The following is a 72,089-nucleotide window of genomic DNA, read 5'->3' as shown; positions in this document are numbered from 1 at the left end:
AAATTAGTTTGAATTTGTTTTTATGCCATAACATATGGTCTATCTTGGGGAAGTGCTATATGTATTATGAAAAGAAAAATGTATTATGAAAGTCCTTAGTGTTCTCTAAATATTTTTTAGGCATGGTGGTGAATAGTGTTGTTCATATCTTCATGTCTACAATTTGTATAATTTTCTATAAAATTCTGACAGAGAGAGAGATTAAAATCTAATTATGATTTTGTTTACAAACCACAGTTCCATAAAATTTGGTTACATTTATTGTGACGCTCTGCTTTGATTTCCATAAATACTCCTGATTGTCAATCTTCATGATTGATTGTTTTATTATGTGTGAAGTCCATTTTGTATGATATTTACATAGCTTTATTAAGTTTTTTGATAGCATGTGTATTTATATTTCATGTATATCTATTTTAGATAGTTATAATATTCTCTACTTAGTGATGCCAATATTTGTAGTCTTTGAGGTCTCTGTTTTCTTTTTTTACTTATTCTCACAAGGATGGGTTGTTTATGTGTTTTTTTGTTTGTTTTTGTTGTTTGTATGCTTTCAAACTTTTTAAATTTTACTTTTAAATTAAATTAAAAACTTTCCATGACCATTCATGCTCTTTATTTCCTCTTCAATCTCCACAGCTCCCATCACCCTCACAATCATCACACTGTTGTCCATGCCTGCGAGTTCTTTTCTTTTTTTTTTCTTTTCTTGCTTAATCCCTCAAACACTCCAGAACCCTCTCTATCAGAGCTGTCTGCCTACTCTCTAAGTCTGTATTTTGTTTGTAGTGTTTGTTCATTAAATTCCACATATCAGTAAAATTATATGGTACTTGTTTTTCTTTGACTGGCTTATTTCACTTTTCATGATACTTCCCAGGTGCATCCATGATGTTCCAAAGTTTAAGGGTTCATTCTTTTTTATGGCCAAGTAATATTCCATTGTGTAAATGTCCCATGGCTGTGTTATCTACTCATCTACTCATGGGCAATTATGTTGCTGCCATACCTTGGCAATTGTAAATAATGCTGCAATGAATATAGAGATGCATATATTCCTCTTTTTTAAAATTAGTGTCTCAGGTTTCTTGGGACAAATGCCTAGATATGAAATTGCTGTGTCATAAGACACTTCCATTTTTTTAAGGTAACTTAAAGCCCAAGTAATACTCCCTATATAATTAAAATTTTTATTTTCAGGTAATTAAATAAGTTAGCAAGTAAAAATAAATTTTATCATTATTTTTTGTTATTTATAAAAATATATTTTCCAAAACATCTAATTCACTCTATTGCTTCACACATAAAATCAGCATTACCCACTTTGATCAGTTATTCCTTATTGGCAATAAAACATCACTGTGACGATCTTATCCTCTATAGAGTCTATAGTCCTATAGTATCAACTTACATGGTATCAAAAGATCATTCTTTGGTGATAAACATTTTCACATTTTGGTTACCCATATGTAGGTTCTGGAAATCCTAATTTGTCAATATTTTGTAATTATAAGCAGCAGGCAGAAAATGTTTAACCCATTGATTAATAACTTATTAAATATTACAATACAGTTCTGATTATAATGCATCTGCTTTTGGACTTGTGAAGCTTGTTCCAATGAGCTTTCTAAATATTTTTCTCTCTCCAGGAGTTTTATTTCATTGTAAAATAAGGAGGAAAATCCTGGGGCATAAGGTAGAGTATTAATACAGAGATCTTTGATATACAATTGTAGGTAGAAAAAAGAATATATGAAAAGAGGAAAACTTACAAGAAAAAAAGACTAAGACATAAAGGGACATAAGTACTAAAAATAAACAGGAAATGAAAAGAGAAGGGAACAATGGGTCAAACAGAAATTGCAGCAAGAAATAACACTGGGTAGAATTGATGAAAGGTGGCAAATATGAATATTTTGGACTAACTTGGGATTTCTGGATATAACAAGACCCAAAGGTTTATCTTCAAAGTTTTTTTCTATCTACTCTATCCTCATAGACCCCCAGTTGAGGTTGCAAAAAAAAATCCTCAAGGTTGAAAGTATACACTGCTACTATTCATAGTCTTATTTCTATAAGTTTATCATCTCTTTCTACCTAATCTAATCTATCTATCTATCACCTATCTATCATCTATTTTGCTGGGAAGTGATACTGTTTTTCCCAGATAGTAAAATGCAGGATCCTCATATTATACATTTTATGATTAGATGCTGTTTTTGCTTCTGATTTATGTTATGTTCCCAGAATTCTGACCTATGGATAAGTAGAAACCTGCCAATTCTAAAAATGAAGAACAGGAACCCGATTTGTTACTAAGTGCCTCCATTGTCACCATGACAGGCTTACTGCTTGTTAAGTTTCCATATTTTTGCCCTGATAGTTATTTTTCTTTACTGAGTATCCAGGAGTGTTTGATTCTAAGTTAAACCTCTCATTTGGGTGCATTATCCAAATGTTTCTTCAACTTTATCTTCCTTCCTGGATTGTAAACTATTTAGGACGTCCCATATTTCATAGTCAAGGCAGTAGGTACATCTCACCCAAACTCGATTTCCTACTTGACAAGAGGCATGTGAATACCACTTTACTATACCTAGTCAAAAAACTACTGTGTTGATATCAGCAGAATCCAAATCAGTATTCTGCCTCATTAATTCTTTCCTGAAAGGACCATGTTTTCATTGAGTCTGGGGTATTTTCTGTTATATCATCTTTTCAGGAAAGAAAATAAAAACAGTAGTAGTTGGTTGTGGAATTTGTAAGATATATTAAAATAAAATACTTAATTTATAAATTTTATAAGCTCATATATAACAGTTTCTTTATGGGTATATATGGTTTACTATAAATATTCATCGATTCATTTTTGTCTCTAGCTTAAAATGACTCATGAAATGTAAGAGCATTAAAAACATGAAGTTTATACTACGTTTCTAAAAAGTAACATTGACACATTTTCTTATCCCATTAATTGCATGCCAGTTTTTAAAATCTTAATTAGACTTTTTATTCATCAGTATTATATCTTTTCATAGTTTTTCCATGTAGCACAATTTGGAAAATTTTGAATTTTTCATAAGTACCAGGTCTTTCTTTCTACAGCTACTCAAGCACTGGTTAAACTTTACAAGAAGTTACAAATTGATGAACAGCTTTTAAAGTTAAACACATTTATGGAGTGAACTATACCTTTTGAAAAACTCAGCTTCATTTTCAAAAGCATTCTAAAGATGAATGATTTTGCCTCCAAATAAAGCCAATAACTTCATAGAAGGATGAGGTTTGAAAGATAAAAAAGTAGAAATTGATTTTGTAACACACCAGTTCTAGAATTTAAGTTCATGCTAATAGGATCCAATATACTAAACTTAATAATCACCTTTTTATTGTTTCAACTTTGCATCTTCTTGTCACTTTGTCTTTACTTAGTTATTATTCTTCTTCTGACTGAAAGCAATATTTCTGAGAGTTTACCACTTTTATCAAATTTATTATGTGATATAGGAAAATTAAAATTATGCAGTTCAATTATTTAAATTTTCTAGCCTTGAGTAATATTTGGAAAAAAAGTTACTTCTCTGATACTACTTTAAAATCATTGTGTATATGTAACTTGCAAATAGGTAATAAGACTTCTTTTAGCAATGGGTTTTAGGTACAGTTCCACCATGCATTATGTCAAAAATGTTAAGGCGAAAAATAGTCAGCAATACCATGTGATAATTCATAAAATTATATTGACTAAATCAAATAATCTGATTTTATTTATATTGATCAATTTTCTGTAGCATACCAACGGAAGTTTATTAGCTATATGATCATTAGGTGTTTAAGTCATTTTTGGATATATTAGTATCTTTTAAATATTTCAGCTTGAAAAAACCCTTACTATAAAGTAGACATTTTGTTTGTTTGTTTTTGTTTTTTTAGTATATCACCCTTCTGTTAAAACAGAATAGACTCTTCTTCACTCTCAATCCATATGTTTTACCCTCCAAAGTTGTACCCTAATTAGCCTAAACCATTTATCTGCCCTGTGATTGTTTTAATAATCAGCATTTGTTCTAGTGTATCCAATAATATACCACCAAAGGCCTGCCAATATTTCTAGAAAATAAACCATTATTCTTCTTTTCATGGACTGAAGTCTGAGATGGTATAGGCACTTAAGATAGTGTTACTACCTTTGTACTGTATAGAGCAGTATGAGGCCAAACCAGCTGGGGGAAGTAATGACATAGAGATTAGATCAGTTCTGATTATATCATTTGACCCTAAAAAAATAGCTGATCATGAAATCAGTTCTACCCCTGGAATTTTCAATTGTTAAGCAAACCCATATATTCCTTTTTGTCTCTTCTTTTTTTTTTTTTTAAATCACACTATGTATTGAGTTTTCTATTACTGAAAACTAATATTTTTCTATCAGAAAAACCTTTCTGGGAGTTATTGAAGGCTCAAATATAAATAAACAGATAAAATGAGAATAAACAGACAAAGTTCCAAAAACTTGGTACATGTTAACAATTTTTTCAATTTCTCTTAATGTCTAAGATTTTAATAAATGTCACTTTGGAGAAAAGGTGATTGGAGGGTTGTCAATTTTTACATTCTTAATATACCCATGTTATGTGGATTATTTGAAAATTGTATTTGGCCATGCCTTTGCATTTCAATTGCCTAGTCTAGATCATTAAGTGTTTATTGCAATAAATTTTAATAATTTAAGACAGAACTTCATTACTATAATTTCTATATCTTTCCACAATGCTTATTTTAATAACAACAATAATAGCTACCTTGTATCAAGTCCTTATTGTGTGCCAAGCATTACGCTAAGTATTATACAAGATACACAAGTACTTAAATGGAGACCTTATTTCTGTAAAATTGAGCAGTATAGTTCTCACTTTAAATATGTGGAAACTGAGGCTCAGAAGATTTTAATAATTTTCCAGAGACAACACACCTGCGAAGTACCAGATCAGAATTTAAACATTTTGTCAGACCCCATACCTAAGATTTTAAACACTATGCTACCGAACTCCAAAGTCTATACTCTTTTTTTTTTTTTTTAAATATTAGATTCTCTGTATTTGGATTGTCTCCAAAGTTCACTTTGGATTTCAGGCACATTGTGAAGTATCAGAGGGAGAATGAGTCAGTAGGAGACAGAAGAAGAGCTACAGGCTGACCATTTCTTTAAGAGGAGGAGAATCAGCCATAGAACACAATACTCTTGGTTTTGCTGTACTGAATAAAGAAAAGAAAGAGGCTGTCAGCACAGAACCCAGTGGTGAATCTTTCACATAGAAACATCATAGGGGTGATAGTGGTGGCCACAGCCTCTGTACCTTCTTCTTGGACCTCCACAAAGGGATTGTGTAGGACCTTACACAGGAAGAATTTTCTCCCAGAGAAAGTTCCAGAAAAGTCTACATTCTCAGAGAGTGAATGACATCCTAAATGTCTTAATTCTCCTCCAGTTTAAATCTAGGAAAAAGGACTTCCACCTCTTCTTCATTCATCATATTTGGCCTCCTCTATTCCATGAGTTTCTCTTCAGTTGTGCAGTGTCTGCACTATAAATATTATAAAGCTCCCCAGATGATGCTTCTTTTGGGGGCAAATATTTACCAAACTGTAGCACTTTATTTATTCTTTTTAATTAATTTATTGGGGTGACAGTTTAACAAAATTATACAGGTTTCAAATGCTCAATTCTATAACACATCATATGTACACTGTATTGTGTGTTCACCATCCAAGTTGTCTCCATTCATCACCATTATGTCCCTATAGCCTGCTCCTCTATGCCCCACTATCTCCCCCCACCCTCCAGCAATTACTACATTGCTGTCCATGTCCATGAGTTTTTCTTTCTTTTTTCTTTTTGCTCAATCTCTTAATCCCTCCCACCTACCATCCCACCCATTGAAATCTGTGATCCTGCTCTCTATATATGAGTCTGCCTTTATTTGCCTGTTAGTTCATTATATCCATTACATTTCATATAATAGTGAAATCATATGGTACTTATCTTTCTCTGACTTGTTTATTTCACTTAACATAATGCTCTCCAGGTCCATCCTTGTTGTTCCAAATGATGAGTTTCTTTTTATGGCTGAGTAGTATTCCATCATGTAAACATACCACTACTTTTTTATCCCCTCCTCCAGTAATGGTTGTTAGGCTGTTCTCAGATCTTGGCTTTTGTGAATAATGTTGCAATGAACATAGGTGTGCATTTATACTTTCAAATCACTGTTTCAGATTTATTCAGATGAATTCCCAGAAGTGGAATCACTTTAACTTTTCACAGTGGCTGCAACAGTCTGCATTCCCACCAACAGTGTATGAGGATTCCCTGTTCTCCACTTCCTCGCCAACACTTGGTGTTTGTGGAATTACTGATGACAGTAATTCTGACAGGTGTGATGTGATATTTTACTGTGGTTATAATTTCCATTTCTCTGATGATTAGTGACCTTGACTATCACTTCGTATATGTCTATTGGTCATCTGTATGTCCTATATTTTTTCCCTAACACCTTTCTGTTAAAACAGTACCCAGTATTTTCTTTGAATATCATTTTCTTCACTCTCAATTCATATAGTCTATGTATGATTGAAACCTCCCAAAGCATCCAAGATTACACTCTGATTAGCAGAAACCATTCATCTAGCCTCAGTGATTGTTTTAAGAATAAACATTTGTCCTACTATAGCCTATAATATGCACTCAAAGGTTTGTTTATATTTCTGAAAAAGAGGCTGTTATTGTATTTTAAGGAACCTCCATAATGTTTTCCATAATGGATTAACAAATTTCAGAGATGAAATCTTTATTTTCCAAACACAAAATTGTAATTATGTGACATAATAAAGATGCTAATTGTTGTTATAAGAGCAATCATATTACAATATAAAATATATCAAATCAGCATGTTACATACCTTAAATTCACACAATGTTACATATCAAATATTTTGATTTAAAAATAGAAAAATATTGAGTGTATACTAAGAGAAATAAAACATAGTGCAAGTAAAACTTTCACATTTGGAAATGTGAAATGTCACATCGAAAAAGTTGAGGATTATATACAAGTACATAAAATATCCCAAGTTTAAAATTAGATGTTAAAATGAAATTTAAAGTAAAATAGTCAAGACTCTCATAAAACATGACAGATTTTATTCAAGAGGTACCTAGGGAGCTAACACATTTTCACAACATATGTTAGGTTGTGTACAAAGAAACAACATTTACAATAAAATACAACTCTCTTAAAAATAAGCTCTGCAAGATTCCCCCTTGAGACTTCTAAAGATTCTGTTACTGAATTTGCATACTGCTTGACAATATTTTTAAATTAAAAAAAAAAACAACAAGACTTTTATAATGTGATTTTCAATTAGGCCATAACAAATTTGCATGACAGCAAAGGCAGAATTTATAGTTTCAATGATTTTCACATACTGATTAAAATCATAGTAATGTCAGATAGTAAAACATGTTGACTACAATAATTAATTTGTACAATATGTTTTTCTTTTTGGAAATAAAGGTAGAATAATTTAGTTGCATCTAGTTTGTTCCTTCAAAATCTGGGTCTATAGCATATGTAAGTTCTCTTCTATGTTCATCAATTTCTCTTAACCTAGACTACATTGATACTTCAAGGAATACTAATCTAAGAATATAACTAGAGTGGACTAATAAATCTGAAAAAAATGGAGATTATATATCAGCTTTTAGTAGAAAATCGTATGTAAAAAATATTACCAGCAATAATACAAATTTGAACATTTTCACAGAATTCGGTGAACTCAGCCTTGAATTTGATCTACTGAGAAAAAACAATACTGAAAATTAATAATGATCTATATGTACTTGAAGATACAGAGAGAAAATTTGGCTTTAAAGTCTTAAGTTCACATGGAATTAAATATCAGCTGATTAATAGACAATGACTGCCAAAACCGGCCGGTTTGGCTCAGTGGATAGAGCATCGGCCTGAGGACTGAAAGATCCCAGGTTCAATTCTGGTCAAGGGCATGTACATTGGTTGTGGGCACATCCCTAGTAGGGGGTGTGCAGGCGGCAGCTGGCCGATGTTTCTCTCTCATTGATGTTTCTAGCTCTCTATCCCTCTCTCCCTTCCTCTCTATAAAAAAAAAAATCAATAAAATATATTTTTTAAAAATAGACAATGACTAATTTTGTTATGAGACTTGAGTTAGGATATTATATCTGGCCTCTTGAAATAATTGAAATATGTCAATTGTAAGCTAAATTCAATTATAAAATAAGGCCCATTCAAATCAATTCTATCATGATAAACATTTAAGGAAAGAATGAGATCTCTGTCTGAGTGACTACAATAAGAAGAGAAATGGTAAGCTATAAACTCTGAGACCACAATGATACATCAAAATAATGTTGGGATATAACTTGGGAAAGTGCACAGTTCCTTAGGATCCCTAGAACCTTTGACTATAAGATTTGTTCAGATGATCACTTAATAAGTTATATAATTTCTAATCATTGGTCTTTATACCTGAAATTAATATAATATTGTATATCATCTGTAATTGAAAAGATGATTTTTAAAAAGAATTATATAGAGAAACAGGCTATAGCCACGTGAGTGTGGAATCATAGGAGTAAATAGAAGATAACATTTCAATAAGAAAAAAATAATTTAGGATTAATAATTGGTCCTTGGTTTAGAAGATATGGATATTATTGATGATTTTAGGGAGAACTGTTTCTTAAAGTGATAATTAGAAAAAGATGATGAGATATTGGAGAAATCTTTCTCCACTACTTATATATTTGGACAAAGCATTTGTCCACTGAAGATAGGAACTCATATTAACCATACCATTAGAAAAAATAAAGAGCATGCTTAGCACATTAGTTTCACATACAAATGAATTATGCTACTAAAATTATCAAAAAAACAAAAGGTGGGATTAAAAGATATGTAGAGATAAATGAGGATGACAACATATCAAAACGTTTGGGATACAACAAAAGCAGAAATAAAAGGAAAGTTTATAATATTAGAAACATATCTATAAAAATAAGAAACATTTCAAGTAAACAACATAACATTACATCAGAAAGAACTAGAAAAAAATTAGAATAAAAGCAGCCAAAAGTATGAAAACAAGAGGAAAAAGTAAATTAGAGCAGAATTGAGTGAAATACAGAACAAAATGAATATGAAAATTAATACAATAAAAGGGCTAGTTTTTTTTAAAAGATTAATAAAATTGACAAACTTAGTGGCTAGACTCACTAAGATAAAAAGGCTCAAATAAACAAAATAATAAATTAAAAATAAGTTACCACAGATATCACAGAAATATAAAGGCTCAATCTAGAACACTATATAAGATTATATGCCACCGCCGAAACCGGTTTGGCTCAGTGGATAGAGCATCGGCCTGTGGACTGAAAGGTCCCAGGTTCGATTCCAGTCAAAAGCATGTACCTTGGTTGCTGGCACGTCCCTGGTTGGGGGTGTGCAAGAGGCAGCTGATAGATGTTTCTCTCTCATAGATGTTTTTAACTCTCTATTTCTCTAACTCTCCTTTCCTCTCTGTAAAAAAAAAAAAAAAATCAATAAAATATATTTTAAAAAAGATTATATGCCACCAAATTCAATAGCCTACAAAAAATGGATAGGTTCTTATAAAATATACAATCTTCCTAGACTTAATCATGAATAATCAGAAAATCTAAGTAGACCAATCAATTGTGTGTAAATTAAAGCAACCATCAAAAACCTCTAAAAGAGTAAAAGTCCAGGATCCAATGGTTTCACTAGTGAATTATACCAAACATTCAAATAAGATTTGCTACCTATAATTCTCAAACTCTTCCAAAAATTTAAAAAGATGAAATACTTCTTAACACATTTATGAGTCCCAAACATAACCCTTATACCAAAACCTGTAAATTATGACACAAAAAAGGAAACTATGGATAAATATCTCTAATGAATGCAGATGCAAAACTTCTAAGCAAAATCTAATAAAATAATACATTAAAAATAATACATCACGATGAAGTGGGGTTCCTTCCAGGGTACCAGGATGATTCAAAATACAAAATATATCATTGTAATATACCACACCAACACAATAAATGATAAAAACATATGATCTTATAAAAAGATGCAGAAAAACAATTTGATAATATACAACCACCATTTATGATTAAAACACTCAAAAAATGGGTATAGAAGGAAAGTACCTCAACATAATAAAGGATATATATTAAAAAAAAAACTCTCAGTTCATATCATATGTAATGGAGACAAACTAAAAATTTTTCCTCTGAGATCAGGAATATAACAAGGATGCCCACTCTCACTGCTCTTTTTTAACATAGTACTAGAAGTCCTTGCCAGAGCAATAATGCAAGAGAAATATATATAAATTAGGAAAGAAGAAGCAATAGTGTCTTTTTTTTCAGTAAACATGATTCTTTATTGAAACCCTAAAGACTTCACCAAAAAGCAATTAAACCAATAAACAAATACAGTCAAGTTGCAGGATACAAAAATTAATATACAAAAAAACTACTGCATTTTTACACACTAGCCATTTCATTTTAAATAAATAAATAAAAATTGTTTTACAATTGCAACCAAAAGAATAACATAGCAGGCATAAACTTAGCAAAGAATTTGAAGAACCTATATCCTAAAAATGGCAAAACATTATTAAGAGAGATTTAAAAAGACATAATGAAATAGAAAGATATCCCATGTTTATGGATTGGAGTAATCAACATAGTTAAAATGGCCATATTACCCAAAGCAATATACAGATAAAATTCAATCCCCATCAAAATTCCAATGATACTTTTTAAATAAATAAAACAAAAGAAATCATCATATTTGTATGGAATGACAAAAGACCTTGAATAGACAAAGCAATTTTGAGGAAAAAGAATTAAGCCAGAGTATTACACTACCTGAACTCAAATTATACTACAAAGTAAATATAATCAAAATAGCACGGTATTGTCAGAAAAACAGACACACATACCAATGGAACAAAACTGAGAGCCCAGAAAATGACCTACATGTATATGGGCAAATAATTCTTGACAATGTTTAAAAAATGTACAATAAGGTAAAGAAAGCCACATCAATAAATGGTGCTGTAAAAATTGAAAAGGAACATGCAAAAGAATGAGACTGGACTGTTAATTGCCCCCTATATAAAAATTAACTCAAAATGAATCAAAGACCTAAATATAAGACCAAAACACAATAAATTTCATAGAAGAAAGCATAGGTACTAAACTAATGAACCTTGGTCTTAGAGAAGATTTTATGAACTTGTTGTCACAGACAAGGATGGTAAAGGCAAATGTAAATGAATGAGACTATATCAAACTAAAAAGCTTCTGCACAGCAAAAGTAAGTATAAACCAAACAAAAAGTCAGCCAAAGAATAGGATAAAATATTTGCAAACAACAGCTCTGACATGGGGTTAATATTTTAAATAAATAAAGAATTCATACAACTCAACCCCCCAAAAAACAAACAATTGAATTAAAATATGACAGAGGACCTGAACAGGCATTTCTCCCAAAAAGACATTCAAATGACCAACAGATATGTGAAAATATGGTCAACTATCCTAGCTATTAGGGAAATTGAAATCTTAACTATAATGAGATACCACCTCACACCTGTTAGAATTTCTATTATCAACATGACAAGTAATAACAAGTGTTGGAGAGGTTGTGGAAAAAAAGGAAACCCTTATTCACTGCTTGAGGGAATGTAAACTGGTACAGCCACTATGGGAAACTATATGGAAGTTCCTAAAAAATGAGTAAATTTACCATAGACCCAGAAAATGCTCTTCTGCATATCTATGAGAAATATTTGAAAACATTTATTTACAAAGGTATATATACCCCTATGTTCATTGCAGCATTATTCATGGTGGCCAAGACATGGAAACAACTGAAGTGCCCTTTGCTAGATGATTGAATAAAGACATGATACATATATACATGAGGTATGGTGCACTAAATTTATGCACAGGGGTTGGGGGGGGCTGGTGTCCCTCAGCCCAGCCTGCACCCTCTCCAATCTGGGATCCCTCTCACAATCCAGGACTGCTGGCTCCCAACTCTCACCTGCCTGCCTTACTGATTGTCCCTAACCACTTCTGTGTGCCAGCCTGATCACCCCCTAACCACTCCCATGCCAGCCTGATTGATGTCTAACTGCTCCTCTGCCAGCCTGTTTGCCCCCAACTTTCCTCCTCTGCCAGCCTGGTCACCCCTAATTGTAATCCCCTGTAGGGTTTATTGCCCCCAACTGCCCTCCCCTGCTGGCCATCTTGTGGTGGCCATCTTGTGACCACATGGGGGCAGCCATATTGTGTATTAGAGTGATGGTCAATCTGCATATTATTCTTTTATTAGATAGGATACAGTCCTGGTGCATGGGTGGGGACCAGCTGGTTTGGCCTAAAGGGTGTCCCAGATCAGGCTGGGGGTTCTCTTGGGGCATGGGGTGGCCTGAGTGAGGGGCCTGTGGTGGTTTGCAGGCCGGCTATGCCCCCTGGTGATCCAAGCAGAGGCTCTGGTATCTGGAATTTATTTACCTTCTACAATTGAAACTTTTTAGCCTGGAGTGGAGGCCTCAACCAGTCAGGGTGTGTGGAAAGCTTTACTTCTCTTGTTGCCTGCTCTCTCCAACTTTGTGGCTGTCAACCATTTCTGTTTGGGTTTGTTTACCTTATATAATTGAAACTTTGTAGCTTTGAGTGGAAGCTTAGGCCAGCAAGGGCAGGCTGAAAGCTTGGCTTCTTCCATTGCCTGGGAAATCCAAGCCTTCCTCCTGCTCTTTGTGGCAATAGCCATCTTGGTTGGGTTTATTTGCATACTCACTGTGATTGCTGGTGGGCATGGCTGGTGGGTGCAGCAGAGTGATGGATAATTTGCATATTATTAATACTATTTTAATATGTAGGATAGAATACTACTCAGCCATCAGAATAAATAAAATACTGCCATTTCCAATAACATGGATGGATCTTGAGAATATCATACTCAGTAAAATAACTCAGACAAAAGCAGTTAAGAACCAAATAATTACACTCATATGTATGATTAAACTGAAATTAATAAATGAATAAACAATGAAAACAAACAAGCAAAAACTCAGATAATATGGTGGTTACCAGTGTTAAGGTTGGGTAGAGGATAGGAAAGAGTAAACAGGGTCAAACATATGATGAGGGATGATGATTTGACTTTTGGTGGTGGGCACACAATGCAATATACAAATCATGTATCATAGAAATGTACCCATAAAAATTTTATATCTTACTAGTGGCCTGGTGCACAAAATTCATGCAAATTAAAAGGAAATTGATTAGAGGAAATAATTTAATATTGCTATTTGCTTTTTCTCTATAATAGAAGTATCACAGATAAAAGAAAATTAGTAAAATATAAGAAAATCTCCATCCTGTCAGAGTCTGGGGCAAGCTGTGGGTCCCAGAGTCAAGTCCGTACCCACATGTGTGGGCCTCAAAATTACACAAGACCCACATCTGGCCAACCTTACCCGCATCAAGCCCTGCAGGGTGGGGAACACAGCCTCAGATCAACCTTCAAGCACTGCCAGGTGGGGGGCACAGCCTCAGGTCCCCTGGCCCAGCCTCAGGTCTCTAGGCCCCAGTGTGAGGGCTTGAGGGAGTAACAACCATTTGCATATTAACTCTTTATTATAAAGGGTTAACCAGTGTCACTACAATAAATTAAATTAAAAAAGAAACATATACTTGACCTAGAGTGTACCTATTATATTGAACAAGTGTGATATTTACCATCTTTGCCTTGCACTATAAAGGGAAGAATTAGCATATACTTCTACCTCACCATTTACCCAATGAATCTTATTCTCAAAATATTATGAGAATACTTGTCAAATGATATAATGAACTCTTGATATATTATCTATAACAATCTTTAAATATAAAGATTTCTCAGAGAGAAAAGAAAAGTGGTAGTATTTTGTCTAGTCTTGTTTTGTTTTTGCAATAATGTATCTTTAACAATATATTTAAATGTCAGGGTGAGACACTTGAACTCAACAAGAATGGCTGATGAAATCAATATGGTACAATGAAATAAATATTTTCTCTGAATTCAAAATTAGTGAAGCAGCAGATTTCTGGGCAAGCTGTAATTTCTCCTTTTAAAGCTGGGAAAAGCTGCTATATGAAATACTACAAGTCTGAGCCAGTGTCTTAAAAACAGGGAGGCTTTAAGCAGATCACAAAACAGGTAACATAGGGTACACAATCCAAAGGTGTTTTACAATATAATAGATAACTGCCCCAAAGGGGGGAAAGGTGCAGATCAAGCAAGTCCTGAAGTTGCCCACTTTACACTATCACAGAATTGCAGTATCATCAAAATCAAGAGTTGGTGATGCAGTCCTGAGGACCTCTGCTAACACCTGCAACTATGAAATATGATCACATTTGGCAGGGCCAGGACCACAGCCAATCAGGTACAGCTCTCAGCAAGCTGCTCTTGTGAAATAAATGGGTGGTGATAACATCTGAACATAATATGTAGAAAATCCATTTGTTAGAAAAGCAAGTTATTTATATGTGTGTTGTTTGGTTTGCTTGTGTTTTCCCTCAGATATATCAAGATCCATAATAATAAAAGTGATTATTTTCTTTGGAAAACAAAACAAAAAACAAATGGAAAAGAAGCAAATATCCAAATCAATTGTGTGTCACTAAATTAAAATAAAAAAGTAGCCTTTAGTGACTTTTTTTTAACCCTTTGGAATATATTGATATTACAAAACATAAGAATGTTGCTGTCAAGGAAGAGTTATAAAGTATTTGATTGACATCTTCAACATTACAAGGGTGGGGGAAATAAAATATTATCAGACTCTCCTTTTAGGTCTGTGCAGTAAAGTGAAACTCAAAGTGCCAGTTGAAATTAATGGTTGACAAATTTGAATATAATAGAAAGTACTATTGCTTTGATCAGTCTCTGAGACTGATGAAGGTCACAAAGGCCAATTCTGTATTCAATTCCAAGGAAGGCATGTTAATTTTATGACCCCTAATAATGTTTGTGAATGTCATGCAAGCTAAGTTAATGAAGAGGGTAGTCAAAGCCATGATACAATGTTTAAATTATCTGTCCCTATATGTTAAAGGAATGATTTAATTTTCACCTTGCACCATTAATTCTGACAAAAATATTATTTTCTCCATCTGGGAGATTTTAATCTAGACACTGGTTCATAGATTCACTATATGACTTTATTAATGGCATTAATGGAATTCCTTCACATTTGTATAGTAATTAACATTTCCTAAATATTTTACGACCAATTATTCATTTAGCTTTCATTGTGTCGCAAAGTAATAATAATCTAATGGAATATTATTCTTACATTTTATTTTTGTTTGTTTTTTAACATTTGTGTAATCGGGCCAGAAATTTCCTAGAATGAATATTTTCTCACTATCAATGGCTGTACTATCAGAGTATAGGGTAAAGGAAGTCAAGTAATTTCCCTGATCTCAATATCAGTTTTCTCAACAGTAAAATGGAGAAGATAAGGTACTTCAGTCCTAATATTACAGAAAGTTCTAAGTCTAGGTCAATGTCAATGCTAACCTCATTTTAACATTATATACACCAGAGTGAAAGTTTAATAACATTCTAGTACTCTTGGAATGCTGAGAAAAATGAACATTAACTATTAGAAACCAATGTGCCCACCTGCTCACTAATATGTTTTACTCCTAAGAGGCAGACTATCAAATTCTCACCGGTTAAGATCTATTTTCTTTTTTTCTTTTTACTTGTATTTTCTGTTAAAATAAAAACTTATATGGAAAGCTGACATATTAATATTAAGTCCAAATTTCTCAGTACCATGAACTTATGTGTTTAAATATTATATTTTTCCAAAATTAAAATTAATTTCTACAGGCATCCTCATTTTGTCTGAGACAGAAACAGCAATCAAATTACTTTCAGACAAACTCAGTTACTTTATTATATTTCTAAGTCATTTAAATTTAAATGTTATCAAATTCATGATATTTCACTCACCCTTTCCTTCTCCTTAAGACATATCCTAAGCTTACAAGGGGGGCATATACAAATGCCACATTAACATCATTCTTAAACTTTGTTTTGGTTTTCCAATATGCACTTAACTCTAATTCTGGGCTATATTCCCTTGTTTGATGGCATCATTTTGATGTAACGGTGTCCTTAACTGACTCCTTGATGGGTTATCTACTCTTGATTTCTGCTATAGTCTTCTCTCATACCATCCAAAAGAGCTCCTGTGGGTAATCTGGATATCTCTCCTTCCCAGCTAACTTGTGCACCTGTATTGGAAACCTTGAGATAATTTGTGTATTTGGCCTAGGCATACCAGACCTTTAGGAAATTTAAGAATCTTTCTGACACTCCAATATTTAGACAAGCCATACTATCAATTCTTGTAACATAATGTCAAACAAATATTTTTCCATGAGCTTTTGCAGGGTACCTGTGTTTCACCAGAGAAAGATTCAAAGATCTACTGAGGAAATTCAAACTTAAGGAGGATTATGTTTCTCATTTCCCCAGATCTCATACTGGGTTTCCATGTTGTTTACAACTTCACATTTTCTCCAAAGTGCTGTCTCTTCTGGAGCTCATGAAGCTTTTTTTTCTTCCTTCTGTGACAGGTGAAATGATTATCTAAGTGTTGTTCAAAAGATAAGGATATGCTAAGAATGGGACCTTGGAAGTTGAATGTTAATTATATTTTTATTGTTTTCCTTCGCATTTCATCTTTGGCCTCATTTTTCTGGACAGTGGAATCAAGTATATTAAATGGGGATGGAGTGAGGGCCTTCAAAGAAAACTGTGAAGGATACCATGTTAAACAAATAAAATAACTAGGAGTAGTAGAAAATAACCAACCACTGAGACTAATAATTTACATAATTTTAAAAGGGAGAGATAAAATAAGAGCTATTTAGAGACCCATCCACTATCTTTTGTCCCTTTACCCTACAACAAGCACTTCAATTTCCCAGAAACTCTAGGGATCCATGGGGAACAATTTGAAAAATACTGAAAAGTACAAATATTTGGATTTAGTACTGGTTCTACCATGAACTAGCTGTATGACTTTGGATAGGACAGTTAATCTCTCCTGTGTTCCTCTTAACACAATTTTTAAAATAACAAGAGAAACAAAAACAGTGTAATTAGATCTTCTATGCCAAATTTACAGGTTAGTGAAAAGGAAACATAAATAAAGGATGTAAAGCATGATTACAGTCAAGCACTATAGTCAAGATATTTATCTATCTATCTATCTATATCTATATCTATATCTATATCTATATCTATCTATAAGAGAGAGAGAGAGAGGTAGAATACATTTATTTCCTTTTTGTTTCACTCTTCTAGGGACTTTCAAGATCTGAACACTTTGCTATCAAATACTTTCCCTAAAAAGAGCAGTCTTCTAATGAAATTATGATGTACCCTTGTATTGCTTAGATACTTCATTGCCACAACTTGCTATATATGGTCTTCTCAATTGCCCTCCATTTATATGATCATAATAAAGCCTCATGTCTGAAATATTTTCCTTTCCTGTAAAAATTTACCATTTGCTCAAGATCTCAAATGCTTTTGATTCATTCATAATAATGCATTTTTATCTTAGTACAGATGAGCTATATGTGATGACCCATTTAGTAAATCTACTTTTGTATATTTAACTTTAATTGTGAGTATGAACTATTGTGAAAAGGTACTTGAAAAATTAGTGGTGGCAGCAGGAATAGGAGAAGCAGGGTAGATGGACAAAGAAAAGATAACAAAGTAGTGGCATGTTCCAAAATGCTTTGCATTTAATAGCTCAGTAATACCATCCTTTATTTCTTTCAGGTTCTATTATTTATGACATAATTTGTATGTCATAAATCAAACTTTCATTAAATTGAGCTCAGTCTTTCAATACTGGAAAGTGTTTTGAGTTTGAAAGAAGCAGGTACTATTTGCAATTCTGAAGACTCATCAAAGGTTTAATATCTGTTGAAAACAGCCTATGTGCCCATCAGCAGATAAGTGTATTAAAAAACTGTGATACATCTATACAATAGAATACTATGCCACTATAAAAAAGAAGGAACTTTTACCATTTGCAACAGGTTGAATGGTACTGGAGAGTATTATGCTATATGAAATAAGCCAGTCGAAAAAAGATAAATATCACATGATCTCACTCATATGTTGGATATAATGATCAACATAATGAACAAGAATAGATCCAGAGACCAATGACAGGAGAGGGAGGGTTAAACAGCAACCAAAGGACTTGTATGCATGCATATTATTGATAGCATAACCAATGGACACAAATACTGGGGCTGTGGGCTCTTGTCCAGGGTTGCAAGGGCTTGGAGCTGGAGTCAATCGGGAAAAAGGAGGCATATGTAAAACTTTAGAAAATAAAAAAAGGTTTAATATATGGGTCATACATCTGTGTGTGTGTGTGTGTGTGTGTGTGTGTGTGTGTGTGTGTAAACAAATTTAAGCATGCACAGGACAATTGGGGGAAGTCGAATATGACCTTTTTTCTTTCCATCAATATTTACTCTTTCTCAATTCAGAGAAATATTTAACAGAATAGAGACACCAATGATAGAACCTGCAAGAAATAAATTAAAAGTATTACTGAGCTATTAAATGCAAAGCATTTTGCAACATGTCTCTGCTTTGTTATTTTAGTAATTTCATGCCTATGTTTTTATTTCAAGTCTCATGCACAGATTAGGAATGTCTCCAGCCTATAATTTCTTATTGCTTTATGGTTTAGACAGACATGGGCTTTTCACTATATTTCTTGGCTGGCTCCATATTCAATTATTTGACATACTTTACAGAAACAGGCTTAAAGTTAAGACTGATATAAATATATTTTGTGGTGAATGGTTAATACAAATCTAGTCCCATTCTTTCCACATCCCTCCCTGTTCCCCAAAATATCACCCCCTTTACATAAATTTGCATATTAGGAACTAGGAAGGAAAATCAGTAAAAATGATGGCAATTGGAGGAAAAAAAAACTTTCTCATCTGCAGCAGCTGGTGATGGGTATTAGAAATGAGTGTAATTCAGATACTGTAATGCTGATAAAAATGGATGAAGCTATACAACTTAATGGAGTGAAAAGACTGGTTGAGCTCTTTGATCAAAAGAAACACGTTAATGAATTGTTGAATATATTTCAAAGTTGCTGTCACCATTTTGTGTTTTCCAAATATTAGTTATTTTAGGGTAGATGTCAGAAGTGATAGATACCAAAATATTTATTTTCTTAGTTTTTTTTTTTTTTTTTTTACTCCTCACCCAAAGATATCTGTTTATTGATTTTAGAGAGAGGAAGGGAGAGGGAGAGGAAAAGAGAACCATAAATGTGAGATAGAAATATTGATTGGTTGGTTGCCTGTCATATGCACCCTGACCTAGAATTGAACCCTCAACTGGGGTATGTACCCTGACCGAGAATCAAACCATCACACTTAACTTTGAATGTATGGGATGATTCTCCAATAAAATACTTATTTTTTAGAAATAAACCTCAGTTTTAGTAATAAAGACCTGAGTTCCTGTGAATGGAACTTATCAATGGAATTCAGAATAAGGATCACATTCTCTGAAGTTGTAATTATGGGTACTTAAACCACTACTATTACTAGTAGTTTATTTGGTTAAACTAAAGTCTTTGTAAAACTAGAAATTGAATGATAATGTCATTAAAAAAACCTGAAGCACAAATAATTGTGAACCTTCTTCTTCCTCCATGAGAATACACATTAAAGGAAAATGGAGAGGGAATGTGGCCCTTATCTAATAAAAGGTTCATATCCTCTACACTTGGCATACTGCTTTCACAGAGAAGGGAATCATAGAAATAAATTCACCCAAAGCAATATGATTTAGTATGATTCATCAAAAATAAGGCAGAATTCCATTTCTGTTGTATAATATGAAATAATTGAAGAATAAGTATCTGATCCTAAAAAATTCACACAAAAATAATAATAAATAAAAACAAGGTCATATCAAAACTGCAGCCACATTGTTTCTAGGATAGCTCTGAACAGATTCTCAACATTCTTAAATTTAGCATAAAACAATTAACTGTGACAGCTGAGTTGATATTACAAAATGGAAATGTAGTCCTCTGCTTTTTCAGGGTTACTAAATCAAAGCCAGGGGAATAGAGACTGTGGATCATTATCATTTGGAGACTAGTTAAGAGCCAGACTGAAGGAGGCAGTGGTCTCTTTTCTATTCCTAGTGAACTGTGATCTGTGTCAAATCTTCCCTTAAGCATAAACATAATTAGCATTTATTAGAGTTCTGGCTGCCATACTTAGGAAAATGGTCAATGCCATTGTTACAGGAGAGGCCTATTCAATAAAAGTCAAATTCTACTTCTTACCTGCAAAAGTGACATCTTTGGGACTAAACTGTAACACATTTGCTTTATTAAATTAAATTTGCTTCAAATACTTACTAAAACTGATTTTCATATTTCATCTTCTTACATATATTTACTACAAATATGTTTTTCTCTTTTTGTAAATTCTAATCAAATATCACACGAATGCATAAATATTCTAAGTAATCCATCTTGATCAGAGTTACGGCAACACTATCCAAATTAGTAATTAACATTATATTTTGTTTTACTTCTTAGTTTTTATTGCAATAATAACTCTGGGCAAACTGTTATGATTGAAAGAGAATTGTATAGTTTGTATTTGACCAGAACTCAAATATATAAATTATTCTCTGAATATATCTTCATAAAAACACTTAAGGTGCTACATTACACCAAAGAAGCCAGTTAAAATGTTTAAAAATGGACTCAGGTAGTTAATTGTATTTTGGCTAAACAATACAAACAGCAAGTTTGACATTTTCATAGCATTTGCCATTGTTACCTCTGTTTTGTTATTACATCTGAGTAATCATTGCCAAGACCAATGTCAGGAAACTTGTTCATATGTTTTCTTCTAGAAGTTTTATAGTTTCTGTTCTTATTTTTAAGATTTTAACCCATTTTCAGTTGCTGTTTGTGTGTGGCCTAAGGTATGAGTACATTTTTTTTCTATATTTACATGTTGAAATACAGTTTCCCAGTACCATTTGTTAAATAGAGTATTCTTTTCCCCATAAGTGGCCTTGGCACCCTTGGTAAAGATCAGTTTGCCATACCGTATATGCATGAATTTATTTCTGGGCTCTCTATGCGGTTCCATTTATCTATATGTATGTCTTTAATGCTTAAAACTGTTTTAATTATTATAACTTTGTAATATATTTTAAAATTAGGAAGTGTGATACTTCTAGCTTTGTTTTTCTTTCTCAAGGTCACTTTGGCTATTCTGGGACATTTGAGATTTCATTTGAATTTTAAAATTGATTTGTCTATGTCTGTAAAAAAAATGCCATTGGAATATAGTTGGGGATAGCATTGAACCTGTAGATTACTTTGGGTAGTATAAATATTTAAACAATATTAATTCTCCTAATCAATGAACAGGGGTGTCTTTTCACTTATTTGTGTATTCTTTAATTTTTTTTTTCATTTTAAGTGTACATGTCCTGTACCACCTTGTTTTATACTTTTTTCTTTATTTTTATTGTTAACATGATTTACCCATTCACCCCCTCTTTGGCCTCCTCAACCCAGCCCCCACTAATGTCTGTGTCCATAGGCTATACATGCATGTTCTTTGGCTAATCCCTTCATGGTTTTTTATCCAATCCCCCCTCCCCTTTTTCTCTCCCCTCTAACAGACATCAGTCTGTTTCATGTATACATGACTCTGTTTCTAATGTGTCCATCATTTTTTTTTGGTTTATTAGATTCCACAAATAAGTGAAATTGTATACTATTATCTGGCTGGCACATCTCACTTAGCATAATAATTTCCAGGTCCATTCATGCTGCTGCAAAACACATGATTTCCTTAATTTTCAGGGATGTATGGTATTCCATTGTATAAATGTACCACAGATATTTTTTGTTTTTTATTGTTTAAAGTATTACATATAGTAGTATATATACCTCCTTTTTCCCCATTGACCTCCCCCAGTGTCTTGTGTCCATTGATTGTGCTTATATACATGCATACAAGTACTTCAGTTGATCTCTTTCCCCACCTCCCCAATGCACCCCAGTCTTTCCACTGTAATTTGACAGTCTGTTCCTTGGTTTACTGCCTCTGTATCTATCTTTTTGTTCATCAGGGTATAATGCTCTTTATTTTCCATAAACGAGTGAGATCACATGGTATATATATTTTTTTCATTGCTTGGCTTATAATGCTCTCCAGGTCAATCCATGCTGCTGCAAACAGTAAGAATTCCTTCCTTTTATAGCAGCATAGTATTCCATTGTGTACATGTACTATAGTTTTCTAATCCTCTCATCTTCTGGTGGGCATTTAGGCTGTTTTCAAATCTTAGCTATGGTGAATTGTGCTGCTATGAACATAGGGGTGCATTATATCCTTTCTGATAGATGTTTCTAGTTTCTTGGGATATATTCCTAGAAGTGGGATTACTGGGTCAAATGGGAGTTCCATTTTTAGTTTTTTGAGAAAAGTCCATACTGTTCTGCACAGTGGCTGCACTAGTCTGCATTCCCACCAGCAGGGCATGAGGGTGCCTTTTTCTACACATCCTGGCCAGCACTTGTCACTTGTTGATGTGTAGATGATTGCCATTCTCACAGGTGTGAGATGGTACCACATTGTCATTTTTATTTGCATCTCTCAGAAAATTAGTGACTTTGAGCATGTTTTCATATGACTCTTGGCCTTCCTTCTGTCTTTTTTTTTTTTTTAAGATTCTATTTAGGTATATTGCTGATTTGTTTTTTGTTTTGTTTTTTGTTTTATTGGATCATTTATCTTCCTTTATTAAGTTGTATAAATTCCCTGTAGATGTTGGAGATTAAACCTTTTTCAGGGATAACATTTTCAAATATGTTCTCCCATACAGTGGGCTTTCTTGTTGTTTTGTTAATGGTTTCTTTTTCTGTGAAAAAGCTTTTGATTTTGATGATGTCCCATTTGTTTATTTTCTCTTCAGTTTTCCTTGCCCTAGGAGCAGTATCAGTGAAGAAATTGCTTTAGCATATGTCTGAGATTTCTCTGCTTGTGTATTCCTCTAGTATTTTTATGGTTTCCTGTCTTATGTTTAAGTCTTTTAACCATTTTGAGTTTATTTTGGTGGTGTAACTTGGTGGTCTAGTTTTTCTCTCTCTCTCTCTTTCTTTCATCTATCTGTCCAATTTTCCCAATACCATTTATTGAAGAGACTGTGTTGATTCCATTGTATGTTTATGCTTCCTTTGTGGAATATTAATTGGGCATAGTGGTTTAGGTCAATATCTGAGTTCTCTATTCTATTCAATTGGTCTACATGCCTGTTCTTATGCCAGCACCAGGCTGTTTTGAGAACAGTGGCTTTGTAATGCAGCTTGAAATTTGTTATTGAGATCACATCTACTTTGTTCTTCTTTCTCAGGATTTCAGTAGCTATTTGGGATCTTTTTTATTCCAGGTGAATTTTTGGAGAGTCCTTTCTAGGTCTGTGAAATATGCCATTGGTATTTTAATTGGTAGTGCATTGAATCTATAGATGGTTTTGGGTAGTATGGACATTTTAATAATATTGATTCAACCAATCCATGAATATGGTATGTTCTTCCATCTGTTTACATCTTCTTCTATCTCTTTTTTGCAGTATCCTGTAATTTTCCGCATATAGGTCTTTTACCTCCTTAGTTAAGTTTGCACCTAGGTATCTTAACTTTTTTGGTGCGATGGTAAATGGGATTGCTTTTTTAGTCTCTCTTTCTGTAAGTTCACTATTGGTGTATAGAAATGCCATAGATTTCTTGGCTTTAATTTTGTATCCTGCTACATTGCCAAATTCATTTAATAAGTCTTAATAGATTTTTGGTAGAGTATTTTGGGTTTTTTATGTACAATATCATGTCATCTGCAAATAAGGATAGCTTTACTTCCTCTTTTCCAATTTGGATGCCTTTATTTCTTCTTCTTGTCTGATAGCAATGGCTAGTACTTCCAGTATTGTGTCAAACAGGAGTAGTGAGAGTGGGCACCTCTGTCTTATTCCTGTTTTTAGGAGAACTAATTTTCGTTTTTGTCCATTGAATATTATGTTGGCAGTGAGTTTATCATATATAGCTTTTATTATGTTGAGGTGTGATCCTTCTATTTCCACGTTGCTGAGAGTTTTTATCAAGACAGAGTGTTGGATTTTGTCAAATGCTCTTTCTGCATCAATTGTCATGACTTTTTGGTTTTTATCTATCAATTTGTTTATGTGATGTATCATGTTTATCGATTTGCAGATAATGTACCATCCTCGCATCCCTGGGATAAATCCTACTTGGTTATGGTGTGTGATCTTTCTGATGTACTGCTGGATATGATTTGTTACAATTTTATTGAGGATTTTGGCATTTATATTCATGAGTGATATTGGCCTACAATTCTCTTTCATTGTTTTAACTTTATCTGGTTTTTGTGTTAAGGTATGGAATTGTTCCTTCCTCTTGAATTTTTTTGGAATAGTCTGAGGAGGATAGGTTTTTGATCTTTGATTGTTCAATAAAACTCCTCTGTGAAACCATCTTGTACCAGGCTTTTGTTTGCTGGAAACTTTTTGATGACTGCTTCAATTTCTTCCATAGTTATTGGCCTATTGAGCTGTTTAGATTCTTTCTGATTGAGATTTGGAAGGTTATATTTTTCTAGAAATATGTCATTTCCTCCAGGTTGTCCATTTTGTTGGAATAGAGTTGTTTATAGTATTTTTTAACAATCCTTTGTATTTCAGTGGGGTCTGAGTTATTTCACCTCTTTCATTTCTGATTTTGTTTATTTGCTTCTTGGTGACCCTGGCTAGAGGTTCATCAATCTTCTTTATCCTTTCAAAGAACCAGTTCTTGGTTTTGTTGATCTTTTGTTAATATATATATATATATATATATATATATATATATATATATATATGGTGTATCTCCACTATGATCTTTATTATTTCATTCCTTCAGCTTACACTGGTCTTTTCTTGTTGCTCTGTTTCTAACACTTTGAGCTGTAAGGTTAGGTAATTTATTATCATTGTTTCTTGTTTTTGCAGTAGGATTGTAGAGCCATGAACTTACCTCTAAAAAGACTGCTTTTACTGTGTCCCATAGATTTTGGATTGTTCTGTTTTCATTGTCATTTGTTGCCATGATGTTTTTAATTTCTTCTTTGATCTCTCTGGTAACTCAGTCATTGTGTAATAGCATGGTGTTAGTCTCCATCTGTTTGATTGTTTTTGGATTGTTTTTATTGTAGTTGATTTCAAGTTTTATGCCACTATGATCTAAGAAGATGCTTGATATGATTTCCATCTTTTTGAATTCGAAGATACTTTGCCTATGTCCCATCACATGGTCTATTTTTTAAAATGACCAATGTGCACTTGAGAAAAATGTATATTCTGTGACTTTGGGGTGAAATGTTATGGAGATGTCAATTAGTTCTATCTAGTCTAGTGAGTCATTTTGGATTGATGTTTCTTTGATGATTTTTTGTTTAGAGGATTTGTCTAATGGTAATAGTGGGGTATTAAAGTCTCCTACTATGATTGTATTGCTGTCAACCTCACCATTGATATCCTCCAGGAGGTTTTTTTTAAATATATATTTGGGTGCTCCTGTGTTGGGTGTGTATATGTTGAGCAGAGTTATTTCTTCTTGTTGGATTGCTCCCTTTACTATTATAAAGTTGCCTTCCATATCTCTTGTTATGTCCTTCACTTTGAGATCTAATTTGTCAGATATAAGTATTGCTAATCCAGCTTTTTTTCCATTTCCATTTGACTGAAAAACCTTTTTCCAACCCTTGACCCTCAGTCTGTGTGCTTCTTTTTTTCTGAGGTGGGTTTCTTGTAGACAGCACATATATGGGTCATGTTTTCTTATCCTATATGTTACCCTGTATCTTTTGATTGGGGCATTTAATCAATTTGCATTTAAAGTTATTATTGATAGATACATGTTGCCACCATTTTTTATTTTTTATCTCTCTATTCCTTCTTTGCTTCCTATTTGGTTTATGTTTGTTTGTTTTGTTTTGTTTTGTTTTGTTTTGTTTTGTTTTTACAACAAACCCTTTAGCATTTCTCCATTGCTGGATTGCTGGTTTGGTGTTAATAAACTCACTTAGTCATTTTTTTGTCTGTGAAATTTTTGATTTCTCCTTCAATTTTTATCGATAGCCTTGCTGGGTACAGTATTCTGAGATTCAGATCCTTCCTTTGCATGACTTTGTATATTTTATTCCATTCTATTCTGCCCTACTATGTGTCTGTTGAGAAATCAGTCACTAGTCTGATGGAGGATTCTTTGTAGGTAAATTTGTGTCTCTCTCTGGCTGCATTTAAGATTCTTAATTTGCCTAAAGTTTGCCATTTTAATTATAATGTGCCTTGGTGTCTGTCTTTTGTGGTTCATTTTGCTTGGGACTCTGTGAGTTTCTTGATTTATGTGGTTCCCCCCCCCCCCCATATCAGGGAATTTTTCTGTCATTATTTCTTCAAACAGTTTTTCTATTCCTTGCTCATTTTCCGCTCCTTCTGGAACCCCTATTAAGTATATGTTGTTTCATTTCATGTTGTCCCAATGTTCTCTTAGGCTCTCCTCCTGCTTTTTACTTTTATTTGTTTATTTCTAGAAGCTGCTCTACTTGGATATTTTTTCCTACCTTGTGTTCTATAGCTCACTGATGTGGTCCTCTGCTTCATCTAGTCTACTCTTGATGTTTTCTATTGAGTTCTTTACAACAGCGATGCCATTTTTCACTTCTTATTGGTTCTTCTTAATTTCTTCTTGGTTCTTACACATATTGTCAAATTTGTCTTCCATTCTTTTAATTCACCTTATGACCATTTATCTGAACTCTTTCTGTAACAGGTTGCTTGACTCCATTTTGTTTACTTCCTTTTCTGGTGATGCCTGCTTTCTTTTTATAGGCCGGTCGATTCTTTGTCTGCCCATGATTTCTCTTCTCAAGCTTTCTGGCTATGTAGTTCTCTCTCTCTCTCTCTCTCTCTCTCTCTCTCTCTCTCTCTCTCTCTCTCCCCCTCTCTCTCCCTTTCTCTCTCTCTCTCTCCTGTGTTGGTTTAAAGGCACAAAATACAACACAGCAAGGTACAATGCACAGGGCAGTGAACACAAATGTATTCATGATATTAATAACCCCAATTAAAGGTGACCATCTGAGAAAGTTGAATTAGAAGATAGGAGAGAATAAAGAAAAGAAAAAAAAAAGGAGTTTAAAAATGAGATTGGGAAAAGGAAAAAAAGTAAGAGGGAGAAGGAAGAGAATAAGAAAAAAGAGGGAAACTATATATATGGGAAGTACACTCTAATAGAACAGACACTAATTCCAACACATGCCATCAACAAGTACATGGAGATGAATGCAAACTACAAACAACAACCAATATCAAGTGAGTCAAGGGAAAACAGAAGCGAAAAACAAAAAGCAAAACAAATCTCACAAACAAGCCTAAAAAATAGATATGATTAACAATCAAGTAAACAACAACAAAAGGAGAGAGAGAAAAAAAAGGATAATGAAGAAAGAGAAGAGAGAGGTGTGTATTGATTTGGAGCAAGGAATTGGAAATTATATATATAAGTAGGGTGAAATTTTAACAAGGGGTAAAAAAAGGAATAGGAAAAATCTAAAGCAGAAATATGGTAAGAGAATCAAGACAACAAAAGGTGAAAAGTGAGAAAGAGAGTGATGGCATAAAAGTAAAGTTGAGATAAAAAGTAAAATGATGCTAAAGGAAGGATGAAAATAGAATGTAGAACACTAATCCCAAAGTAAAATAAAGAAAAAATAAAGTGATATTTTTAAAAAAGATAATATAGTAGTAGTAATGAAAAATAAAAAAATGTACCAAAGATAAAATCAAATGAGGAAAAAAGAAAAAAAAATAGTTTCATATGTGAAAGATGAAAACATAAAAATTAAAATGGACAGTAGTGAAGGTCATTCACTTCCTCTACTGTTCTGTGTGGCACGCCTATTTCCTAGTCTGGAGAGTATTGAAGTTTCCTGTGTTCCACTGGTCCTCAGTGTTGTAGGCCACAGTCCCGATTTCAAGCAGGCTGTACATCTTTATTTCTTACCCTGTTTCCCCGAAAATAAGACAATGTCTTATATTAATTTTTGCTCCCAAAGATGCACTAGATCTTATTTTCAGGGGATGTCCTATTTTTCCATGAAGAAGAATACGGTACACATTTATTGTTAAATGAAAATAAAGGAAATTTATTACCTGTATATGGTATGGTAGTATGGTAGTTGTCAACACAAACCAGACAAACTGTGAATCCTACAGTATCAAGAATTTACTCACTTATTCAATGACAATCATGTCATCACCTTCTGGAACATCATCATAACAATCCAATTCCTGAATTTCCTTTTGAATTTCTTTTTTCTTTTCTTTTCTTTTTTTTTTTCATTTTCTTTTTGCATTTTCTTTTTTATTGATTTTTTACAGAGAGAAAGGGAGAGAGAGCTAGAAACGTCGATGAGAGAGAAACACCAACCAGCTGCCTCTTGCACACCCCCTACCGGGGATGTGCCCTCAACCAACGTACATGCCCCTGACCGGAATTGAACCTGGGACCTTTCAGTCGGCAGACCGACGCTCTACCACTGAGCCAAACTGGTTTCGACCTGGTGAATTTCTTGTGACTCCATTGCTTTCAGAATCACTGGACCAAATCTCTCATGTTTAGCCTGGAAGGGGGGGGGGGGCTTATTTTCAGGGGGATGCCTTATATTTCACTCAGAAGGAAACCTGTAAGTATGTCTTATTTTCTGAGGATGTCTTATTTTCGGGGAAACATGGTATATTCCTTCATTTGTGTTTACACAAGAGTTAATTAGTGATTCAAACCCTGGGTGGAAGTGTTTCTGGATTGACCTCCAGGTCTATAGCGGTTAGATTTTATTTTCCCTGTGGCACTTAAAACCATTTGGGGGAGTGGGTTGCCCCAGAGCTGGTTCTCTGATGGTTATTCCCCTCTCTGATCCCCCAGGTTGCAGAAAAACAACTTTCCCCTGCAGTCTCTTAGAGTGTCCCCAATTGGATGATCCTATGTATTGGGCTTAGTAATCAGAAGCAAGGATTTAAAGAGGGGGGTAAAAAGGAAAGAACAGAGTCTGTGCAGTCTTTTTTCCCCTTGGGTTTAAGCAGCCGGCACACTTTTAAAAAGTTTAAGCTGTCCTTTTATACCCAGATCAAAATAGGTTGCTTTTTAGAGTTCCCTTCTGTTAGCAGCTCTGAGGACCCCCTTCCACATTCACAGATCACGCCAGCCCCAACAGCCATGGATTTTTCTAGGTGCAGGCTTCCCCAGGTTCTCCAGCTCCTGCTGTGTGAGGTTCTCTCTCCTGCAGGGACCACAGATCTCACCTTATCCCAGGCAAAATCTGACCTCTCCATGAGGGAGTGTAGAGCTCCTCTGAATCTGTGTGCTTGCACCACTTGGGGACTGGTGTTCTTGTGTTTGCAGCTGTTTGATGGGTGCTATAGTTGTAGATGATTGGGCTTTTCAGGATTCCAATAACATCCACTTTCCCTTTCAAGATGGCGCTGTTTCTGAGTCCCAGCTGGTCACACCAGGAGGGAATCCAGCAGCAGTGAGGGCTGCCTGGTCAGGGGAGCCCCATCTGGTAGTCCTCTACAGTTCCCTGGAGGATAACTGTCCCTCAACTCACCAACAATCACTCCCCTTGAGACCACACACTCTCCCTCTGTTTTCTCACACACACTATCTTGCAGTCTGCTTTCCCATCAGCAGCCATCTTCTTTCCTCCTCTGTACCACAGCTTTTTTATCCACTCATCCAGTAATAGGCATTTAGGTTGTTTTCTGATCTTGGTTATTGTAAATAACTCTGCTATGAATACAATGATATATATATATATATATATATATATATATATATATATATATATATATATATATATATATATATTCTAATTGGTGTTTTAGGATTCTAGAAATATATTCCCAGAAGAGAGATAGAGAGATAATTGGGTCAAATATTTATTCTTAAATATTTTATGCTATTGCAAGTGAAATTGTTTTATTAATTTTATTCTGGAATGGTTTATTGTTGGCATATAAAAACACAACTGATTTTTGCATTTTAAAAAATATATATTTTATTGATTTTTTACAGAAAGGAAGAGAGAGGGATAGAGTTAGAGACATTGATGAGAGAATCATCCATCAGCTGTCTCTTGCACACACCCTGGGGTATGTGCCCACAACCAAGGTACATGCCCTTGACCGGAATAGAGCCTGGAACCTTCCAGTCCATAGGCTCACCCTCTATGGACTGAGCCACACTGATTTCGGCAATTTTTGCATTTTTATTTTGTATGTTGCATCTTTCTTAAAATCATTTATTAGTTATAATAGACTTTTTGGACATCTTTAAGTTTTTTACATATAGAATCATGCCATCTTTTAACAGTGATAAGTTTACTTTTTCCTTTCTGATTTGAATTCCTTTCATTTATTGTTCTTGATTAATTGTTCTGGCTGGCAATTCCAATATGTTAAACAGAAGTGTTGAGAGTGGATATCTTTATCTTGTTCCTGATTTTAGAGGAAAAGCTTTCAGTTTTTCACCATTGAGTATGCTGTTAGCTATAGGGTTGTCATCTATGGTGTTTCTTTCTATACCTAGTTTATTGATTATTTTTGTCATGAAAGCGTGTGGATTTTGTCAAATTGTTTTCTGCACATACTATGATGACCATATGAATTATATTCTTCATTCTGTTAATTCAGTATATCATATTGATTTGTCCACACTGACTTGCATCAGAGGAATAAATTCCCTCTTGAGCATGATGTATGATCTCATTAATATACTATTGAATTCGGTTGGATAGTATTCCTGTGTAGATTTTGCATAAAAGTTCATCAGCAATGTTGCCTTGTAATTTTATTTTCCTTTACTGTTTTAGTCTTGGTTTGATATCTGAGTGAGGCTAGTCTCTTCAAATAAGTCTAGAAGTGTTTCCTCATTTTCAGTTTTTTGAAAGAGTTTGAGCATGGTTGATATTAATCCCTCTTTAAAAGGTTGGTAGAATTTACTAGTGAAGCCATCTGATACAATCTTCTTATTTGTTATGAGTTTCTCAGTGTTTCTACTTCTTCAACATTTAGTATTGAAAGGCTGTATATACCCTGGAATGTATCCATTTTGTGGCTACCATGAGGTTTACATAAAACATATCTTGTTCTCGCTCTACTTTTTCTCCTTCCTCCATCCTTCCCTCCTACCTTATCTCTATTCCCACCCTTCCCCATTTATTTTCTGTCTCTTCCTTCCTTCCTTCCTTCCTTCCTTCCTTCCTTCCTTCCTTCCTTCCTTTTCTCTCTTCCTTCCTTCCTCTCTTCCTTCCTTCCTTCCTTCCTTCCTTCCTTCCTTCCTTCCTTCCTTCCTTCCTTCCTTCCTTCCTTCCTTTCTTTCTTTCTTTCTTTCTTTCTTTCTTTCTTTCTTTCTTTCTTTCTTTCCTTCTTTCCTTCTTTCCTTCTTTCCTTCTTTCCTTCTTCCTTGCTTTTCATCCTAACTGACATTCCCTATCTCCCTAGATCTACAGTTTGCTACAGTTTGGTGTTTATAATTACTTAATTTACTTTTGATAATACTAGAGGTATGGTGCATGAAATTCATATACTTGATGGGTCCCTCAGCCTAGCCTGTGCTCTCTTACAGTAAGGGGGCTCTGAGTGGATATCTGGCTGATGGTGTAGTGGGCCTAAGCCATCAGTCGTATATCCTTAGCATTGCCACAGAGGCGGGAGAAGATCTCACCTCAGCAGCTGTGCTCTCCAGCAGTGAGTCCGGCTTCTGGCTGAGCAGTGCTACCCTTGTGAGAATTCACTGACCACCAGGTGGCATCTCCTGCATTGAATGCCTGCCCCCTGGTGGTCATCTCACATCATAATGACTGGTCATTCCACCCTTCGATTATTTGCATATTAGCCTTTTATTATATAGGACACACTGTATATAAGGCCCACTAGAAACATAAGAAATGCAAAAAATTCACTCATTCTCTAATTATCCCCACTTAAAATCAAATTGCCCCCATGTGGCACCTGTGCTGCATCTTGGGAACCACTGGGCTTAACACTTTTCCTCTCTGAGCTTTATTTCTGAATACACACACATATACCATGGGATGTATAATCTCTTCTCTGCCTACCTCACTGGGTTGTCATGAGGAGGTTCTGAGCTAATAAACTGAGAAATGTTTCATCAAGTATGTGATGTCTAAACAAGAAGAGATTGCTATTTTTAAGCCCATGGGTACCCTCACATGTGGCAGGTGCTGATTAGGGGAGGAGGACATGATTATTTCCTGGGACTGTAGCTATAGAACCTGTGCAGAGGGTTCAGCAGACCTCAGAGAGGTAGGCTCTGTCCAGCAGCCCTGTAGTGGTGGTTGTCCCTGGAGGCTTTGATGGGGGGGGGGGAGGCAGGGAGTTAGAGGTCTCTAAGGGGGCGACAAGGCTGAAGGGGGAGTAACTGTTAAACTTCCCCACTTGGTGCCATTTTTTAAATTGTACTTGGCTGTTTTCCAGCTGTACCTGCTCAAGGTTGGGCTCCAGTCTCCTGTAGCTGGGTGTGAGCCAGCCCAGGATGGAGCCAAGCTGGCTGGGAGTGAAGCAATCTCTTCAAACCCCAGGGAACATGGCTCCAGGTGCCCTCCCTGTGCTGTGTAAGCATCAGTATACAAATTGGTCATTAAGGGGACACTATCACAGGAAAATTAGCATATTATAGAGGCCCAGTGCATGAAATTCATGCATGGGGGAGAGGGGGTGGTGATGTCCCTCAGCCCAGCCTGCACCCTCTCCAACCTGGGACCCCTCAAGAGACATCAGATTGCCCATTTAGGGATGTCCCATCAGGATCGGGCCTAAATGGGAAGTCGGACATCCCTCTCACAATCCAGGACTGCTGGCTCCCAACTGCTCGCCTGACTGCCTTACTGATTGCCCTTAACCACTTCTGCCTGCCAGCCTGATCACTCTCTAACCACTCCCATGCCAGCCTGATTGATGTCTAACTGCTCCCCTGCCAGCCTGTTTGCCCCCAACTTCCATCCTCTGCCAGCATGGTCACCCCTAATTGCCCTCCTCTGCAGGGTTGATCACCCCTACTGCCCTCCCTTGCAGGCCTGGTGCCTCCCAACTGCCCTCCCTTGTTGCCTGATCTCCCACAAGTGCCTTCCCCTGCTGGCCATCTTGTGGGGGCTATCTTGTGTCCATATGGGGGCAGGATCTTTGACCACATGGGGGAAGCCATCTTGTGTGTTGGAGTGATGGTCAATCTGCATATTATTCTTTTATTAGATAGGATATATATCTTATTCTAATGACAACTTTTACAAATGTCCCATAGCTCTTAGGTCCTTGCTCTGCTATTTTCATTATTTTTCTCTTTATATTTCAGTTTGAAAAGTATTTTCTTTTATTTATTCCAGAGAAGAAGGTAGAGGGAAACATTAATGTTGAGAGAGAATCATTGATCAACTGCCTTCTGCACACCTTACACTAGGGATGGAGCCCGAAACTCAGGCCTGTGCCCTGTTCAGGAATCAAATCATAATCTCGATGCTCAACGCCTGAGCCATGCTGGCCAGGTGGGAAATATTTTCTTACTCATTGATTCTTTTTTTGGTTGTGTCAATTCAGCAAATGAGCTCACATAAGATATTCTTAATTTCTGTTACAGTTTTTTTTTTTCTTCTTACCAATTGCTTTTGTTCATTTTGGAGTTTACTGATAACTACTTATATTACCTATCTATTTTAGCTTGCTTTCAAATTTTTACTTTTTAGCCTTAAACTAATTACAATTATTTAAAATTCCTTGTCTTATAATTTAATGATCTGTGTCATATATGAGTCTTTTCTTAATAATCACTTTTCTTCTTCAAACTGTATTTTCCTTACATTTTAACATGGCTTGCAATTAATTTTTATTGAAAGCTGGATATGATGTGCCAGGTAAGAGGAAATGAGGTAAATAGCTCTCTGGTATGTTAATATGGCCAGGTATGACTGTGTTTAATGTTTGATATAGCTATAATATGCCAGAGGCTTCAAAGTTCTCTAGCATAATTAGTTTTGTCTATTCTTTCTTTTGGGCTTCCCTAAATAATCTTCCTAAAAGATATCTGTTTTTCAGCTCTTTCAGCTTAATCCCTTGTTATTATACCAGAATACTGTTAGTGTGGTGATAAGGGAGAGGGAGCATTCTATAATATTATGATTAAATGTCAGCCTTTAAAGAGCATGTGTTTCTGCAGTTGGTACTGAGTCTTTCCCTTTCCCCGTATTTTCATTATGTTACTGTATTAAATAGCAATGTTGATTTGTTTGTTTTACCCTTAACAGATATTAGAAGACTGAAGGAGATTGAGGTGGAGGGATTCCATTCCTTCAACTGTGAAAGACTTTGGAAAAGTATTTTTCCCTGGAGAGTAGAACCTTGTTGTAGAGAAGTCTATAGGCATAATTCACAACTGGTGCCATTTCTTTTCCTATTCCAGAGTCATGATGGAATATTTCTTAGATCTTCAACATGAGGAACTGGAAAGGTTTCTACAAGTAATACCCATAAAATATGGGTGACTTTATAACCTGTGGTTCCCAGAAGTTTCTTACTCTTATGCTATTGTAGTTCCACCCTTAGCCTTCACCAATTCATCTGAATTATCAAGTGTTCTAACAATTTTTGTCTCCAGTGATTTCTGTTTCAAGTAAACTGACCTCAGCTACAAATTTCTGAAACTTGTCTTTTCATAATTTAAGGTGATGGTTTGCCTTACATACTCAGCTTTCTAATGGGTTAATAAAAGTAATTTACTTTCAATTTCTGTTAAAGACTAGGAATTTTTGAGCACTCCAGAGAGGCCATGTACTATGCCCCAGATAGAGTTGTCAGTGCTGACACCAGGCCAGGCCTTGAGATACGGTCTCATGGCCCCTTCCCAGCACGTAGGCCTTCTTTCATAGAACACTGTCAGCTTTCTGAAGAACAGGATAACCCTGTGAATAGCATGGTCGTCAATAGCATGATCCTGACATTGCTTGGAAAAACCTGTTTTGTCTTGGATTATTTGTTTTGCAAAAATAGGATGTGGTAAATGGGCTTAAAAGCAATCCTACACAAAGGGCTTCTGCTACTCCTCTCTGGACTCCCTGCGCAAAGAAAGGCAGAGGAGTAATCAGCCAGTTAATAAAGGCTCCCTAAATTTTAATTTGGTCTGGACTCCAGTGATCCTTCACTAGCATTTGCTCCACATTTCCTAGGTTGGTTTTTTTTTTTTCTACAATGTCTCCTTTCCCCCTATTAACCCTTCCACCCCAGCCATTCCCACCCCCAAGACAAGCCCCCACTGCTCCAGTGTCTATGTTCATTGGTTAGGCTAATATGAATGCATAAAAGTCCTTTGATTGATCTTTAATCCCCCCACCTCCCTTGCCAATTGCCTCTGCATCTATTTTTGTTCATCAGTTTATGTTGATCATTATATCCCACATATGAGTGAGATCATATGATATTTATCTTTCTCCCACTGGCTTATTTCACTTAGCATAATGCTCTCCAGAACTGCCTGGTACTGGTACAAGAACAGACATATAGACCAATGAAACAGAACAAAGAACCCAGAAATCATCCAAGCCATTATGCTCAATTGATATTTGACAAAGGAGGCAAGAGCATACAATGGACTCAAGACAATATCCTCAATAAACGGTGCTGGGAAATTTAGTCAGATAATGCAAAAAAAATGAAACTAGATCACCAACTTACACTATACACAAAAACAAACTCAAAATGACTAAAGAATTTAAATGTAAGACAGGAAACAATAAAAAATCGTACAATACTCCATAGGCCAAAAAAATAGTAGCCATATGTCATAGCAATATCTTTATCTACACAGCTCCTAGGGCAATGAGGGCTAAGGAGAAAATAAATAAATGGGACTACATCAAAATAAAAAAAAAACAAAAACTTCTTCACAGCAAAAGAAACCATCAACAGAACAATAAGAAAGCCCACTGCATGGGAGAACATATTTTCCAATGCTATTTTATAGAAGAGTTTAATCTCCAAAATTTACATGGAACTCTTACAACTTAACAAAAGGAATATAAACAATCCAATTAAAAAAAAATGGGCCAAGGACCCAAATAGACACTTTTAGAATGAGGACATATGGAAGGCAAAGAGATATATGAAAACATGCTCAAAGTTACTAATCATCTGAGAGATGCAGATCACAACAATGAGGTACCATCTCACACCTGTCAGAATGGCTGCCATCAACAAATCAACAAATGGCAAGTGCTGGAGAGGATGTGGAGAAAAAGGAACCTTTCTTCACTGCTGGTGGGAATGCAGACTGGTGCAGCCACTGTGGAGATCAGTATGGAGTTTCCTCAGAAAAGTAAAAAATTGAACTCCCATTGACCCAGTAATCCCACTTCTAGTACTATATCCCAATAAACCAGAAACACCAATAAGAAAGGAATATGCACCCCTATGTTCAAAGCAGCATAATTTACAACAGCTAAGATTTGGAAACAACCTAAGTGCCCATCAGCAGACCAGTGGATTGAAAAACTGTGGTACATCTACACAATGGAATACTATACAAAAGAAGGAACTTTTACCATTTGCAACAGCATGGATGGAACTGGAGAGTGTTGGCTATGCAAAATAAGCCAGTCATAGTTGTTTCTTGTTATAAGGATAAGAGAGATGACTTCCAATTTCTTTGTATTTTGGAGATGAAACCAAAACTCATGATGCAAAATGTTTTAGTAAGGCACAAGCAGGTATCTACATATGTTTATTTCTTTCCTCAATGGATAGTCAAACATGATTGGCACACACTATATCTCTACTGATTTAAATATCACATTCATAGATAAATTAATATTCATACTCTTATTTGTCCTTTTTTTAAATTCTCTTTTGTTACATTTTTGTCAGGATGTTCTTATTCCAAAATGATTTTCTTTTATATAAAGCAAATTTGTTTTATAAGAATATATAATATTTTATGTTACATACAAAAAAACAGCATTTTAATTCTGAAAGTATTAAATTAATATATTATAGAGTTTTATATGTTGATCTTATGACCAAATATATTAATAACCTCTAACTCATTCTAGTGATTTTATGATCCAGTTGAATTTCCTAGATAGACAATAAATTTTCTGCAAATATAATTATTTTCCTTTTTCTTTTGTGTATATTTTAATTTTGATTTTGGGAGATTTGTTTTGTTACATATGCTAGATCATGCACTGCACTATTACATGAAAGAATAGATAGAAAATTCTTTTTCCATTTTTGAAAAGGGAATTACTGTAAGACTTTACTATAATTAAAAAAAAACACACATTTATGTCAGCTTCTGTAGTGAATACGGTAAATTGGCTCACTAAACTTTAATTTCAGTAACCTCTAGTGTGTCTTTCTTTACTGTAGTGGTTAAAATACTACAAATATATTTTAATATATTTTATTGATTTTTTACAGAGAGGAAGGGAGAGGGATAGAAAGTTAGAAACATCACGAGAGAGAAACATCAATCAGCTGCCTCCTGCACACCCCTTACTGGGGATGTGCCCGCAACCAAGTTGATGCCCTTGACAGGAATCGAACCCGGGACCTTTTAGCCTGCGGCCAACATTCTATCCACTGAGCCAAACTGGTTTTGGCTACTTTATTATATTTCCAATATTCCTTTCTGGCTAGAGTTCTGCATACATGTAAGAGTCTTCTAATCAGATTCACTCATCAAAAATTTGTTAAGTAAAGGTGAGGTATCTATGAATACAGCCACATTTCAGCGTTCTGATAGTGGCTTTCTGAATAGACAGAGACAGGTTAAAGTTCTTCTAGTACAATATTTAGTCTTTTGATTACAAGGTACCTATAGACATTATGAGAGGTGAAAACAGTCTTTACTGCTGTTCTGATTTGTTTTGCCTGGATACTAATAAGGTTGAGGAACATTTAAAGTATTTATTTGAAATGCTTTTCCCTGTGTGAATTGCTGTTAATTTCCCTTGTACAATTTTCATTGTTTGTTTTTTTTTGTCAGGTTCTTAATTGTTTCTAAAATTCTTTTATATATTTATCTTTTTAAATTATATACATTCTACATATCTTATCCAGTCCTATATTTTGTTTTCTAATTTTGTTTATGCTGCATTTTGCTATAAAAATCTTTACAAAGCAAAATCTATAATCTATTTTTGCAGCTTATTGATTATGTACCTTTCTCAGAAATTCTTCTGAACCCAACATTATTAAACATTTAAAAATAATATTTACATTTTTGTCATTTTCTATAAAAATAATTAGCCATATTTTCTGGCTTGAGTAACACTTCTGAAAATAATATATATATATATTTATCTTCATTTAATTTAATGTTTTTCTTACTTTGGTATTTACCTTGACTTATATGTCAAAGGCAAAATCTGCCTACTGAATAATTTACCCAAGAACTAGATCAGGAATAGAGATATTATAGTTACTCATTCTTTAAGTATAAAGCCAAAAAACCATAATATAATCATTATCAGCTTGTGTGCTTAATAGTAAAATATTCAAAATCATCATGCTTCTATTAATAATGGCAGGTTGACCTAATTATATAATCAAGAGCTCCACTACGTTATCAAAAGTGAAATATGTGTAAGTATAATACTATGATCTAAGGAATTAGCCACAAGCCAAATGACTCACATCCTTATATATACTCTGACTTAGGAAAACTATACTATTTAACATTACCTGCCATACCTGATATATACTCTTTATTTTGGTTTTCATACATTGCAGTAAGTGACAGATACTTTTGACACTCTTGCTATCCACATTATTTTTAACAGCTCAACTGTTGACGATATTTTATAGCTTAGGGGTCCTTAATTTCAACATGTTCATTCTCCCCTTAAGTATTTTTTTTACAAGTTTAATGAAACACGTTTTTAATTAGCAGCATACTAATGAATAAATATAATCAGATCCATGTCCCAATGCACAGCCCTAGTAAAAGAGTTTATAAGCTCAAATATAAAAATTTAAATCTTTATGTGAAAGCCAAATATTATGAATGAATAGTTTTCCAACACTCAATGTAAAGAATCTTATCAAAATTAAAGCAAAACAATGTTATTTCTTAAAAGGTGATTTCAGAGGTTCATCATTTAGAAGTTGATTTGTATCAACTTTATTCCGTTAAGAGAAAGATATTTTCTTTGAATAGGAACATATTAGCAAAAGCAGTACTGTAAAAAGAGACATTAGTCAAGAACTACCATTCCTCAATACATGAAGTTTATTTCAGCAATATCATAGAGTAAATTAATACCAAGATTTGATTAATAAAACATACAAAATTTCAACTTAGGATATTTGTGTTAAATTCATGATTCTGTAACTAATTAGCTGTGTGATTTAGAAAGAATGAACTTTCTCTTAACCTTAGTTTTCTTTTTGTACAATGAAGAGAGTGATATTTTTTGTACCTGTTCTATGTATGAGATAATTGAATTTGAAAACAGATAATTACTGTAAGAAACTATGAATATAGGATAATTTCTGCTTTATTTTTTCATTTTTAAATATGTTTCCATTTTTATTCCCCAAATATGTAAACTTTCAACAATGTTTCAAGTTTGGAATTTGGTCCCGAGAGTCAAAGACTATATAATCCTGTGGTTGCTCTTCAGAATAGTACAATTTAACCATTTAAATTTTATCATTTTAACTTTTTTATATTAAAATAATATTAAACATAGGAAAGTGGCAAAGATAGCAGATTGATGGTCAAATTGTTCCTGTATCAGCCCTTGGGAGCTTTACCATGTTGCCTCCTATGTCCTTTTGATATGCCTCCTTTCCACGGTCCCCCATTTTTTCTAATACTTTCCTACTTTCTGACAACACAGGGTATCTGTGTTCATCTTTTATTTTCCTTACCCATTTCTGTGTTTTAACAGTTATCCAAGGAGTATTGACTGGTTTCTTTTATTGGATAATGGTATTTAGAAACTATGATCTAGGTTCTAGGTGAACTCATTGTTACTCAGGTATCCACAGGTTATAGGCCCTCTTGATAAATAGAGCTAGTATGTATACTAAGCCACACATTTACAGATATCTACATTCATTTCCTATCCATTTTTCTATAGAAAAGAATAGTTTTTACTGATATGTCCATTTCCAATCCAGCTCAACAGACTTCATTCTAGTCTTTGCTTATTTGTAACTCTCTTCTCTGACAGTTGAAAGCTTGCCTCTCACATATTGTTCTATTTTTTCAATCTTTAATTTCTTTATTGATTAAGGTATTACATGTGTGTTCCTCTTTCTCCCATTAACCCATCAAACCCCCATATATTGTTCTTACATCTTACAACTCATTCAATAATACTTGCTGATTTAGCTTCTTGTGAACTCTTTGGGATTTTCTATGTAGATAATTATATTACCTATGAATGCAAACACTTTATTTTCTTCCTTTCTCAATGATGTAAATTTCATTTATTTTTCTTGCCTATTTTATTAGTTAAAAAATCCTACATGTATTTTTAAAATGTAAGAAGATAAGATATACTTGACTGTTTTTAGGGATACAATATTCTGTCTTCAGTATTGCCATAAGGTGAGCATTTTGCAGATATGTACAGGTTAAAGAAATGTATTTTCTATTCTAGGTTTTTGAGAGTTTTTATAATTATAAATGATGCTGAATTTGGCAAATATTTTGTCTGCATCCTTTATAACATTTTAAAATACTTTTTCTTCTTTAAGGTGTTAGTCTTGTAAATGGCATGTGTAATTTTAAAATGTTGAAACAACCTTCCATTCTTTTTTTATTGTTACAGATATCCCCGGGGCATTATCCCATTCTTTGCCCTCTTCCATCAAGCCCCCTCCACCCTCCCATAGCCTTCACCAATTAGTTCTCTGTGTCCATGGGCTCTGTATATTATATTCATAAATGTTCTTTCCTTAATCTCTTTCATTCCTCCTATACCCTTCCCTTTTGACATTTTTCAATTGGTTCCATGTTTCCATGTCTCTGGTCTTATTTTATTTGTCAATTTATTTGATCATAAGATTCCACATGTAAATGAAATTATATGGTATTTTACTCTCCCAGACTGGCTTATTGGTTTAAGATAATAATCTTAAGCCGAGTATCCAACTAATGAGGTATACACCTCATCTTCTGGGAATAAATTAAGCATCCATATTTGTTTATCTGTTTTGTGGGGCCATATAGCCAGGTACTGTGGGAGTCTACTAGGAGCATAGAGTTATCTTTGCTGGCAGCTAGAAGGAAAACAAGAGCATCTGATTTACAATCCACAAGGAAGTGAATTTTACCACCCAGTGACTTTGGTATAGGACTCTGAGCCAACATTAGAGTTTCAGCTCCAGCTGATACCTTAATTTCATATTTGTGAAACCCTGAGCAGACTATTTATCCCATGTCATGACCAGAATTCTGACCTGCAAAATTTATGAGATTAAAATAAAAACTTCTGTGATTTTAAGATGCTAAACTTGTGGTATTTTGTTACATAGCAATAGAAAACTAATACACAACCTAAGATATAAGGTTTTCCAGTTACTCATTTCTTATATTCTTTATAATACTCTATGATTACAATCCCTAATCAAAACTCAGAATCCCCCCCCCCCATTCTGATATGCTGTGTTCCTTAGAAGCCCAGATCTATCTTTGTCAGCAATAATTATATTTTAAATTAGAGGCCCGGTGCATGAAATTCATGCATGGGGGGAGGTGTCCCTTAGCCCAGCCTGCACCCTCTCCCAATCTTTGACCTCTCAGATCCCAACTGCTAGCCTTCCTGCCTGTATGATTACCCCTAACTGCTTCTGCCTGCCAGGCTGATCACCACCTAACCACTACCCTGACATCCTGATCAATACCTAACTGCTTCCCTGCCAGCCTGATCACCCCTAACTTCCCTCCCCTGCAGGCCTGATTGCCCACAACTGCCCTTCCTTACAGGCCTGGTCCCCTCCCAATGGCCCTCAGCTGCTGGCGGCAGAAAATGGTATCTACTCAATACCATTTCTTCTATGGTTTTATACTAGTAGAACACCAATATTTGTTAGGAGAACAAAATTTTTCATAGAAAACTATATTTTTCAGCTTCCCTTGCAGCTAAGTAGCCATGTGACAGAATGAGGTATAAAAGAAAGTTGTGTTGGACCTCCTGGGAAAGCTCTTTAGAAATGAGGAAAATTTCATTGAGTTTTTTTTTTTTTTTCCTACTTGCCCTTCTCCTTTCTTCCTGCCTAAAAGATAGTTGTATTACCTTTTTGGCAGAGAATAAAGAGGAAAGGAGCCATCTTACAAGCATGAAAATTAGATTCATTTTCAAAGACCAGTGGAACTCAAAAACAGATGGAGATTTAAAACATTGATGGCAAAATGAGTCACCCCACTGGCTACGCATTTCTGAATTCCTAAATTGTCTACCTACAGGTTTGAGCTCTTATCAAAACAAACACACAAATAAAAAAATGTTTGGCAATATTTCATTTTATGTTTCTATTTATTATTATTTTTTTAATTTGATGGGGTAACATTGGCTAATAAAATTATAGAAGTTTCTGGTGTAAAATTATATAATAAATCTGTATATTGAATTGTATGCTCACCACCCAGTCTGGTCTCTGTCAGTCATTATATATTTGATCCCCTTCACCCTCTTCCCCTCTGGAAACCACTATACTATCCCCTCTGTCTATGAGCTTGTTTGTTTCCTTTGCTTTGCTTGTTTGTTGCATTCTATTTTATATCTCACATATGAGTTAAATAATATAATTCTTGTCCTTTTCCATCTGACTTATCCAATTTAGCATGATACCCTCAATATTCATCCATATGCTAACAAATGACATTATTTTATCCTTTTTAAAGCTGAGTAGTATTTCATTGTGTATATATATATATATATATATATATATATATATATATATATATATACCACCAGTTTATTCAGTCATCCACTGAAGGGCACTTAATGTCTTGGCTATTGTGACTAGTACTGCAATAAACATAGGAATATTTATATATTTATGAATAAGTATTTTCAATTTTTTTCAGGTAAATATTCAGAAGAGGGGATGTAGATCTATTCTTAATTTTTAGGAATCTCCATACTGTGTTTTATAGATGATACACCAATTTACATTTCCACCAGCAGTGTGGGAGAGTTCCCTTCTCTCTACATCGTCTCTAACACTTCTTACTTATATCTTGCTGATAATTGCCATTCTAATCTATGTGAGGTGGTATCTCATTGTGGCTTTGATTTTGCATATCCCTTATAGCTAGTGAGGTTGAGCATCATTTTATAAATCTGTTGGCCATCTCTATGTCTTTTTCAGAATTTTTTTCAGTTACTCTGGCAATTTTTTATACTGGATTGTTTGTTTGTTGTTGACTTGCATCAGTTTTTGCATATTTTGGTTATTAGCCTTGATCAGAGGATAGTTTGAAAATATGTTCTCCATTTTGATTGGGTATCTTAGTGTTTCATTAAGTTTTTTTTCTGTGCAGAAGCTATTTAGTTTTATATGGGCCCTTTAATTTACTTCCCTTGAATTTACGCTCCAGTTCACAAAAATTCCTCTGAAACCAAGGCCCTTAAGTGTAGTACCTAATTTTATTCTATTTCTTTTTATTGCTTCATGTCTTATATTTGTTTTAAATCCATTCCAAGTTAATTTTTGAGTATGGTGTCAAATAGCAGTCTAGTTTTATTCTTTTGTATATGACTTTTCAATTTTCTCAACACCATTTATTGAAGAGCATTTCCTTTCTTCATTGTATGTTTTTCGGCTCCTTTGTCAAAAATCAAGTGCACATATATGTGTGGGTATGTGGGTTTATTTCTGTGCTCTCATTTATATTTCATTGATACGTGTTTCTATTTTTCTGTCAATGCCATAGCTGTTATTATTGTAGCTTAACACTATAAATTGATGTCAGGGTGTGTAATATCGTCAGCTTTGACCTTATTTCTTCAGAATTGCTTTGCCAATTCATGGTCTTTTGTAGTTCCTACATATTTGAATATTTTTTGTTCCATTTCATTCAAAAAATGCACAGGTTGAGAATCACTAGCAGGGTCACCTAAGACCATCAGAAAACACAGATATTTACATTATGATTCATTAACAGTAGCAAAATTACAGTTATAAAGTAGCAATAAAAGTAATTTTATGGTTGGGGATCACCACAACATGAGAAACTGTATTAAAGGGTTGCAGCATTAGAAAGGTTGAGAACCACTGCACTTGGGGGTAGCGAGTGCTGCTTTGTGGGTGCCAGGTCCATGGTGCTATTTCTTTGTAAATGGCCACTGTGTGTCAAGGCAACTCCTGCATTGAGCATCTGCCCCCTGGTGGTCAGTGTGCATCATAGCAACTGGTCAGATGGTCGGACACTTAGCATATTAATCTTTTAGATATATAGATTTGCATACCACTAACTTTACATTAATATTTTTATTATGTAAGAGTACATCTCAATATAGTTGATTTTTTTTTCTTACTCAATTATAACTTTTATAGCCTCCAAAGCAGATCTCATTACTAATTTGTTTTGTTAATTCCCCTGCAGTTCATTCTATTCTTATGTTTATCAGTTGTCTATTCACTTCAGATTATTCTCTTTTTAGCTTTTTACTCCATTTTAGAGGCCTTGAATGTAGTTTATTTTTGTGGATATTGTATTAATGTTCTACTTTTTCTGGTTATGATAGGAAATTATTTACGAAATGTATATTTCACCTTCTATATTTTTGGAAGAATAAATATTTTTTTTACAGGCTCCAGGTAATTTCTGTCATTTATTTTTATGCTACCTCTACTCATTTTCAAATAAATCTACTATGATATAGTCCCAGTACTGGAATTACATGGCTGCACTCTCTCATTCCACTCAGTTCTGTGAAAATTCCTTTTTTCAATCTACAATGGGGAATAACTTTGATATATTCAGCTTATGGTACAATATTAATTATTTTACCTAAGTTTTGTATACTGTACTGGAAAAAAAGTTTTTCTTAGTCCCATTAATGGTCCTTGATAATCTAAAAGAAAATGACTGTATTTGAAAAGTACATTCCCCAGCTCACACCTTTCATCAAGCTTTTCTTGTTATTGCATCCTTCTCACCTCACACCTACAAGGAAATAAAACATATGAGATTCTAAGACTCCAGATGCCAGAATTTATTTTTCCTGTATGAACAACTCAGTTATTTTCATTAAACTTGAGTCTATAAATTTGTTACAAGAGAACAGAAAACAAAACAGGAAATAAGAATGTGGCTTCTTCAAAAACATTGTGAATTACAAGGGTATTGTGTAATACATACAGACCTTACGTAGCTAAATCTCTGCTTTCATCATGGTGGGCCCTATACAAATACTTACAAGATAAAATCTAGTTCTCTTAACTTAAAATTCAAAGGTCACCTGAATAAGAAAGATTCATCCCCATCTCAGCACTTTTATGCATACCGCTCCTCTTTCCTCTCTGCTTACCACTTTATTGTGTATATTAAGTGAATAATAGCAATGTTGTAGGATTGCTGTTGTGTTTGTTTGTTTGTTTGTTTGTTTGTTTGTTTGTTTTGGTGTGTGTGTATTATTAGAATAATGGTTTTATTTTTTAACTTTATTTTTATATTTGAGACGTTTACTGATGTAGCCATACCCATTTGCCCACCTCCATCCAGCCCCTGACATCCCTTCCCTCATTATTAAGTCAAATTACAGAGCCTATTATGGTTGGTAATAGTCTATTTTTCAAAATGAATTTTCCACACGCTATACCCTGTAGAACACAAGCTCCATGAAAGCAGAGACTGAGCTTAACTTATTCTGCTTTTCTTTTTATTCTTTCTTATTTTTTAGAGCCTATGAAAAACTGTCTTAGGTTCATTTTTATCTCAGAAGCATAATGTAATTCTTATACAGATATATCAATAAATACTTTTACTATGTAGATATATATTTATTGACTAAATGAATCCGTCTATTATAGATACAAAAAACTTTTCATATTATATATCTATGGGAACTAAGCTATAGCTTCTATCCATTTCTCTACCTACTATAAAAATAAATCACTATCAAAATTTTAGGTGGCAATTATTTTTTCTATAATTAAGAAACTAATGCTGAAACCGGTTTGGCTCAGCTGTAGAGCGTTGATCTGTGGACTGAAAGGTCCCAGGTTCGATTCCGGTCAAGGGCATGTACCTTGGTTGTGGGCACATCCTCAGTAGGGGGTGTGCAAGAGGCATCTGGTCAATGTTTCTTTCTCATCAACGTTTCTAACTTTCTCTCTCCCCTCCTCTCTGTAAAAAATCGATAAAATATATTTAAGGAAAAAAAAAGGAACTGTTGCAAAAAAGATACATATATAATTCTATGTCCCGGTTAAAATTTATAAGTGCTATTGATGCGCTGAAAAAGTAGAAAAAAAGTAAATAATGTTTTTTAATTTTTTTTTTCCAATTTGGTCTGAGCCAGTGTAGCTTATTTCGTTGAAGTGTCCCCCATGCACCAAAGAGTGGTGGGTTCAATTCCTGATCAGGGCACATAAGATTACATGTTGTATCCTTGGTCCAAGAGAGTGTGGGAGGCAGCTCATTGATGTTTCCCTCTCTCTCTTTCTCTCTTTCTCTCACTCTTTCTTCTTATCTTGTAAATCAATAAAAAAAAGAATAATGAAGAAATGTATCTGAAAATTGCTCAGGTAGAAAGTTTGGTTTTCTAATATTTTTGTTATTTGTTTTAAATATTTAAGGAACACCATAACACATTTTATAATGTGTGCTCTACAGAGCACACCAACCTAGATTTAAAAGGTTCTTTATTGATTGATGAGAGAGAGAGAGAGAGAGAGAGAGAGAGAGAGAGAGAACAATTTGTTGTTACATGTATATATGCATTTATTGGTGCTTCTTATATGTGCTCTGACCAGGGTTTGAACCCACAACCTTGGTATATCGAGATGATACTCCAACCAACAGAGCTCCCCAAACAGAATCAAAACTGTATTTTAATCTGTTCTCCACTACTAGCAGAAAATGTGACCTCAGACAAATCAAGGACCTTCTACATTCTCAGCTTCATAATTTGTAAAGTGCATATTTCTACCAACCTCAAAAGATTTTGTGAAGAACAAATTAATGATTTAATAACTGTAAAACTTAATATTTATATCTGATATTATCATCCTACCTAATAAAAGAGTAATATGCAAATAACCATCACTCCGCTACACCCACCAACCACGCCCAGCAATGATGCCCACCAGTGACACCCACCAACCAATCAGAGTGAGTATGCAAATTAACTCCCAACCAAGATGGCTGAAGCCACAGAGAGCATTTGAGAGGCTTGGGTTTCCATGGCAACAGAGGAAGTCAAGCTTTCCACACACCCTCACCAGCCTAGGCCTCCACTAAAGAATACAAAGTTTCAATTATAGAAGATAAATCTTAAGAAAAATGGCGGCAGCCATGGAGCTGGAGAAAACAGGCTAGGGTTGCCCCCAGCAATGGAGGAAGCCAAGCTTTCCACACACCCTGGTTGGCCCAGGCCTCTGCTTAAGGCTACAAAGTTTCAACTATAGAAGATAGATAAATCCCGATAGAAATGGCTGTAGGCCATGGAGTGAGCAGGAGGCTTGGCTCTGCTCCAGGCTACAAAGTTTCAATTGTAGCAGGTAAATAAATTCCAGATAACAGGGCCTCCACTTGGATTGCCAGGGGGCGTGGCTTACCTGCAAACCACCACAGGCTGCCCCACTCCCCAAGGAAACTCCTACCCTGATCCAGGACACCTTTCAGGGCAAACCAACTGGCCCCCACCCATGCACCAGGTCTGCATCCTATCTAATAAAATACTAATATGCAGATTGACCATCACTCCAACACACATGATGATTGCCCCCATGTGGTCAAAGATCCTCCTCCCATGTGGACACAAGATATCCACCACTAGATGGCCAGCAGGAAGAGCAGTTGGGAGGCACCAAGCATGCAAGGGAGGGCAATTGAGAGGGACCAGGTCTGCAAGGGAAGGCAGTTAGAGGTGATCAACCCTGCAGGGGAGGGCAGTTAAGGGTGACCAGACAAGCAGAGGAGGGAAGTTGGGAGAAAACCAGATAGCATGGGAGTTGTTAGGGGCAATCAGTAAGGCAGGCAGGCAAGTAGTTGGGAGCCAGCAGTCCTGGAATGTGTGAAATTATATATCCCCACTGGGATAGGGTCTAAAGGGGCAGTAGAACATCCCTTGCGGGGTCCCAGATTGGAGAGAGTGCAGGCTGGGACACCCCCACCCCAACCTGTGCACAAATTCCGTGCACAGGGCTTCTACTTGTCAATAAATGGTCAAAATAAGAAATCCGTATAAAACAAGGGGATGTGATACCAAATGCCATGTTTTGCCTTTTTAAAATTCTAAGTGGCAAGAGGCAGAAAGCTTATTAATATTCAGTTGCTACATAAAATTCAGGGTGCCCAGTTCAATTTGAACTTTAGATAAGTAACATATATTTTTTAAGTAAATTATATACATGGGCTCTTGTCCTCAACATATAGAAAAGACTGCCAAATAGCTGTCAATCAGAAATTTAATTATTGAGAAATAATAACAAACTAGTTACTTTTTAAAAGTAGTTTTTTTTTCTACTACTTCTTATTAATGATATCTAGAAATGAGAATGTAGGGAAATTTGACATATGGTAAAAATGGAGGAGATGATACATTTTATCATATAGCAAATGTTGGTCTTCCATTTTTTTATTTTAATTTATGTGATATCCTTCAACATCAAACATATCTACCTTCGAGCAGAAGAACATAATCATTTTTTAAAGATTAAAATAAATGATTTCTGGCTTACTTGGTGTTTTAGATTATTCAATAGGTCAGATAAAGTGAGTAGAGAGTGGAGACTTATGGTGATTTTATAATATGTTAGAACTAAGAATAGTGCTAGGAGTAGATGAATTATACCACAGGAACTAACATAATTCTAATAACCTTATTGACAGATCCAGAGATAAAGAAACAACAATGAGAAGTGCAAACCTCAGAGGAAAGGTAGGGGAGGGTGGGGTTAAAGGGGAGAGGTCAACCAAGAGACTTGTATGCATGCATATAAGCATAACCAATGGACACATACAATAGAGGGTGAGGGCAGGATTGAGGGGGTATATGAAAAGGCATATCCACACATTAATAAAAAAGAAAGGGAAATCAAATTATTTGTGAGAAGTGACCAAAACAGACTAATGTCAAAAACAAATGATCAACAATTGATTGCATTTATGAGTTATATTCTTTTAGGGGGCAAAAACACACAAAACAAAACAAAACAAAAAACAAACAAACAAAAAACACATGAAAAACAGTAAAACAATATGGGGAATTTTTTGTGCATGTGAGGGTCTTAAATTATTTTTTCATTTTTATCAGCACTATTTCTTTAACTCATAAATTTTATTTTGCTATCTCTTCTGCCAAGTTAGCTAGTGTCTGACCAAACATCATATCTACTTTCTTTACTCATATGCACTCCTTTGACAAGAGTCTATCTTAAGCTCAGTCTTAAAAAAAAAAAAAAATCTTGGTTTTAACACAATATACAAACTTGATTCTGAACTTAAAATTCACTTCAGTCTTCCAAATTTAAAACTTAAATGAAGAAATAAATAAATATAGTCATGTAAATTTCAAGTTCTTACATTTTTGTTTAGGATTTATAAACCATTTGAACAATAAAAATTTTAGGTTCCTATGGAATTAATCATTTATTTTCTACATGGATTCACAAAGTGTTGGCAGGTTCACTATGTCTCCTACATACATATACTCTGAGAAGACAGCATAACTCTCAGTTGGCCATGTCAAGTTTATATACAGTTGTTTCTGTATCCTGCAAGATATAATTTTTAAATACCCCTATATAGATTTTTTATTTTGATATGATGCATTAATTCACTATCTTTGATTCCACTCTTACTACCTGGTGTGCTTTGGTAAGTTACTTAACATCTTTGTGTCGTTGTTTCCTCATTAGTAAAATGGGTCTCCAATGACACAGTGTCAACATGTACCAGCTTTGTAGACCCTCAAGAGAAAAGATGCTTGATTTTGGACTAAACAATGTATTACTAGCTTCTTCAGCATAATGTCAAGTCAGTCAATCCAAAAAGTTATCAATGATCCAGAATATTTGCCTGAAATATCACAATCTTACTAACTTCTAAAGACCATGCCCAGTGCAAACACTCCCTAAGTTTGCCTTTATTCTTATTGGTAGATATTTTTACTAAATGAATTTAGATAAGACTCTGTTTTTATATTGAGGCATCAAACTAAAGTCACCATATTATATTAACACTTCATTGAAATTCCTCTTCTTTCTCATATATAAAATATGAAATATCTATATACACTGAGTGGCCAAATTATTATGATCTCTGAACACATAATAATCTGGCTATTCAGTGTATAACCTATATAATAAAAGGCTAATATGCTAATTGTCTCCTCTACCAGAATTTCGACCAGCAGGCAGGCCAGCCAAGCATCCATTTTCTTTCCCCCTGGTCAGGCTGGCTAGACCCCACCCATGCATGAATTTATGCCCTTCACAAATTTATGCGCTGGGCCTCTAATATATATACTGAGTGGCCAGATTATTACGCATTCAGAGATCATAATAATCTGGTCACTCAGTGTATATAAAAAGCCAGGGCCCATAACAACCAAGGCTCAACCAAACACCAGAAGTCAGTGCTGGTTTGCAGTGGCAACTGGTGCTGACTCAGGGACCCAGCACTGACTGCCAAGGGGGCTGCAGATCAGGCCCAGAGAGAGGCCTACATAAAGAGAGGCAGGGTCTGATCCCCAGCCTTCATGACAGTTGTTGATCAGCCATTTCCTCTTTCCCGGCTTCGCCAGCAGCCACACCTCTGTTCCTCTCCAGGCCTCCTTGGGGGATGCTGATCACCTCTTCCTCTCCCATCAGGCCCAGAGATAAGCCCAGAGACACTGACTGGCATAGAAACTGAGCAATCAGAACCAAATATGGGTGAAGTGCCAGAAGCCAATGAATGCCTAGGAGGTGGAGCTTTTGATGCTGACTGGCATAGATACTGAACAATCAGAACCTACTCTGGGAGATTTGAGAAGATAGAACCTAAGGTGAGTGCTGAGGAGGGGTTTTAAGGACAACAGCTCTTTGGTATAAGGTGTAAGAAAGCTGTTCAATTTTTTCATGACTGGTGTGGTAGTATAGTAGATGTGGCTGGCTATCAGTCCAGATATAGGGATTATGTGTTTTTGTCTGACAAGAGCATCTCTTCCTTCTGAAAAAGGCTTCCCTCTCCCCATTTAAACAATCCTATCCTATGTAATCTATCTACACTACAAAAAGGGTAATATGTTAATTAGACTGTGTCTACTGGCCATCTTCTGGACATCCGACTTTCTTCCAGACAAAGCCAAGGTGGTGGGGGCTGAGGAAGAGGCAGTTAGGGGCTATCAGGCCAGCAGGTGAGGGCAGTTTAAGGTGAGATCAGGCCAGTAGGGGGTTAGGGGCAATCAGGCTGGTAAGGGAAGATAGTTGGGGGCAACCAGGCTAACAGGGGAGGACAGTTGGGGGCAAGATCAGGCTGGCAGAGGAGGGCAGTTAGGGGCAATGAGGCAGGCTGAGTCAGTTAGGGGTGATCAGGTCAGCAGGGGAGGGCCATGGGGGGCAATATCAGGCTGGCAGGGAGGGCAGTTTGGGGCAACTAGACAGGGAGGCAAAGGCAGTTAGGGGTTATCAGGCAGCCAGGCAGGTTAGTGATAAAAAGTGAGCAGTCCCAGATTGCAAGAGGATTGTCTGACCTAAACTGGCAGTCAGATATTCCCCAAGGGGTCCCCAATTGGAGAGGGTGCAAGATGGGCTAAGGGAATCCACCGATGCACTAATTTCATGCACTGGGACCCAATTGTGTGTGTGTGTGTGTGTGTGTGTGTGTGTGTGTGTGTGTGTGTGTTGGTGTTTGCTGTTATGAATTCATTCACTCATGCATAAATGAGAGCTGAATTATCTTCAAATAGAAATCACTGGTATGTTTTTGAATTTTAGTAGGTGAAAAGCAAAGTAAAAATTTAAATCAAGCATTTCTTTCCATGGACCAGATGTCACATATTTTCAATTGATACTTTTGTTTTTGACAAATCAGTGGTTTGCAATAAAGATAAACCTCCTACATTATTATCTGGCTAACCACATCCTAAACTATTAAAATAAAATATACAGAAGGGCACATGCTTTTTGTGTAGCTGACAGATGACTGCAATTATCATTAAAAGTTACTATCATATCCAGCAAATTACCCATATCCCTGCATTATTTTCTTGATCTTTATTAGATCTATGTGATCTTTTTATTTTTTATTGTTTAAAGTATAAGAAATAATAGTACCTATGTCTCCTTTTTCTCCCATTGACCTCCCCCTGGCCTCTCAGATCCCTATCACATATTCTCACCCCTTAGTATCTATGCCCATAGGTTATGCTTATATGCATGAATACAAGTCCTTTGGTTGATCTCTTAACACCCCAACCATCCCTTGCCTTCCCACTAAGTTTGACAGTCTGTTTGATGTTTCTTTGTCTCTGTATCTAATTTTGTTAATCAGTTTATCATGTTCTTTATATTCCACAAATGAGTGAGATCATGTGATGTTTATCTTTCTCTGACTGGCTTATTTTGCTTAGCACAATGCTTTTCAGTTCAATCCATGCTGTTGCAAATGGTAAAAATTCCTTCTTTTTTATAGCAGTGTAGTATTCCATTGTGTAGATGTACCACAGTTTTTTAATCCACTAGTCTGTTGACGGGCACTTAGGCTGTTTCCAAATCTTAGCTATTGTAAATTGTGATGCTATGAACATATGGGTGCATATATCCTTTCTGGTTGGTATTTCTGTTTTCTTGAGATATATTCCTAGAAGTGCATGCAGAGCTGCACCAAGTGCCAGTGACTTTGGTTCTCAATGCGCACACAGGAATTCTGATTCTTGGTGCACATGTGGAGGACTCCAATTCTGGGTGTGTGTGCAAGGCTGCAGTGAGAGCCTGTGACTCATTCTCAGTGCATGCCTGCAGGAACTATGATTCTCAGCACATGTGGCTCCCACCAGCCCATGACAGCCACACATCTAAGTGTCTGAGCTCTTCCATAATGTCTAGATTATGTGCCATTCCTACTGCACATGGCTCAGGCCCCTGCAACTCAGTCAATGTACCTTCTGGTGATAGAAAAAATGGGGATATAATAAAACAATCTTCAAGGAAACAAAAAGAGGAATCATCAAGAAAGAAAATGAATAAAATGGAGGCATGAAATATGTCAGAAAAAGAATTCAGAGTAATGATCATACAGTTCATAAGCCGGATGGACTAGAAAATCAACTTATTCATGAATCAAGAGGAAATCAAAAGTGATATAACTATAGTCAAAAACACAATGGAAGGTTTCAGTGGTAGACTAGAAGAAGTGGAGGACTGAATTAATGAGTTAGAAGATAAGGTAGAGAAACAAACCCAATCTAAACAGCAATTGGAGGAAACAAACAAACAAACAAAAAAACAGAAAGAGAACCTAAGGGAGCTTTGGTATAACATTAAACAAAGTAACATACATATAATGAGGATGACAGAAGGGTAAGAAGAGCAGCAAGAATTAAAGAAACTGTTTGAAAATTATGACAGAAAACTTCCCTGATATGGGGAAGAAAAAAGTCACACAAGCACAGAGATTCCAAACAAGATGAATCCAAAGAGATCCACAACAAGACATGTCATAATTACAATAGCAACAATTAATGATAAAGAGATAATCTTAAAGTATGCAAGAGAGAGAAAGAGAGTTGCCTACAAAGGATCTCCAATCAGATTATCAAATGATTTCTAAACATAAATTCATCAGGCCAGAAGAGAATGAAAAGAAGTATAAATGTGATACAAAGAAGGGGACTCAATCCAAGAATACTCTATCCAGGAAGGCTATCAGTCAAAATTGAAGGTGAAATCAGGAGCTTCACAGACAAAAAAGGGCTGAGGGAGTTTATTACCACCAAGCCAGCAATGCAAGAAGTGCTAAAGGGACCGCAGTAGAAAGAAAAAAAATTGGAAGTGAATAAGGAACACAGTCATAAAGAATAAAAATGGCAATAAACAAATACCAATCAATAATAACCTTAAACATAAATGGATTAAATGTTCCAATCAAAAGTCATAGGGTATCACATTGAATAAGAAAACAAGACCCATATATCTGCTATCTACAGGAGACTCACCTCAGAAAAAAAGGAGTCAGTTAGACTGATAGTGAAGGGATGGGAAAAGGTTATCAGGGAAATGGAAATGAAAACAAACAGAGTTAGCAATAAATATATCTGACAATTTGGACCTCAAAGTAAAGTCCATAACAAGAGATATGGAAGGCCACTTTATAATACTAAATGGAGCATTTCAATAAGAGGATATAACTCTGGTGAACATATATGCACCCAATGAAGAAACACCCAAATACATAAAAAACAACAACAACCACCACCTCTGAAGAATATCAAGCGAGAGACTGATAGCAACATATCCATAGTAGTGGACTTTAATACCCCATTGACACCACTGGATGAATCCTCTAAACAAAAGATCAGCAAAGAAACATCAATCCTAAATGACTCACAAGATCAGATGGAATTAATTGACATCTTCAGAACATTTCAGCAGAAAACTATAGAATATACATTTTTCTCAAGTGCACATGGGGCATTTTCAAAGAAAGAACACATATTGGGACACAGGTAAAGTCTCTTCAAATTTATGAAGACATAAATCATATCAAGCATATTCTCATATCACAATGGCATAATATTAGAAATCAACTACAATAAAAACATTTTTGCTAATATATTTTAAGTTTTGTCTTACAAATTGCATGCACTTAGATATTTTTAATGTGAAAATATTTATATTTTAGGAGAAACATTCAAACCATTTATATCCGATTTTAGAACTCTTAAGCAATTAAACTTACACCTTCACCTGCTTTACAAACTGAAATATCTTTCCATTCAATCTCCCCACTACTCTCCATTTTTTGTTTGTTTATTTTTAAACTCTCCTGGATTTTAAATAATTTAAAGTGAATGAATGACACATTATAAAAGCAGGAACATCAAAGAGAAAATTAACAGTAAGTTAGCATGACCCTTGTCAGGCTAATTTGAAAATACAGTGTGCTACTATATATATATAGTCTACTATTTCTCATTGTACTCTAAGTCCTAGAACTATTTTATATTGCAGAGGAAACAAAAAGAAATTTCTATTTAACTAAAGAAAATGGTTGAAAATAATGTGATTTCAACTTTTAGTTTAAAATGAAATTATAGCCACACATCAAGAGATTTATGCAGGCACATAAATACATTTAGAAGATTGTCATGTGGTTACAGACTGCTAAGAATTACACAATAAAGGTACTTCTGAAAGACAGGTTTATGGGAACTAATTATGGACAAAACTTGTCTAATAACTATTAAACTGAACTTAAGATGTAGGTATAAGAGTCTGCTGAGATTGATAATTCCATCTGTCTCAGTTCTCTACTTAATATATTGATGGTCATCATACAGTAAACAAACAAACAACAGCCTGATTGGATAAATTTAGTGTTTTCAATTTTTGTTGTTATTGATCCTCACCCATGGATATTTTTTCATTATTAATTATTCTAGATAGTAGAAGGCATACAGAAAGACAGAGAGAAACTTCGATGTGAGAGAGACAAGTAGATGGCTGCTTCTCACATGAGGATGGAGCCTGTAACCAAGGTACCTGCCCTTAACCAGAATGAACACATGACCCTTCTAACCACTGAGCAACAAGCCAGGGGTCTAGTGTTTTACTATTAAACAAAATAATGTTGGCTCTACACTAGTTTTTGAATGTCATACAGGGTATGGTGGTGATGTGGATTGTAGTTGCATTAAAATTAAACACAAAGACAAGCAAGAATAGAACAACCTTCTAAAGAAACTGATTGATTATAAGAAAATATTTATAAAGCTTTAATGATGCTATAGAACTTATTAAGGGAACAGTTCTCACCCAGAAGGAGTTTGTCATGCAAATGATTTTAAAACTTAATGTCTGAGTAACAAAATGTACTTGATATATTATTAGTCAAACTATAAAATCTGAAAATGGTTGCTGCAACATACAGGATTATTAATAAGTCTCTTGCTTACACAGTTGCTTCTAGGGATCACAGGAAATTAAAGAGAAAGAAATGTTTCTTGACTATTCAAATACATGGGTAGGGCTGATTCATCATAATATATGTCAATTTGTAAACCAGTATAAAATTTAGTCATTCCCCTATAACCTAAGGTGTTTTACCAAGGCAGCTAGAATATGATTGGATTAGAAAAGAACCTTTGCTTCATGGTTGGTTTTGATAAGGTTATGGCTATTGACATTGCATTCTTTCCCAAGGTCTTAACTTGAAATTTTACACTTTGTTAATCATAGTTTATTTACTTTATATGGCAAATTAAATTTTAAGTAAAATTTTACACATTAATATTGTAAAAGAGATGTTCAGTATTAGAATTTATATATTTTAATCGGGGTAGGTATATAGAGATATAAACACGTAGGAAGAAGAGAGAGAGAGAGTAAGAGAGAGAGAAAGATCATGTTATACAGCAAAATTGGACCCAGAAATTGGCTGATTCATATTAAATGTGTATTAAATTATGAAAACACACACAGAAACAGCTATATCTATGACATGATCTATCAATCTTTTACTTAGATTAGGGATAAGGCTGATAACCTTTTTAAAAATTGACACCAGTAATTAAAAATGATTTTGAAATAATACTAGAGCAGAAAATTTTTAATTTTTGAGCTTTTTAAAGCAAGTTTTTAAGATCCTCATCTTTATCTTACCTTTCTAAAAACATAAAAATTATTTGCATAGTTACAGCTCAACTTAATGATTATATTTTATTGGTTTTCATAATATTAATTTAAAGCAGGTGATTAAATTAATAAAAATGGTTTAAACAGTTTTAGGAACAATCCCAACTGACTCTTGGAAATTATGCCATTAAATGGTTGGGTATATAGTTAAAAAGGAGATTTATTATACTCTGGGAACCAATAGAATATGTTTTACAGAATCAATGGAAAGTGCTAATTAATATGGTAAAGGGGTTAAGTGACAGTTGGCTAAGATGGTCTTTCATACATGATTTCTATAAGATAGATGAAAATATTCATATCAACCATAATTTCAAGAATTTGCTTTATTTCATTCTAGTATTATTCTACATTTATATGTCTTTTTTTATTTTTGATTTACAAAATTAGAATGTGATTGGCCACTACTGAAATGCATTAAACACAATTTTCACTAATATAATAATAGCTTAGGAGAAACCAAGATGGTGGCATAGGGTAGGCACCGGAATGCAGCCTACCACAACAAATTTGAATTTAGAACTGAAAAACAGGGGGAACATCACCCTGAAGCGCCAGACGGCTGGCTGAGAAGAGGCTTACCATCTGGGAAGGAGAAAGAAGGCGAGCTGAACCTCGGGATGTGTGAAGGTGTGGAGAACTGTGCACGCGAAAAGGTAGCCACAGAGTTAGTTCATTGCCGGCTTGCTTGCAGAGTGCGGAGAGGGCAGGCCAAGTTGAGTTCGCTACCAGCTTACTGCCTGCGCGCGGAGAGGGCGGACAGCTAATGCGCAGCTGGTTTTCTTGTTCGGGAGGAAAACAGAGCCACCCTATTGCGCCAATAGATGGCCCCAGACAGGGAGAGGCCAGACTGTCAGGCAGTGGACAGAGATCTCTCGGAGGTGTGTGAAGCCAGCGGCCATTACTGCGGGACTCAGAAACCAGACCCGCATATGGAGGGGCTGAATAAAGCTTGTCTGCACCACCCGAGACTCTACCCCATCCAAGCTGAGCACAAAAGCCCTTCCAGTGGCTAGCTTCCTCCTTCGATGCCAATAGGACTCTCCTAGGGAGGGGCAGACAGGAATCTAAAGCTTGTGTGCAACCAATTGTGTGGGATTCAACAAAGCTTGTCTGTGCCACCCGGAAACTCCACCCCATTCAAGCGGAATACAGAAACCCTCCTAGCTGAAACACTTCTGATCCTCATAGCCAATTGGCTTGGAGATCAACGCTTCCCAGTGATACCAACAACAAGCAAGGCTTAACAACAAGACTGCACACACAGCCCACAAAGGGCTACACCAAGACTGTCCACCTCAGGTAACTGGAAGGCTGACTCACTGAACCATATAGGACACCTTAGAACAAAAAGCCACCCTACAAACACAGGGAAGCTGTGAAAATGCCAAGACAAGGAAATATATCACAAACAAAAGAAATGGAGGAAAAGAAGAGACTGGATATAGAGTTCAAAACCATGCTTATGAGGTTTTTCAAGAATTTCCTAGAAAAGGTTGATGAGAGCTATGAGGAGATGAAAAGGGATCAACAAGAAATAATAAGGGATCAACAAGAAATAAAGAATACATTGTCTGAAATAAAAAAATATTATACAGAGTCCTAAAAACAAAATGGAAGATCGCAAGAATCAAGTCAAAAATTTGGAACATAAAGAGCCAGAAGACACTCCTCTGCAGAAGCAAGAGGACAAGAGAATTCAGGAAGTTGAAGATAATGTAAGAATCCTCTGGGACAATTTCAAGGGGACCAAAATCAGAATCATGGGGGTCCCAGAAAATGAGGGAGAGCAAGATACCAAAAACATACTGGAAGAAATAGTGACAGAAAACTTCCCCCACCTGGTGAAAGAATTAGACTTACAAGTCAAGGAAGCGCACAGAACTCCAAACAAAAGGAATCCAAAGAAGACCACACCAAGACTCATCATATTTAAAATTCCAAGAGCAAAAGACAAAGAGAGAATATTAAAAGCAGCAAGAGAAAAGCAGGTAGTTATCTATAAAGGAGCACCCATACGATTGTCAGCTGATTTTTCAACAGAAACCATGCAGGCCAGACAGGAATGGCAAGAAATATTCAAGGTGATGAATAGCAAGAACCTACAGCCAAAAATAATCTACCCAGCAAAGCTATCACTCAGAATCAAAGGCCAGATAAAGAGCTTCACTAATAAAAAAAAAAGCTAAAGGAATTCATCACTGCCAAACCAGAATTACATGAATTGCTGAAGGGGGTTCTTTAGGAAGAGAAAATAAATAAAGATAAAAACTATGAACAACAAATACGTAACTATCAACAAGTGAATCTAAAAACCAAGGGAACTTGAAAAATCTGATGAACAATATTAACTGGTGAATATAATAGAATCAGAGGTATGGAAGGGGAGTGAACTAAAGATTCTCTGAAAAAAGGGGAGAGGGGGGTGTGGTAAGAGACTGAACATAAAATGTACACCTATGGATGAGGACAATGGGGGTTGGGGAAAGGGCAAAGGGTGGGGTGGGAACCTGGTGGAGGGGAGCAATGGAGGGGGCCTGGAAATGAGGAACATTTGTAATAGTATGAACAATAAATATTTATTAAAAAATAAAAGCTTAGAGCATTATTTTAAAGATTATAAAGTTTAAACTTGACATAATTATGCTTTAAACACTGAGCAAAGAGCAAATCAAATATAAAAATATAAAGTAAAAAAAAAAAAAAATATATATATATATATATATATATATATATATATATATATATATATATATATGGTTATTCCCTAGCCAGTGTGGATTAGTTGCTTGGAGTGCTGTCCCCATGCACCAAAAGGTGGTGGGTTTGATTCCAGGTTAGGTAACATAACCAGGTTGCAGGTCCAATTCCTGGTAAGATCTCAGGGCATGAGTTGCCTACCGATAGATATTTATCTCTCTTCTCTCTTTCTCAATTATTAAAAAAAGAGAAAAATCAGGCATGTTCAAAAATAGGTAATGGTTAGTCTTAGACACACAAAAATTATTTCCGTACTAGAAAAAAATAAAATATCAAGTATTAAGAGAAGCTGAAGCTAAGCACTCAAATGGCTCCAAGTCTACATGTTTCAATGGCAGCTGAGTGATCAGCTTCTATGACTTATGGGCACTAAAAGGTTACACTCATAACTGAGGCTCTAAGCCATATTCATGGCTTGAAACTGAAGGCTATAATGAAGGCTAAAATGTTGGCAATTGCTGCCCAAATAAGCATATTAATAAATATATACATCATGACCAAGTGTGGTTAGTCCCTGGATTCTGCAGTACAAAATGCAATAAACAGTATTATAAGTGAAAGAAGAAAAGTATACATTTATGTGAAGAAATTTTAAAAGAAATTTGATAAAATTCAATACACATTCCTGCTGAAAACAGTAAATTACTACATATAAATCTGATATGTTGAAATTCTGTCATGAAATATCATATATGATATGAAAAGAAACATGTTGTTATTGGTTGACTTATATACCTTTAAATTCATATGTTGAAAACTTAACCTCCTATATCTCAGAATGTGACTGATTTCGAAATAGGGTCATTAAAAGTGTAACCAGATAAGTTAAGATGAAATCATAAGGGTGAGCCAAGTTCAATATGCCTGGTGTCCATATTAAAATAAAAGGAATTTGGACACAATGACATCTATAAAGTGAAGGCAATGTAAAGAGGCACAGAGAGAAGATGACATCTCTAAGCCAAAGAGAGAGGCCTGAAAACAGATTCTTCCCTCATAGCCCTCAGAAGTAACCAAACCTGCTGACACCTTTTTTTTCTTATTTTTTTTTTAATTTTTATTTCCAGCCTCCAGAAGTGTGAAACAATAAACAGGGTGGGGCAAAAAACAGGTTTACAGTTGCAAGTTACAATTTATTCTGATACTATTATTTGTTAACTAGAGGCCTAGTGCATGAAATTTGTGCACTTGGGGAAAGGGGGCTCCCTTAGCCTGGCCTGCACCCTCTAGCAGTCTTGGAGCCCTGGGAGTATGTTCTACTGAAGTGGGCCTAAGCATTGCCACGGAGGCAGGACAGGCTCCCACCACTGCTGCCCCGCTCGCCAGAAGTGAGCCCAGCTTCTGGCTGTGTGGTGCTCCCCCGTGGGAGCACACTGACCATCAGGGGGCAGCTCCTGCATTGAGTGTCTGCCCCCTGGTGGTCAGCGTGCATCACAGTGACCAGTCATTCTACCATTGGGTCATTTGCATATTAGCCTTTTATTATATAGGATACACTGTAGATGAAGCCCCCTAAAAGCATAAAAAATGCAAAAAAAAATCACTGTTAACTCATTCTCAAATTGCCCCCACTTAAAATCAAATTAGCCCTCCCCCTTGTGGGGTGTGTGCTGCACCTTGGGAGCCCCTGGGCTTGACACTTTTCCTCTCTGAGCTTCATTTCTGAATACACACGCATATACCAAGGGAACAGTAATCTCTTCTCCGCCTGCCTCACTGGGTTGTCATGAGGAGGTTCTGAGCTAATAAACCTAGGAATGTTTCAAGTAAGTGATGTGTAAACCGGAAGGGATTGTTATTTTTAAGCCCACGGGTGCCCTTGCAGGTGGCATGTGCTGAATAGGGGAGGAGGGCATGATTGTGTCCTGGGACAGTGGCTATGGAAGCTGTGCAGAGGGTTCTACAGGCCTTGGAGGGGCGGGCTCTGGCCAGCAGCCCCTGTAGCCATGGTTGTCCCTGGAGGTGCTGATGGGGGGCAGGAAGTTAGGAGTCTCTAGGAGGGCAGGGAGGCTGAAGGGGAAGTAACTGTCAAACTTTCTGGCTTGGCGCCATTCTTTAAATTGTACTTGGCTTTTTCATAGCTGTATGGCAGGGCCAGGGCAGACCCAGGCAGGCTAGGAAGGCTGGTTTAGCTGTGCCCCCAGCGAGGTTCAGGGAGCTTTCTCTGCAGAGAATGTGCTGCTGCTGTTGGGGAGGAGTCTGAACCTGGGGGGCTGCTCAGGTCTACCTCCACCTGGGTCTAGAGTTGTAGGGAGGAGAGGCTGTCCAGCCTCAGCGGAGGGGGCCCAGCAGCACCTGGCCACTGGCCCCAGTGCCTCAGGGGAGCTGACAGGTGGTTGCCAGTGTGCTATTGTTGTGGGCGCCCCTGGTGGAGTGGTGGGGGGAAAGATCAGGCATGGGAGGTGAGGGCAGCAGCTACCCCAAGGCTGGTCTTCTCTCCATCCAGGCAGCCTCTGGTCTCCAGAGGTGGGGGGGCTAGGTAGGCTGTCTATCTCTCCCCTTGGGGTGTGGTGGCTGGGTTAGGGTGTCCACCCAGGGAAACTGCAATAACTCTCTGTGGCAGCTTCCGCTTCCTTATTTGCCATATGGGCTCCTGTCTTGTGCTCTATCAGACCCCAGGGAACTTGGCTCCAGTTGCCCGCCCCCTGCTGCGCTCACATGATTATGCAAATTGGTCATTATGGGAACACCATAATGGGCAATTAGCATATTACCTCTTTATATGTGTAGATGATTGTTATCCTAAGTTTGCCCACCTTATGTTTCTGTTGTTTAGCCATCCAGATTGTGTTTTGTTACAGTAGCCCTAGCAAACTAATACAGATGCATAAGACATTTTTTCTTTGCTGTTTATAATAGTGAAAATTTAGGATCTAAATAAAGTTTATTAAAGTAATAATAAATTGCTTGTATACTCATACTATGGTATACCCTATAGCATATTCAGGAAAATTTAATGTAAAAATATGTTTATATAATGATACCATTTATAAAACACTTATAAACATGCCAATCAATGCCAAAAAAATTTATGAGAATGATAAATGTATTCTGGATAGTAGCAATGGAATGATCTAATAAGGATAGATACACGATAAGCATTATCTTTATTTTTAATGTATTAAAGTATGAAGCAAATATGGAAAAGTGTTAAGATTTGATAAAGCTAGGTGTTTACTCCAAATGTATCTTTATTTTTCACTATTCTTTAAATAGTGAAGAGCATATGCTATACATTATTCTCATATTAAACCTTACAATACATTTCTAGAAATAAAATAGGTAGGTTATATCTTGTGAATATTTTTAAAGCTTTTGATATGAATTTTTAAATTGCCATCCTTACCTTTGTACCAATTTGCACTTCTAATAATAGTGTATGGGAATGAGAGTTTCAGGTACTTCTGACCATAAAGTTATTATTATTTATCAATTTTATAATTTAATTGATGGAAATGGGAAATGTTTTAATTTATGAATCTGCACTACTTTTATGATTAGTAAGGTTCAATGGCTATGTGCTTTAAGAGACATCACTTGCATATTATTCGTGCATGGCCAGTGAATATCATTTCCCCTGTATTATTCAACTTTATTGACATTTCATTTATGTTTAAAATTTGTCATATTTCAGCTTAAAGTTCTATGAATTTTGACAAATGTGTTTATCCATGTAATTATGACCATGGTGAAAATACAGAACATGTCTATCATCATGTAAAATTCCTTTGTTCACCTTTGCACTTATTTTCAACTTCACCACAGACAACCATTGATCTAATTTCTATCACTATTGATTAATTTTTCTCTATTTGAACTTTGTGTTATGGAAACATATCATATGAGTTCTTGTTTGTGTGTCTTTTATATCCATTTTTAAATTTGTATGCTTATTTTAAAACGTATTGTGATAACATTGTTTGATGATATAAAATTTCAAGTGTACAACTTAGAAAATAATTGTTATAAATATTTTTGAAAACTTAACCAAAAGAAGGTAATTCTTGAAAGATGGTTATTGAAGTAGAAATAAATATTTTAGATCTTCCTGAATCACAACATAAAAACAAACATAAATGAATGTCTACATCAAATGTCAACAGGTGATATTACAAGTAGAGTGTACAGAAAGTTTCCTCCTGAACTCAGAAGTATGTGTTAGTAAGAACAAACCCATCAATAACCATGAAACCTAAATATTATCAATATTGTGTGGGAAGCAGCAGAATGAAACAGAATGCTTTCCAACAAAGTTGATAACAGGAGATTTCAAACATAGGCCTAACAGGTGTTCACTAAGAATTCCAGTGTGACATTTTGAAAATAGAATTTTTAATTGCCAGGGGTTTTGTTCACAACTATAATGGTTAAGTGCAAGAATTCTATGGTAATTGCTGAGGGGCTACAGCAATCTAACCTCATGTATTATCAAAACTGCTCTGCCACATCTCCCTTCCATGACAGGGCTTTCTACTGAGGAGGAACTATTGGAAATGAAGTTAAAGCACAGCCAGAAAAGCATAACAAAGACAAAGAAAAGAAAATGTTCAGATAAAATAGAAGGGAAGAAATGAAGCAGGCAATGTCAGAACAGAAGTATTCATGTTTTTATCTCTTCACACAAACAAAAGAAGGGGGATATTGCAATGTTGGAAAAGCTATCATGAACCATGTCTCCTTCTAGAGGTTTAGTGAAACTATACTCACATAAGAAAAGTAACAGGAAAGTAATAAGATCAAATATTATACAAAATTACTAGTAAAATAGAAAAAAAATCCCTATAACTGTCCAGTCTTCTGGATGATATAAATCCCAAATACATGTGTCACAAGGCAAACAGAGAAGTAAGGTCCTTTTACATTCTTTTAGATGGGTCATGTTTTCCTGAGGTGAATTTTCTATATCTGTCCTCCATTAAGCATCATTAGAATGTAGAAATTCCACCCAGATTCTGCCAATAGGCTACATACTCTGATATGATAATGATGTGATATTTTGTTTATCTCTGTTTATCTATATTTATTTTAATGACAATTTACAGTGCATCTTTAAAGGAGTGCTATGCACTAAATTAAATAAAATTTTAATGTAGTTGTATAAGGCAAAGGGGAGATAGAATTAAAGTTTATGAATTGCTAAATATGTAAGTCCTTGAGCAACTGTTTTTAATGAATATATCATTAATTACTTCATCAATTATCACCTCTTTTTTCAAGAATGATTATAAATAGCTTATTTTAATGGATTAAATGTTATACCCCTTTGCCTATGATCTGAAATTGTTTTTTATTGGGAATTTGAAAAAAATACTTACTTTATATCTTAATAAAGTTTTTAAACTATCTCAGTCAAAATAATCACAAAAGGATTTGAGCAAATGTGTTTATTTTAAATATCAGCACTTGAAAAAATAAATTTAGAATGCTTGCTTATAAATGAAAACCGTTAATGTTGTATATGTAAATTATGTTATATAAATGAATTGAAATTAGTGAACTGACCATTAAATATCAATTTCTTCTCATTGAATCTAAATAGAATAAAATCTTAGCCATGAATTAGAAAGCCAACAGATTCTAATTTATTCAGAAAGTAGAAATGGTTGAAAGTTTGCAGAATAAACAGTGCATGCAATGTATTCACAAAAACTCCCTTTTAAAATATTTAACATTTTTAAAAGCTAAGTACAGATTCTTCTTAGGGGAATTAGAAGAATTGAAAGAGTTACTTTCCTGAATAACTGTGATAGAAGAAATATATATATATATATATATATATATATATATATATATATATATATTAGAAGAAATATATATATATGATAGAATATATATATATATACATATATATATACATATATATATATATATATATATATATATATATATATATATATATGATTTTCATTGCATGAAATCCAAATCTTAAAATTGAGGGGGGGGATATACTGACAGTAACCTGAATAAAAAATATGATGTGTTATAATATTTAAAATTTCAAAACAAATTTGACCTCTCTATATAATTGGAAATCCAGATGACTGTGAAAAATAGTGGCAACCATACTTTGGTAAAAATTGCTGTTTGAATTTTAACTCTGCTAAATCTGGCCCCTGCATCTGATTAAAACACAGGGTACTTACCTCAGCTTCCAGGTGGACACCTGGAGGCTAAGGCAATTTTCCCTTGCCTGGGACCAGGACCACAGGAGATTGATTTCCACTGACTCAGTAGCTTCAGGGATAGAAACTGTAGGTAACCTTTAGAGATTAACCGCTGAGCACTGCTTCTGTGTTCTCCGCTATTGCAAGATAGGGCCACATTCCAATGTCCAGCAGGATGTGACTAGGAACCAACCCTGCAGACTATCCCCAGTCTTTAGAATTTAGTCTTTAAGATTTAGGAACAAAGGAAAATTTTTGCGGTTTAGGCCTTTAAAAAGACTTGCATACACCTGGAACAGTGCAGTCATGTGGAGACCACCTGCGTGTGGTGCTTTTGTGGCTGACCTGGCCAGTATTTTTAATTTTTATTTCAATAAATCCTTGCCTGCTTTTTTGAAATTAATCATCAGCCTCCGGTGGTCTTATTTTGAACCCAGGGTTTGACCCCATAACATTTGGACATTAATATTGGTGCTCCATCCTATTTGTCTAGATGAATATATAGAGATGTTAGGAGAAATCATTCATGCTCATTTCCAACTGAATATTTCCATTAAATAAAATGAGAAGCATATTTTAGTTCATCTAATTTTTAAAATATTTTTATTAAGAGTATATTTTCATATTTGAAAATTTTTTGTAGTCTCTCAAAAAAATTAAGCAACATAAAGAACAGGATACTGGGGCTATAATAAATAAATAAATAAATAAATAAATAAATAAATAAATAGTAGTCTATCAGTTTTTAAATCACTGAAATCACTTTAAAGTGACTGAGCTTTGGACTTCACAGTGGAAAACTGTCCCATCTTTTATTTTGTGAAATGTTTTCATGCAATTTGAAAATATTATAAACTCTACAATTTGCTATTGCTTTAGTAAACTTTTAACAATAAGTAGATGATTTCAGAATGGAAATAAGTGTACTCATATTTTTCAGTCACTCAACTGACATACACATTTGCATGTATATCCTACTGGCAATACTTAAACTTGTCTCTAATTCCCCAAAAAGAGCCTCATAAGTGGTAAATGCAAAACTTACCTATCTTTCCAACTGCCTATATCTAAGACATCTTCAAAGAAAACAAATCAAAAGCACTTATGAATGTTAAATTGAAGTTTGATATTCAAATGACAATCATCTTTGATTGCCATTTTATTATGAATTGTAATAAAATTTTAATATACTTAGTTACTATTTATAAGTCATATAATAAATGTATCTTTATTAATTATATAAATATATCATTTATTTTAGTAAACATTATTTTTTATTTTTTTCATCACCATTTATCCTCACTATGCCCTTCTGTACCTCCACCCTTATCCCTCCCTCCACAATCACTATAAAGTTGTCTATGTCCATGAGTTCTTTATGTGTTTTTTTTCTCACTCCCTCTATCCATAAAAGAGTAAGATGCAAATTGACTATATTTTCATGACACTCACCAGTCAATCAAGAGTGAGTATGCAAATTACCCAACAAAGTTTGAGGGTTAATTTGAATATGCAGGTGTCAAGCAGCCAGGGTCTTCTGGGCAGTGTGGGAGGGTGGAAAGGCAGCTCCCAGACAGAGCAAAAAGGTAGTTCAGCCAGAGAGAAGAAGATGCCAGAAACCAGGGGAAGGAAGGCCTGTTCTTGCATGAATCTTTGTGCATCGAGCCTCTAGTTGTTTAAATATAATCCTAGACATCTTAAAGACTCTAAATTTTGAGTATTGTAACAGAAAAAGTTAAAACTCTACACTTTATCCCACTTTATAACTATCAATTTATAGCTATCAGTTATAAAGAATAACTTTGCTGATTGAGCATTCTTGTTTGATAGTTTCTTGTATCACTCTCTCCTGGCCTAAGAGATCGCTGCTGAAAAATCCACTTACAGATTTATGGGGGTTCCCTTTTTTGAGAAATGTTTTTCTCTTTCTGCTTTTAGAATTCTCTTTTGTCTTTTATATTATACAGTTTTATTATAATATGTTTGGGAAAATATTATTTTGAATTGATTTAGACATGACATATTAACCTCATATTATTAGATTAACAAATGTTTTCCTAGGTTTCGGAACTTCTCAGCCATTATTCATTTAAATAAGCTCTTACCCCCTTTTTTCTTATCTCCTTGTGGAACTCTAATGATGCATACTTTATTTCTTTTTATGGTTTCCTATAATTGCAATAAGCTTTTTCTTTTCCTTTTAAGTATTATTATTGTTATTTGCTCTTCTTGATTGCATAATATCAATTGTTCTGTTTTCTTTCTCATTAACTCTTATGTTTGCTGAAGTATGCTATTGAAATTCTCTGTTGAATTGTTCAGTTCAGTCATTATATTCTTCTGATTCCCAAATTGCTGCTTTTTAACATGTTTTTTCCTCATTTTAGAACTTCTCATTTTGTTCTTGTGTTGTTGTTTTGATATTGTTATACTGTTTTATTTGTGTTTTCCCTGAATATCTTTGAAACAATTCTTTTGAAATCTTTGTCAGTCATTTTCTTAATCTCTATTTATTTGAGACCAGTTACTGGAGATTTATTTGGTAAAAACCAGTGGTTTGCACAAACTTGGGTGTAGAAGCCAGAACAGGTAGTGACAGTGACCAATTGCAGACTCATTCATAATGACAAAGGCTCAGGCAGGTGGAACACTGGCAACTGTGGAGGCCATTGTTGTCAACATCCTCTCCTGTGACTCCCATTCTCTCAGGCACTAGCGATGGGGATTTTGCTTGAACTGTGCAGATGCATATCCTAAGTCACTGTCTATAGGTGAATATGATGGTGTTGGCTAGTAATAGTAGGCAGGTCCTGATATGGGCTCATAAGTAGCTGCAAGGCCTTTTGCTATTGGCTGCTCTCTGGTGGCTGCTCACTCTCCCCTTGGGCATGTGAACTGTTGTGGGGGCCAGAGATAAGGAACTGGGCCAGAGATAAGGGACTGACTGAAGCTGTGCATAAATAGCTGGAGGGAATAGGTTGTCACAGTGATGCAGGCTAATGACAGTGCCTATCAGGGTCTATAGGCAGATATAGATCCTCTAGATATAGTTGCACTCTCATGTGCTGAACCCTCTCTCTTTGCTTGTACACCCTGCAGTATATATTGGTAATGGGACTCAAGCTTGGAGAAGGCAGTCATATAGCTGGAGGGGCTAGTTACAAGTAGTCAGAGTAGTGACATCCAGTGACTGAGTCAGGGCCTGAACCAATCTGTAAGCAAGGTGCGCTGGTTGTCAGTGAACTCACCTTAACTACATATTCTCCCTCCATTTATGCACACTATGGTGGAGGCCAATGATGTTGTCAGGCTGGTGATAGGCAAGTTTAAACCCAAAAGCATTATCCCCAAGGGTAGTCACAGTGATTGAGATCTACCAGGGGGGTACTAGATTAGTGTCGTACACCCATAAAGCTGCAGAAGCTTGTGATGTGTTGTGAAATTGTGCATCTCAAATTTGAATAATTTTGTTAATCAGTGTCACTCCAATTAATCCACTAAAATAAATAAATAAAATGCCACAGAAATTTTGGAAAGTACTTTGACAGTCTTTTAAAATGTTAAACATAGCCCAGCTGGAATGACTCAAGAGTTTAGTGTCCAACATGAACCAGAAAGTCCTGCTTCCATTCCTAATCAGGGCACATGTAGTCCAGGTTGTAGGCTCAATCCCAGAATGGGGTGTATAGGAAACAGCCAATCAATTATTCTCTCTCATCATTGATATTTATCTCCCTCTCCCTCTCCCTTCCTCTCTTAATTCAATAAAAATATATTTTATAATGTTAAACATAAATCAAAGGATCTCTTAGCCTTTGTGACAGCATGGATGGACCTAGAGATTATTACATTAAAAAAAAAATAAGCCAGTCAGAGAAAAACAAGCACAATATAATCTCACTTACATGTGTAATTTAATGAACAAAATAAACTGATGAATAAAACAGATTCAAGGACATTGAAACATGCAACAGACTGACATATTTCAGAGAGAAGTTGGGGTGGGAGGAGATTAACCTAAGAATTTATATGTACACTAGAGGCCTAGTGCACAAAATTCATTGCCAGGAGTTGTCCCTAAGCCCAGCCTGCACTTTCTCCACCCTCTCCAATCTGGGACCCCTTGAGGGATGTCTGATTGGGCCTAAACAGGTGGTCGGATATCCCTTTCACAATCCAGGAATGCTGGTCCCAACCTCTTACCAGCCCTTCCTGATTGCCCCGTAACTTCTTCTTTCTACCAACCTGATCACTCCCCAACCACTCCCCTGCCATCCTTATTTATGCCTAACTGCTCCCTGGCTATCCCAATTGCCCCTACCTGCCCTCCCCTGCCAGCCTGGTCAACTCAAACTACCTTCCTCTACTGGTCCAGTCACCCCTAACTGCACTCCCTGCTGGCCTGATTGCCCACAACTTCCCTCTCCTGCAGACCTGGTCTCTGTCAACTGTCCTCCTCTGCTGGCCTGGTCACCCCTAACTGCTCTCCCCTGCTGACCTGATCACCCACAACTGCCCTCCCCTGCAGGCCTGGTTCCTCCCAAATGCCCACCCCTGCCAGCCATCTTGTGGTGGCCATCTTGTGTCCACACGGGGGAAACCATATTTGACCACATGGGGGAAGTCATCTTGTGTCTTAGAGTGATGGTTTATTTGCATATTACTCTTTTATTAGATAGGATATGCATACCCCATGAACAAAATATAGTACTGGGAAGGCCTAGTAAGGGGTTAGGAGACAGAAGGAGGGGTGGAAAAAAGGGGACATCTGCAATATTTTCAGCAATAAAGATTTTTTTTTTAATTAAACACAAATCTAGCAATATTGTCTGGCAATTATACTCCTAGGTATTTATTAAAAAGAAATGAAAGCATATGTCTATACAAAAACTTGAGCTCTAGTAGTTTCATTTTATAATATCCCCAAACTGTAACAAATCCAAATGTATATATTAAATAGATGAATAGTAAAATACATTGTGGTATATCCATACAATAGAACATGACTCAACAATGAAAAATAATGGACTACTGATATGCATCATGATACAAATTAACTTCAAAATAATTATGCTGTGTGAAAGAGGCCAGAAAACATGAAAAAGAACATACTGTATGATTTCATTTATGTAAAATTCAAGAAAATAAAATCTGAATAATAATAATAATAAAGAAAATTAATCTTTTTCTAGAAACAGAGCTGATGGAAAGGGCAAATCTTGGAGATGGAACTTCAAAAAGACACAGGAAAATTTGGAGATGATGTATATGTTCATTATCTTGACTCTGATGTTTATTTCCACATTTACGAAAATATCCTATATAATAAAAACCTAATATGCAAATCCAAATATAAACCACTTTGCACCTACAAGGGTTGGTAGATAATTTTTAATTGAAAAAAGAAAATCACAAATATTGGTAAGAAATTGGAGCCTGTTAATACTGCTTGTGTGACTATAAATTTGTTCAGCTGCTATTGAAAATTTGTTTTGTAGTTACTCTAAAGGTTAAACATAACATTACCAAAAGCCTCAACAATTTCACCATAATCTATATAACCAAAAGAATTAAAAATAGGATTACAAACAAATACTTATACGTGAATTTTCATAGTAACACTATGAATAAGGCTTACAAGCAAAATAATGGAAGAAATCTATTTGTCAACAGATTAATGGATAAATAAATTATGGCATATATGTCCAATGACA

Source organism: Pipistrellus kuhlii, unplaced genomic scaffold, assembly GCF_014108245.1.
Source record: "Pipistrellus kuhlii isolate mPipKuh1 unplaced genomic scaffold, mPipKuh1.p scaffold_m20_p_16, whole genome shotgun sequence".
Classification (NCBI taxonomy): domain Eukaryota; kingdom Metazoa; phylum Chordata; class Mammalia; order Chiroptera; family Vespertilionidae; genus Pipistrellus; species Pipistrellus kuhlii.
The sequence above is the reverse complement of the archived record's forward strand: the minus strand, read 5'-3'. Positions refer to the sequence as shown.